Source organism: Magallana gigas, chromosome 10 (assembly GCF_963853765.1).
Source record: "Magallana gigas chromosome 10, xbMagGiga1.1, whole genome shotgun sequence".
Taxonomy (NCBI): domain Eukaryota; kingdom Metazoa; phylum Mollusca; class Bivalvia; order Ostreida; family Ostreidae; genus Magallana; species Magallana gigas.
Genome location: NC_088862.1, coordinates 975,412 through 1,047,500, shown reverse-complemented (window position 1 = coordinate 1,047,500; position 72,089 = coordinate 975,412). Strand labels below are relative to the sequence as shown.

The 72,089-nt window shown below is 36.0% G+C and overlaps 1 protein-coding gene, 1 long non-coding RNA gene and 1 other non-coding gene across 3 annotated transcripts; 2 read left to right on the top strand and 1 right to left on the bottom strand.

The window, feature by feature from the left end:
- Window positions 1–16,141: 16,141 nt before the first annotated feature.
- Window positions 16,142–21,241, top strand: LOC136272079 (uncharacterized). Its single transcript, XR_010709971.1, has 3 exons — window positions 16,142–16,302; window positions 18,224–18,319; window positions 21,208–21,241. It is a non-coding gene; the product is annotated as an uncharacterized lncRNA (long non-coding RNA).
- Window positions 21,242–21,473: 232 nt separating this feature from the next.
- On the top strand, window positions 21,474–23,222 carry LOC136272232 (uncharacterized). Its single transcript, XM_066073474.1, has 5 exons — window positions 21,474–21,596; window positions 21,758–21,861; window positions 22,061–22,190; window positions 22,307–22,363; window positions 23,160–23,222. The coding sequence occupies exons 1-5, from the start codon at window positions 21,495–21,497 to the stop codon at window positions 23,220–23,222; spliced, it is 456 nt and encodes a 151-aa protein (XP_065929546.1). The 5' UTR covers window positions 21,474–21,494.
- Window positions 23,223–35,129: 11,907 nt separating this feature from the next.
- Window positions 35,130–36,875, bottom strand: LOC117687094 (uncharacterized). Its single transcript, XR_010710191.1, has 3 exons — window positions 36,558–36,875; window positions 35,829–36,123; window positions 35,130–35,657 (listed from the first exon to the last, which is right to left on the bottom strand). It is a non-coding gene; the product is annotated as an uncharacterized protein (transcript).
- Between the last annotated feature and the right edge of the window lie 35,214 nt (window positions 36,876–72,089).

Genomic DNA, 72,089 nt, shown 5'->3' with positions numbered 1-72,089 from the left:
TACATTAGGTCCCTCAAAGGTATATCTGTACAAAGAAAACAAAGAATTACAGTAAAAGGACGATGTTTATTTATGGGGTCCATTTTTGGCGCAAACCGTATATAGTCCTTTGAATAATAAAATTGTATTAAAAAATTTTTCAATCAGTAAATGTAACCACAAACCCCAGCCGAATTTGAACTCATGATTTGTAGTTCACAAGCCTGATACGTTCTTTAACCACTAAGCAATGACGACATGCTACCAAATCTATTGATACAAACAATTCAACAAACTGTTTTTTTATCGCCATCTTGTGACGTAGTGTCTCAAAAAGTAACTAAATTGAAACAATGAATTTTAAATATGATATCAAAATAAACAAGATATCTGTGAGCTAATGCTCACTAGTGATACCCCCGCTCTGATGTGAATATGCAAAACAAGCAAAGTCGACATTTAACAGACAGCTGGCATCCGATTGGTACAGAGATTATCTCACAATATGGCATGCCTAAACAATTAGTGTGTTAAAATTTCAAGCATCTGCGATGAATAGCTGCTGAGAAATCTTTGACGAAAATTTGTTTGAAAATTTTGGCTAAAATAAACAAAGTACTTATTTAACAAGAAGTTGACGTCCGATTGGTACAAACATGTATCCCACGATATGGCATACATTTACAGACACTGTAAAATTTCAAGCATCTGCGATAAATAGCTGCTGAGAAATCTTTGACGAAAATTTGTTTGAAAATTTTTGCTAAAAATAAACAAAGTCATTTTTTAACAGGAAGTTGACGTCCGACTGATAACAAAAATATATCCCACAATTTGACATGCCAAAACAAATAGTGTGTTAAAATTTCAAGTTTCTGCGATAAATAGTTGCTGGTAAATCTTTGACGGAAATTTGTTTGAAAATGTTGGCTAAAAATAAACAAAGTACTCATTAAACAGGAAGTTGACGTCCGATTGGTACAAAACTACATCCCACGATATAGCATGCCTATACAAATACTGTGTAAAAATTTCAAGCATCTGCGATAAACAGTTGCTGAGAATTCTTTGACAAAAATTTGTTTAATAATTTTTGCTAAAAATAAACAAAGTTGTCATTTAACAGTAAGTTGACGTCTCATCGGTACAAAAATATATCCCACGATATGGCATGCCTATACAAATACTGTGTAAAAATTTCAAGCATCTGCGATAAATAGTGGCTGAGAAATCTTTGACGAAAATTTGTTTGAACATTTTGGTTGAAAAACTAGAACTTTTTTTGTCTTCCACAAAAAGTAAGGGCTTTTCGACAGCCCCATTATTCCTTTTTAATTAAATGTTAAAAAAAATATTCTCTAAGTTATTTCCAAGTGTTCTAAACGCCTTGGTATCCCCAGTTGCTTAGATAGGAACTTATGAGTAGTGCAATGTGAAAAGAAAGATAACTCCAGAACTTTACAGGTAACTACACTTCTAATTTCCAGAGGAATATTTTCAAAAAATCATATTGAAATAAGTATTCATTCCTCGGACACAAAACTTGGTACTGGCACTGTACCAGTTATCGGCTAAAACTTAACGTTTTCTTTTCGTAATTCCTTATTTCTTGATATTTTTGGATAAAACTTGACATACTTTAAAAAGTGAACTCCTTATTTATCAATCTGTTAGTTTATATCATTATTTAGAACCCAAAACATCTTTTTTTTTGCTTTTTAGCGCGCCCCGAATTTGCCGAGTTGTTACGATTTACTGTACCAGTTATCGGCTTCGTGATAATAACATAGTAAAATCCGTGTTCATGTCGATTTTATACTCTGCTAAATGTAGTTTGAATTATGCCCCTTGAGGGGTCAGACTTAAGTAGTCGGGGTCATGATACATTATAAACAAATCTCTAAAATTATTCGTTTATTATCAGACGGTAATACACCAAATCGTAGACTATTCAGAACATAATTATGCAATCAGGCGTTCAATTGCGCTACGAATCTGTCGGAAATTTGTGAATTCCTTTTGTTTATACATGTTAAATGTATTGATTGTATATGTGAAATCAAAGACGGGATGTAATAACGTATCACAAAGAGGTAATATTCTATTTTTAACTTATTACGTCACTTCCCCCACTGCTGAAAGTGCAAAGATGTAAACTCAGCGGTAAACAATGATCGTTTAAGCTCATGTATAAAACATATTCAAGAAAATTTTCAAGCAAACTTACTTTTCTTTATTCGAAAAAGACGACTGAATTAAAAAATCTTGGATTGTTGCGTGCTTTAAACCAGAACTCTCAGTTTAGCCGATAACTGGTCTTGGCCGATAACTGGTACAGTACCAGCATGCCTATAGTATTTATGCTCTACATTCTTACAGCAAAGCGAAATAACTCTTACTAAAACATTTTGAAATTTAAACAAGTAATGATCTTTGGGCCTTTTAAACCCCTATAAGGAGTCCAAAAGTGGCCCCTCGGACCATAATTTTAAAATTGTACTCTTTATTCTGAACAATAAACTGAAAGAATTTTAAAAATCAAAAGAGAAATAAATAAGTTACAGCTAAAGGGCTGTTTTGTTTTGTACGTTGGCCCCTGCAGATCCCTAATTTTTTCGAATTGTCTACCCAAAAACTTTTCCGCCCCTGCAGATCCCTAATTTTGTCGAATTGTCTACTTTTCCGGTCTGCGCATTGTGGGTATCATTATACTTTTGAAATATTGTAATGTTAACTTGAAAACTTTTTGAGAAAACGAACGACGCGTGATTTTAGTTTAACATTGAAATTCCCATAGACAATTTTTCACAGGCTCATAAAACCGGAAGTACTCAATGTAGCTTATTACGGGCCGCCGGAAGGCGGTCCGTTATTTGATACACATTTAAATATTGTTTCTGCGGGATAGTTCTTTTTTAATAGAATTAATACTATGCTTATTTTTATGAATTAAACGTAAATTTGCATGTAGAAATATGTTTTATGCCTTTTAGAAAATATCACATATTTTTTGTTTTACTCGTAAATGAAAAGTATGTCATACTTAGTAGATTGTCGTATTTGGCGCGTTTTTATCGAGACTATAATCTATTCGGAAAATTTCGGAGTTCTTCATTCTTTTCAAAACAATGCATCAGGATCGGTATGCGGGATATACTAAAGACCTAAAATACGAAAGACCTGAATGTCATTAAATTTTATATAAATGATACATTTGAATTTCTAAGTGCCGTGTCAAATAAAATGACTATATAATGCATTAAGTTTTCATTCAATACAATGCAACAACAGAAAAAAAATGGTTTGAAATACATAATCTCCAAGAGAAAAATGATAAGTTGAACTTTTTATTAGAGTAATGTAAAAATCAATGTGTTCTCCATTACTTCACACTATGGCAATGATCATACAATTTCCGTTAGAAATGCTTACAGTAACGAAATCGATTCTTTATGATAATAGTAAAATGTTAAACTTCAAAGCAAGTTGCTGAAAGTATATTAAAATTTACCATACAAATTAGTACAACCAACTCTTATTTTCTTCTTTGTGGTGTGTTTTTATGTAAACAACCAATGATTTATACAACAATTATATTTTTTGCGGCCCATTTGACGCTTGCGTCAATATGATTTCTTGTTGAAACTTGGATTATATCTTGCATACTTCTATCTGAACAATGTCTAGGCGTCTTATAAAATATCTAAGGTTTAAATAAAATCTTTTTCATCCCCCTTTTTTCAAGTTTGAGCCTTAATATCTCAAAAACGGTAAGAGACAGAGAAATGGCTACGCTTATGATTTTGTACATCAAGACCAGATGCATCTAATTCTTAAACTTGAATGCTCTAACTCAAAAAATAATTAAGATATTTTGCTTCAATGAATTTTAAGTATTTTCCTTGTCAAAACCGGAAGTGCCGGAACCGGAAATCCAAAACCTTACATGCGCGTGTCACTTTGAGATGCTATAAGACTATTGTATAATTGTTTCAAAATTCTTTTGCGTTTTCAAAAAATCGGAAATTCTGTCGAGCAGAAGAATAATAATAAGACTCATCAGAATAAAAATAGGTCTTTTCGACAGAAAGTCGAAAAGCCCTAATTAGCAAAGTCGTCATTTAACAGGAAGTAGACGTCCGATTGGTACAAAAATATATCCCACGACATGGCATGCCTTAATATACACTGTGTAAATATTTCAAGCATCTGCAATAAATTGTTGCTGAGATAAATGCGACAGAATCTTTTGTTACGGACAGACAGACAGACACACAAGGGTAAAACAGTATACCCCCTCTCCTTCGGAGATGCAATACACTGTTAAATATAACGTTAAAGGGACGTTTTCAGATGAGGGACAAACTAAACTAGCGCTTATGAAAATATATTATGCAGACATGACATAAATATCTATGTATCAATAGAAAGATAAATTCTGAATTTGTAAATACTAAAGAACTATGCTCATATAACTTTATGATAAAGTGCATTTGACACTTAAAACATGGGGAAGATATGCAAAAGGATGCCTTTAATTTCATTTCACCATGCATTTTAGCTCTACCTAAGGCTCCCTCTAACAGCAGAATGAAAAAAAATCATCCATTTTACGTTCTGTGCATTTTACAGAGCAAGTCCTAAGGTATCGATTTAAAGCTGCTTGGTCCGATTTTATACCAAATTTTATGTACGCTTTTAAACGATGGTTATGCTAAGTATATGCATGATAATAAACATTGCAGTATTTTCCCAGTCAACTAAGCCAAATTTCAATGGAAAAAAATACGTACAAAATTTGGTAACAAAACAAACGACATAAAAGGGTACCGCATTATTTCGCCTCATGTTAAAATTCATCCCTGACGTAGAGACCGGTATGGTTGTATTATGACTTTGACATCGCTTTAAATAAAGGTCGAAATGATCAGGTAAAGGAGAAAGTCCATTACTTTTTAAGATAAATGTTTTGTTTAGAAAAAAAATTGATACTGAAATAACAAAAAATCGGACCAAGCAGCTTTAAAGGGGCATGGTCACGATTTTGGTCAAAAATTATTTTTTACATTCAAGTGTTTACAATGCTTCAGTAAGGCATTTTAAAAAGGCAACCACAATTTAAGTGTCATTTGTTAAGTTGTAAGCGAGTTACAGAGCTTTCAATTCTTCGCTCTGTAAACAAAGCTTTTGTTTACATTTTGAATGTTGAAGTGAAAATTCTAGTTTCTAACACATAATGAATGTGTTAATCATTACTGTTAATTCATGCTTAAAATGAATGAGAATATAGACAAATCAGTTTATAAAAGATTTTTACTGGTATATTGAACATACGAGGGTTGTCCCAAAATAGCGTAGACAAGTGGCGTTATTGAGTTTATCGAAGACAAAGGAAGATAAAATTTGTGCCACAAAGGGTTCAAGAAATTTGCATTCAAATAATGTTTTAAAATCAAATATTGTTTGAGATTAAATTAGTGAAATGAAAGCATGTTAGATCAAAAATTCGACATGCGGAGCAATGTCAAAAACAAAAAGTTAAAATCAACACAATGAAATAAAAATTGCGAGGAAAAGTACTTTTCGAATGAAAAAATTCAAATAAAACATACATTGATATTTGGTAATAATTCTATTAGTTACTTAGAAAATGTTTTGGCTATAACAAATTTTTTAAATATTTTATAGCGCGTTTTGTGACAAGTTGAAAAGTTGACTCGTAATAAAATGACGATGTCAGCGTTTAAGGCGGCACAGCAGTAACGAATACAATTTTGTAAAGACCATGAAATAAATCTAAAGCGACTTTGGAAGTAAACGAAATTAACAAAATCGATTAAAAATGCGTTTTGTGAATAAATAGATATAGAACATTAAAATATTTGAACAAATATATTTGATGACAATAAGTGGAAAAAAGAAAGCCCCAACGATATCAATGGACGTCAAACTGCTGAACGACACATTTCGGCAAGACAGACATTAGACAACAAGTAATACAAGGCAAGTTTGGAGTCGACAGATCGTTTGTACTAAGAAAATATTAAAAGAAAAAACAAAACTAGAAATACATGTTGAATGTGTACTCAGGTTACTTTTTCAAAGATAAAATATATATAAGACTTTTTCGGAAATAAAACGTAAATGTTATCGTAAACGATGTGGAGGGTTTAGCAACAACGTAAAAACTGGAAATTTTCGACGTCGCACATTGCGCCGCCTGACAAAACTTGTTGTTACTAACTATTCATTTTCTCGAGAAATAAATAAAGTACCGATTTGGATTGTTCAATATTGTTAGCCAAAGAGTCATTGAAGAAAACATAGAAGTCTAATGAAATTGCAGTGAACAGATTATAAATAATGTGTTCTGTCTACGCTATTTTGGGACAACCCTCGTATGTAAACAAAAACAGGGCACGAGCCCTGTTTACATGACAAAGAATTGAGAGCCCTGTATCTTGCCTAAATCTCAACGACTGGCACCCAAATTTCATTTCATCATTAGAAATGCATTCATAAAGCATTGTAAATAATAAAAACAGAAAAAAAAATTTGACAAAACTCGTGACCATGCCCCTTTAAGTAATTTTTCACCAACCTTTTTGAGGGCTACATTACCATATACTTATGTCATGAAATTCTGCACGCGTAAAATTAGATTAAATTAAATTAATTAAAGTTTCATTTCTCTTTTTTGTAGTCTCAACATTTTTTCAATTGTTTTCCTGTTCTCGAAGGAAAAACTCTTTATTATGCAGTTGAGAATAAAACAAAATAATTATCATGTATACTGCATTAAAAATATCAGGAAAATCCCTACCCGTGACTCTTTCTTCTGAGAAAAAAAACGCCATGGATATAATTCAAAACTGTTTAGCTACCATAGGAAATCATTATGAATAAAATATTAAGTATATGATGTGCTTTATCTAAACAACCGACCTGAAACCTCATATTACTCGTTTGAGTGGTGCGTGTAGGAAAAAAGAAATTGTGGGATTGATTTTCTTAGCAAGTAGTATCGATATTAAGAACAAAACATATTACATAAAATGACGACGTCTTTACAGTGCTTACCTTTTCTATCAACGAAAACGCAGCGAAATTATCCTCATTAATCTGAACACTGCTATTTGTTAACATTCTGTTTTTGTCTTAGACGTTATTAAAAAAATCAACATATTTTTTTATATAGAAAAGACGTCTTAAATAAACTAATGCTCGAAAACGAAAATAGGAATTTCCAATGTCGTCACAAAGGTATCCAACAACAAAGAGTTTGCCGCATATCAACAGAAGAATGTCATTTCAACTCTTTGTTAAATCGACTCCGATCGCTTTGGGTCCCTTGTCGGGTCGTCTAAATTTTTTAAAACACAAATACTTTAAATGTTTTTGATTGATTTCTCTGTCTTAGAATGAGATTTTTTTAACTCAATACTTCACTCAAGGCCACTCACGATTATAATAACCGTCACCCTTTACTTATTACCAATTTATCCTTAACAATGCATGGTTCCTTATTTAACTTTTATTTGTTCTGAAATTCATAGAAGTGCATGTTCATTTAAAGAAGACAGTTTCAGAAAAAAAAATTTAACCTATCAAGTAAAAAATCAGTATTTGCATAAGTATAGTACTCTATTTAATAAAAACAATATTACAACTCGCTGTTTAATATTATTACAAAACGAAAGTTGATTTATCAAAGTAGTTGTTAATAAAAGGAAAATTCTTTTCCCCCCACGCAGCTAAGTCATATACTGAAGTTCTTACTTGGGAAAGAAAAAGATACTTCGTTTATGAAAGATATTGTTGAAACATTCCAATAAATCATCAAAATAATGCCCATTTTACTAATCAAAAGCGATTTAAAAATAATTGGGGTAAATTCGTAGGTTTCCCATGCACGATTCACATTGGTACTTATATTCTCTACCAATTTTACGTGAAATATTCTAAAATTATGTTGATCTTTCACCTGCGCCAAGCTGGTTTTACATGCATTAAAATTTCTTCATTCAGTTGTTTACACGTAGCAGGGAGAGTCTTCAAACCAACAGTATAAAAATAGACTTTTACTTACAACGAAACTTTGTAACTGCCGATTATTTGAATGAATGAATTTTGTTCGTCTAACATTAACGGCAGCATCTAGTATGTAAAGGAAACATGCGGTATTATACTGGTTTGATATAATTCTTTTCTAACGTTAAGATAATTCCCTGAGAACTATCGACAGGGATGCATTATTTATTTATTAGTTATTCGGTTTGATACCGACTCTTTACAGAAATTTGTGGGATCGGTAAAGTCAATAGAAGGCGAGGCAGAAGTTTTGTTTTGTCGAGGACTAAAGTTTTATATGTAAACAAACAAAAAATCATATAACAATTAAATTCATTTAATAGACATATTTCAACAATGTTTAACAAACAAACACATTTTTATTTAAATAACAATTAAATTTATTTAATGAACGTTTTAGTCTCAACAGTGATAAACAGTTTTTAACAATTTTGTTTTGAAGAAAAACAGCTAAATTTATTTTTGATTAATTGTGAGTTGATGGATGGGAACAGAGCAATTGCTGAACAGGGAGGCTGGTTGAAGGCTGGTCTTTTGTACAGAAATTGATTGGGAACATGTGATTTCCTGACCCTCAGAATCATTAAAAAGCTCATTCATGTTGATGTCGGTCAGCTCATGATCAACTTTTTGAATTTCCTGGAGAGCCTTATTTTGGTGACGGACAGCGCAAGCTAGTGATGTGGGCCCAGGCAGAATAGCAGGCGTGTTTAAGTCTGGCAACGCTGGCATTAAAGGCAGAATGTTCTTGGTTAAAGAGTCGCCCATCATCATCTTTTCATCATCACTGACTCTTTGGTACACACTTAAGCTTTGAACCGAATTATATCCTGTAACTGCCATTACCTGTGGCGGGCCAAACATGGATTTGACAAAATGGACGCAAATTTTAATGCATGTAAAACCAGCTTGGCGCAGGTGAAAGATCAACACAATTTTAGAATATTTCACGTAAAATTGGTAGAGAATATAAGTACCAATGTGAATCATGCATGGGAAACCTACGAATTTACCCCAATTATTTTTAAATCGCTTTTGATTAGTAAAATGGGCATTATTTTGACAAGGGACCCAAAGCGATCGGAGTCGATTTAACAAAGAGCTGAAATGACATTCTTCTGTTGATATGCGGCAAACTCTTTGTTGTTGGATACCTTTGTGACGACATTGGAAATTCCTATTTTCGTTTTCGAGCATTAGTTTATTTATGACGTCTTTTCTATATAAGTAATATGTTGATTTTTTTAATAACGTCTAAGACAAAAAAAGAATGTTAACAAATAGCAGTGTTCAGATTAATGAAGATAATTTCGCTGCGTTTTCGGTGATAGAAAAGGTAAGCACTGTAAAGACGTCGTCATTTTATGTAATATGTTTTGTTCTTAATATCGATACTACTTGCTAAGAAAATCAATCCCACAATTTCTTTTTTCCTACACGCACCACTCAAAAGAGTAATATGAGGTTTCAGGTCGGTTGTTTAAATAAAGCACATCATATACTTAATATTTTATTCATAATGATTTCCTATGGTAGCTAAACACAGTTTTGAATTATATCCATGGCGTTTTTTTTCTCAGAAGAAAGAGTCACGTAGGGATTTTCCTGCTATTTTTAATGCAGTATACATGATAATTATTTTGTTTTATTCTCAACTGCATAATATAGAGTTTTTCCTTCGCGAACAGGAAAAACAATTAAAAAAATGTTGTGAGACTACAAAAAAGAGAAATGAAACTTTAATTAATTTAATTTAATCTAATTTTACGCGTGCAGAATTTCATGACTTAAGTATATGGTAATGTAGCCCTCAAAAAGGTTGGTAAAAAATTACTTAAAGGGGCATGGTCACGAGTTTGGTCAATTTTTTTTTCTTTTTTTATTATTTACAATGTTTTATGAATGCATTTCTAATGATGAAATGAAATTTGGGTGCCAGTCGTTGAGATTTAGGCAAGATACAGGGCTCCCAATTCTTCGTCATGTAAACAGGGCTCGTGCCCTGTTTTTGTTTACATATGTTGTCCCAAAATAGCGTACACAGGACACATAATTTATAATCTGTTCACTGCAATTTCATTAGACTTCTATGTTTTCTTCAATGACTCTTTGGCAAACAATACTGAAAAAATCAAATCGGTGCTTTATTTATTTATATTAAAAGAAAAAACAAAACTAGAAATACATGTTGAATGTGTACTTAGGTTACTTTTTCAAAGATAAAATATATATAAGACTTATTCGGAAATAAAACGTAAATGTTATCGCAAACGATGTGGAGGGTTTAGCAACAACGTAAAAACTGGAAATTTTCGACGTCGCACATTGCGCCGCCTGACAAAACTTGTTGTTACTAACTATTCATTTTCTCGAGAAATTTTCGCAGTATTTCTGACTATTATATCTGCAATGTTACCAATTAGTTCTACTAGCATACCAATTTTAGCTATTTATCTGGTAATTCAACTTGTATATGGCGTTTTGGCCCTACTGATATCAGCTTTCCAGCTTCGTCTACGTCACAGAGACGAAACCGAGAAAGTGCATGCATTCTGGATAAAAGCTATAAAGTTACAGCGAAAGTTACTGTGTAAAAAGTACAGTCAAGTTGAAAATTTTAGCAACAATGACGAAAAGACAAGTCAGAATGACAGGCAAAATAATTTTATTTCTTTACATGAAATGCTTTGTTGGAAACAGGTTGCTTCTTCCATCGATTTCTTTGCCTTCTGGTCTTTCTTCATTACAAACTCACTGGTATCAGTAGTGATGTTTATAATGGCGGCAAAAATGTAACAATAAATGTAAAAAAAAAATTGATGACTGCAAACTAGAAGGTTACATTAAAATGTTATAAAATGGATCGTTAAGGTATCATTTCTAAAACATGATTTCGATGCTTAAAGAATAACATTTCTAGACACGACTAGTTAGACTAAAATATAATGCATTTTTTCACACCATATCTTAAATTATACAGTGTGTTGCTCGCAGCCAAAACAAATTTTCCACTTTTTTTATAAAGAATATATAAAAAAAACCTTATAAAATAATTATGGATATAAACATCCTTCTATGAACAGCGTAATCATGTCTTTCAAATGATACTCCAACGATACATAAAATTAAATGTTAGCAATCAACCTTAAATAATAAAATCATTGTAGAAATATGTACATGTACAGTTTTAAATGCTGAATATAGAAAATACATGGGACAGGTCTAGAGGACGAAAGACTGATGGCTCTAAATGTGAGTCGACAAATCAAACCATGCATTAATATTAGAAGACAGATCAACAGTTCTGTAATTTTAATGCTTGGAAAAATTATATTGGATGCAAATGTGAAATAATTTACATCTACATAATAAATATCACTGCAAAAAATAAATCTTTAAAAAGGGCATTGTTGCATATAGAAAGCTTGTGACAGCTACGTGCTTAGAGATATTTACATCAGTATATTATTAAACTCAGCTCTTTTCCATGAATCGGTACGGAACTGGTAATGTTTCAATGACAAATATATAAAATACAGTTAAATTACTTGTAGAGTTTAAATAAATACATTACACTTTCATATTACAAAATTCTTAAGACACAAAGATGATTTAGGTTTACATTTTGTTTTAAAATTTAATTTTATTATTACTATTTACACTGTGATGTTGATGAGATGAGAAAGAGGTCTGTAACAGGCTTAATGATCAAAATATGAGGACACTGCTCAAGCTGTTTCGAATATAGATAAACATATTTTTCTTTATGAGATGATGTCATCTCATCATCAACAGACAAATATTTCTGGTGAGTTTTATCATTTTTTAAATTTGACCAGGTAGTCCATACATGTCGGCATATGTAGGAATAGACTAGTAGGCGCTCTACACATCCTCCACTGCTAAGGCATGTTAGGGGATTTACCCGTGTTACAATGAACTTTGGCACCAAACCCATCTTGATCAAGTAATCTAGCAGTAGAATCAATGTTTTTCCTATTTATGCCATGAGCGAAAGCAAAAGTCTCTCTACACACATGGATTCAACTAAAATCATAAACCGTGTCTCACCCTTTCCCTTCTTTTGGCATGTGATTCTTAGCAGATGTATCTGCAGAATTGTTTCTGTGATGGATGAGTGCACCTGTATTAGCGTATTTAGTTCTGATTTGTCTGTCTCTTAACACACATTCCTGTAATCACTGAGCACATTTCTGTCAACAATAGAGCCACATGGCTTACCATAGAGTATACTGCACCCACAAGCGTTTTCACAGAAATCATGCAAACTCTATGCTTCTATAGTGTCAGAATCAGAAATTTCAAAGTCATTATCATCGTTGTTATTTAGTTCATCACTTTCATCTTCAGAGATGTGGTAATCGTAATTCGTAATAATAATTGAGTTTAATTAATTACAAATTGTTATGTTATTGAAAGTACAATCATGTGGTGTGTTATTGACAAATTTTTCAATTACATATAATTGTAATTCTTAAACAACTATTTAACAATTATTTTCAAGTATATACATAAATAAATAAGAAAGCTGTCCACCATTATTTTTATATTCTATATGTAAACAAAAGCTTTGTTTACAGAAGCTTTGTTTACAGAGCAAAGAATTGAAAGCTCTGAAAGCCACTTATAACTCAACGAATGACATTTTAAATCTAGTTGCCTATTTTTTTTAAAAATGCCTTACTGAAGCATTGTTAATATTAAAATTGGAAAATAATTTTTGACTAAAATCGTGACCATGCCCATTTACATGCATCTTACTTAATTATTTTCAAAGAGTCACTATTTAATAATTAGGTTCCCGAATTAATGAATATCAGTGTTTCAAATATTCATCAATTTGTTAAGGACAAAATAACTTTGATGATATGCTTGATTTATTTTTACCTAAACATTTTATAAAAACATCGTTATAAATATGGTTTCTAATTATACTGTGTAATTGAGTTTGGTAAAAATTCTCTGTTTATTTTACAAAAAAAATCAAGGATTTTTAAGTGTGTAAACTATAAAGAAATGCTGTTTAATAACTAGTTTGATCTAGAGGTATGGATTCAGTATGGTTTTTAGCTCAAGTGGGCTTTTTATATCACATGTTGCCTGTCTCTGTCTGTCGTATACTTTTCACATTTTCAACCTCTTGTCAAGAACCACTGTGCCAATTTCAACCAAACTTGGAACAAAGTACTCTTATGCAAAGGGGATTCAAAGTGAGAAAATTAAGAATCACGCTCTTTATCATGTGGAGAAAATAAGGAAGTGTTGAAAATTTAAAAAATCTAAAAAAATCAATCGAAAAACCATAGGAAAACACCCATATTTTGCTACAAAACATCAATTTATCAAAATAATGCGATCTTCATGACGTCATTTCTACATTATGACGCCACTGTGGTGATAACCTCTTATACCTTTATTTCCAATATGAATTAATAATATCTATAATGATTAATAATTAATTTTATGATTTTAACTATCTTTCACTATTTTCAAAGCTCTTTCTAAAACTTTGATTTCGGGGGCAAAGAATGCATAAAACCACACATAGTCCTTTAAATTTGTGTAATGTGTGAACTATTTTCCTAGGGTTAGGGTGGGGGCGCAATGGGAGGGGGTGGGTTTATGAATAGGAATGTGTATGGTTAATCTTTATAAAATCTTCTTAGAAACTTATCAGCCAGGAAAGCTAAAATTTGTGTGGCAGCATCCTCAGGTAGTTTAAAGTTGTAAAAATCAGGATCCCTGTGGACCGTTTTCCTTACACAGGACCGCCTGCGAAGTCCGCATTACTAGTCCGTCTATTGAATGGGAAAAGGCGAAACCTTTTCATTTCGTGTATAACCCCACGTGAGATTCAACGACCTGCACGGAAACCCGAGCACCCAGCTGTTTTTGGCGATCAACATTGTCCAACTAGGCAAGTCATTGGGCAATTAAAAAATAATAACCGACGACCTTACCAACAGACCATCATTACCAACAGGTCCGCCTTATCAACACACGTGTCGCTCAATTACCACCACAAGTTTGTACTACGTTTGTCAGAATAAAACAGTGCAAACAAACCACAAAGTGCGGGGTTAGGCTGGACCGAGGTCTAGGGTGGCTGCTACTGCCTTTCCACAAACACTGCGACTATCCATCCATGAATAGTCTAGCTATGTTAATGATGCCCTGAAGTGCGTGGCGGCAGAGTTGGCTGCTGAAGCCTTTGTCTCCAATGCCTAATGTCTGAAGGGTCTTGTGTTTTGCCCACACCAATCGCGAGGCCAAGCACTTTCATATCCATCCCATTAAACATTTTCCTGATTTCTTTGCCAATATGGGCGTACTTGCATTATTTCGCCAGATTTGCTCGTTGTAGTGATGGCCCAGATTCCTATACTACAGTGGTGTCTAGCAAGACCGCCTTGTTGTCTTTCACCAAGATTAGTGATTAGTGATTTTAGAAGAACCAACTTCTGCGTCGGTTACAAATGGGCACTCCCGATACTTTCAACCATCCCCTCAGCTGGGCAACTATATCCTTTCGGATATTCGTCACCCATGGACTCATCTTTGAACCTAGGTACTTCATGCAGCCATCCGGGTGGATGACACGGACTCTTTCAGCCATTATCGCTACCTTTGATTTCGGGTTGTTTACCGTATAGCTTCGACTTCCACATGGAGTGATGCAAAAGGTTGCAGACTTTTTGATGTTTAGCCTCATTCCAGTCTTGCAACAAAACTTTTCTATTAATGCTAGGTTTTTAATCATTTCGTCAGGACCTTCTGTCATCAAAACATTATCACCTGCATATCATATTGATTCTATACGATCACTCTCGTTGGGTCCAAACTTATAGCCATTGCCTTGCCTATCAATGACCTCTACCAAGGGATCCATCGCTATATTTAACAGCAATGGTGAAGGAGGATCGCCCTGCTTTACACCCAGGGTCATCGGGATTCCTCCCGTCTTCCTTGTGTCAGTCTGGAACACTGTCTAGGCCCCAGTGTAAAGATAATCAAAAACATCAACGAAATGCTCCCGAGATCCAAATCGACTCACCCTGCAAAAAATGCTTGTGCGACACCGTCTCAAAGGCCTTAGCGAGATCCAGAAACGTAATACACGGTTGTCGTCTCTCTTTCTTGGCGTGGTTAATCGTCGCGCTCAGTAAGAAATAGTTTTCGGAGCACCCACTTGCGGCACAACTATCCAACACTCGCCTTGCCAACAGGCTGGTGTATAGTCGTATCACGAACGACGAAATTGGTAGGGGCCGCCAGTTTTTGACGTCCCCCAGTCCCTCGTTACATTTAGGTAGCAAGATACTCCTATTCCCCTTGAATATCTCTGGAACCTTCTTTCTAAACAGAACGATTTGAACAGATTAGCCAAAATGTGACCCTTAGAGTCTTTTGCCATTACAGTCTTCAGCTCAATTCCATCCGGCCCAGAAGCCGAATCTTTTTCTGCGCTCTCTTGAATGCCGTGGTGAAAGGTTTCAGCAGTGCGAGAGGGTTAACTTGCTCTGCAGGTGATACGAACTTCAATCTATATCCTGTGAGACTCCCCCAAACCGCTCCATGTAGGTGGTCTAGCTCACATTTACTACCAGTCTCCTTGCCATCAAGTATCAAGGCAGTCAGCGCCTTTTAATCTTTGCGATACAGTTGCTGGTGCTGCCGATAACTAACGGCCTCATGGCTAGCCTGTTTACCGACCGGTCAGCAACAAGCCCTAGCCCTAGCCCTGCCCCCTGACGTGTCTTCGTACTGCCCTTACAAACGGTAACGGGACGTTTCGCTCCTATGGACGTTTCGCGCTGAGACGTTTATATATATTGCGATGTTTTCAGACAAATATTTATTTATCTAAATATGCATGTAATTAAAATTGACTTTATTGAAAACATATCTACAAATGATCATGTTTAATCTGGGACATTCACTGATAACTTCAATAATGTAAAAAGCGATTATCCACGTTCAAATATAATTATGTTTGTTTAGCAATCATTATTAAGTGTCTGATTCGGTTTTCTAATTAAGATGTTAATATAACTAATTTGGAGGCTCTCCATTTCAAGCTAAAGAGGAGAAATTAATTATGAGACGGGTGTTAATTATGAGAACTAGCGGCTACATATGCGAAGATCCATTCTCCATTTTCATCATCATCAATTCAGTGTTGAATTTGAAAGATTCATCTGAGAATGTCTGGTAAGTAATATAAATTTATTATATGTTATTGCTAAAGCAATATGAGCTGTATTTTCTAACTATTTAATTTTGCTGCAAAAACCTGCTAGTTTGATAAGTCTGCATGTAACTTAAACTTTTATGATAAATAAGATTTGAATAAATCATTAATTTTTGTCAGTAGAATAATTTCTCTTCTAAGGAATATGCAGCAGATAAATTTCTGTACAGGACGACAATAATTCAATTTTGCTCTAATTAAGGCTTCTTAACGGCATTTCTACAAAAGTATGACTAACAGAAATTTAAAAACCAAGATATTTTTGTCATTTTATTAGAAAATAACATTTTCGGGTAAAAAAATTTCACCATGAAAATTGCAGCTCATATTGCTTTAAATTAATATTGTTTGTTATATTCAATAGTATAGTCTCACTATATAACTCTATATAGACAAATAGTCAATAATTGTAATATTAGCTCGTCCGAAATATATTGACCGGTCAATATTTTTTTGATATTGACCGGCTAGGAATAATATCTTGAGAACATTCTCTCTATTTCAAATAATCGCCTCTGATTTGTTGATTCGTAAACGATGACGTAAATAATTCTTCGCGACTCCAAAACAAGGTGACGTCATAATAGACAGTCAGTCAAGGCAAGAAAACAACGGACGCGCAATGCAATGGTGTGCTATCAAAACGGATATTAGGATTTGCAAATTATTGTGAAGTAAAATCAGGTAGAACATCTGTATGTTAATTCGTACGGTCGGCGGAATATAACAAGTGACCATTTGATGCTGAGGATATTTTGTAAATGAACTTTACACCAAATTGAATTCGTGAATTCTTTGCTGAGCTGAGAAAATTACGGCGATCTGTTTTCAATTAATTTCTTCAATTCGGGTCTGTTTCTTCATATAACAAAACAAATGTTGACTGCTTCGCGTCGGGCAATATTTCGTCCCACGGGGGCTAATATAATCAATGTTGCCCTCAACCCCAGTCAATATTTGTATAATATTCAATGCATTTATTGATATTTTTTAAAATCATTTTTCATTTACATTAGCTAATTTTTGTGTGTAATGTTTGTTTGCAATGTACACGTAAATCAATCATGATTCAAGATATTATAACTTATAATTTTCCCTTCAAGTTTTTTTACTTTGAAAAAATCTAAATGAAAATGTTCTAAAGTCTCCTTTATTTCCAATCTTTAAAACAAAGCTTAAAATATTGGGAGTAACAATTCTTGTAAATATTTCAGTGTAAGTGAATGAATATTTTTATTCAAAAATTATTGTTATTTGTATTCGAAGAAGATAGTAAATGTATAACTTATAGACACTTGGTTTTCGGGAGTAGTATTTTTTAATATACTTTTCTTTTAAACTACGAGGTGATGGACAAATTATTAAAAAATTGAATTCATCTTAAATCTCATTTAAGTTACAAATCTCCCGTTAAATTATTATACCTCCTTGTTTCAATCTTTGTAGTACATGTTTTACTTGTTTATACAATATACATTTCATTTAAGTTGCAAATCTCCCGTCAAATCATTATACCTCCTTGTTGCAATCTTTAATTCATTTACCATGTTTTACATGTTTATACAATATACATTTTGTTGCATTGCTTATGTCATTATATGTTAAAAGACATCACACATTCTCTTATATATAATATCTTAAACAGCATATTCTTTCATGACACTTTGACATAAATCGGCCAAGACTAAGGTGCCCAATCCTGTCACTATAATAAAAGATTTACTTACTTTACTTACTTATACCAAGATTTGATTCAGAATATAAGATTAAGAACGTTATCATATTGTTATTACTCTACAATTCAATGTACACCTAGATATGTATATTACAGCGAGCGCAAGTTTTACTTATGACACTCATATATTTTATTTTCATTTATAGACCAGTGTGTAGTTTGTTTTAAGACAGTACGTCATCTCCAGGAAGCATTAGAGTGTGATGGGTGTTCGAAATGGCAACACAGAACATGCAATTCTGGTAAGTGGTTTAATTTTTTTTATAGTTTTTATCCTGTCTCATCATTTAAGCAAATAATCACACGAGAATTCAGCAAATAATCACACGAGGAATTAAGGAAGCCCACGGTAATCACACAAGAATTATCAGGCCCCGAGGTTATAAAACTTTCTTGAGTACGATCTCGTACTCCAAATCGTACTCCGTGCTCCAAATCGTACTCCTACTCAAGATATCGAGGTTATAAAACTTTTTCATACTCCTACTCGTACTCCGACTGAGTACAAAACGGCAATTGTTCGAGTTAACTTTAGAGCGTGCTAAAAGTCGTACTCAAAACAAAAATGGCAGCCCACAGGAAAATTGCTGTACGCAGAATGATTCAAAATCGCCAGCTTCGACGCCCGCGGTTCTTTCGGGATAGGTCAAATCCACTTGAAGACCTTGAGGAGGAGGAAATCTTCTAAAGATATCGCTTTCGTCCTGAAACTATCCTATACCTCATTGGTCTTCTACCTGACCTGTCCCGACCCACACGGAGGAATTGCCCCCTGCCTCCTCTATTGCAAATTCTTTTGTGCCTGCGGTTTTTGGCCTCGGGTGCCATGCATCTCTTGATAGGAGATTCGCTCTCAATATCAAGGAGCTCTGCAGGAAGATGTATAAGAGAAGTTGCACTGCATATTGCGAGTCTTCGTGGGCAACTTATTAAGTTCCCAACAGGTGTAGCTGCCAATGAAGTAAAACGAGCTCTCTCATCAGTTGCAGGTTTGAAACTTACATGAAATGAATAGCATTACATCTGTGAACATTGAAATAAACAAATAAAAAAATACCCCCCCCCCCCAAAAAAAAATCAATAAAATACAACGCAAACAAATTATATTTGTAATCATTTCACTATCTTCATTTTTTATGCTATCATTTCCACACAACACACGTGAAAATGCACGGAGAATGATTTTCAAAATCAACAGTTTACATATAATAATTTATATAATTTTGTTTAAAGTTTTAGTTGGTATACAAAACTAAAACCAACGTTCTTGATATTTTTCATTTCATTCTTTAAGTCGTTTAAATAGTTTAAGTTCATCATCAAATAAGATTCAGCAAACAACACTTCTTTCATTTATTCCATCAATCCTTTATACATTTACCAATCTAATTAAAACTATTTAATATACTACAGGTTTTCCAAATGTTCTTGGGTGCATTGACGGCACTCAAATCAAAATAAAAAAGCCAAAGGAAAACGAAGCAGATTTCGTCAATAGGAAAGGGTATCACTCTTTGAATGTGCAGGTATTATAAAGTTTAAAGCGCATGATCTTATTAACATTACATGGTAAATAAAATGAAATACTTTGAAAGTAATTCTATATATGAATATTTCAAACACTGTTCCCGATGATTGCAATTTTACAAACAGCCATGTATATGTTTTTAAAAAAGCAAAGCTCTGAGAGAGAGAGAGAGAGAGAGAGAGAGAGAGAGAGAGAGAGAGAGAGAGAGAGGCTAGATCGGTGCACGACAGCAGGATATTTCGGCAGTCGGGGCTGTGTGCACACTTTGAAAACGGTAAACATTAAAACAATAGACCTAGAAGCTACAATGGTATTGGTAGACCAAAAATTGGAGAAATTAGTTTAAAAACGTAATTCTCTATTACACAGCCAAGAATTTAGGATATAAATACACACACACATGTTAAAATTTACAAAATTAAAGTTAACTTCCTTAACTTTTGATCAGGGTTCAAATGTCATTTTAGCTAACCTGGCTTAAAACTTTTTAGCTCCAGTCATTGTCAATCTGTTTTTCTATTAGAGTTAATTTCTATTCTTTCATTTAAATACACAATGACAATTTTCCACTGCTTCCAATTTCATAACCAAATTTTTTCCACTAAATTGTTAACAATATAAATACTTCAAATATTGACACCCAAGACAAACATATAGGTCCATAGAAAGGGTTTAAAGTTAAGGGTTATAAATATGAGGAAATTGTGTTTAAGTCATATCGGTATCAACATAAAGTCTCATGGGTAGCTTTATTTTATTTAGAAACTGTTTATCACTTTAAAAACTATTGAAATCGTCATCCTTAAATATGTTCCCTTCCTCCTTCTGACAAGACCTTGCAATCATATATGACCCACCAATCTACTTTTGTGTAATTTGTTTGAATTAAGAATCAAAATCTCAAACCATCTTTTTATGCCTTCAATTGTCTTAATATAATGATAAATGATATTGCTTCTGCACATCATGCATGGGTACTACTGGAGAGAGAGAGAGAGAGAGAGAGAGAGAGAGAGAGAGAGAGAGAGAGAGAGAGAGAGAGAGATTTATTACGAGTTCAGCACTCCGCAGATATCCGCCCATCCCTTTTTTTTCATAACTGTTTTCCTTTTTTCCCCCGACCCTTTTATGTCGCCAAATAACTCCCCCCTCTCTTCCAACTACGTTTTGAATTAACAAAATCTCCTCATTTTCTGTCCATTTTCTTTTCAAAGCTTTCCCAGAATCAACCTCCAATAACTCAGTCATTTTTATGTTTGCAGACGAGAAAAGAGAATGTATATTACCTGTCAGATAAAGAAATTTATCTGAATCCAGCTTCATGTATATTGCAGCCATGTCAGATTGTTTACTAGTTACGGAACATTTTCTTCCTCTTTTGACTGAAGATTTCCTCTACCGGTATTGGAGTATACTCCAAATAGTACTCAGCGGAGAACGTACTCAAAAACTTTTATAACCTCGGTTTTTAAAGTCGTACTCAGTGGAGCACATACTCGGAGTACGGAGTATGAGTATGAGTACGAGTATGAAAAAAGTTTTATAACCTCGGGGCCTGATTGTTCATATATCCCTAACATTATTTCATTATTTTAAATTTAGGCATTTCAAGACAACTTTACCGGGATCTCAGAAGCGGAAAGAAGAGTTCCCTTTTGTTTCTGTGCCAGCCCTGCAGAAATTTCAGCGTCACCAGAAATGACAGTATGATACTATATTTACATAATTTTATTATATTTGTTGTAAAATTGATATCAATAATTTCAATTCTTTAGAAGTGATTTAAATTTTACACTTTTTTATTTAATTATTTTATATAAAGTACTTTATTTAATTTATATAAATTATATCGACATATATATTGATTCCTTATTTTATAACCTGAGCCAATGGAAGTGTCGGAAGAGATTTTACAATCCACTGTAGTAGAAGATCGGCAGGATGCTCCACCAACACTGATGATACCACCAATGCCTGAGATGGACTTAGAGGTATAGTTTTAACATTGTGGTTATTTATATAATTCATACAATTCTATATATTATATATAATGTGATTTTTACTATTTAAAAAAAATGTTAGAAAATGTCACATCTCTTTCAGATTTATCTTTTTTTATTCCATTAATTAATGCATGTACTTATCATTTCAGCCTGGAGAAGAAGATTCCATCTACCGTCGTCCCGAGGTATTAGAGTCTTTCGATATTTCGCACAGACGGGCCATAGATGAAGAGGATTTGGAACCAGAAGAAGGGTATTTTAAAGATAAATCATCTATAAATATTATATATTTATAAATGTAAATTAACATATATATATATATATATATATATATATATATATATATATATATATATATATATATATATATGAATTAATAAATTAATAATTGGATTAACTTGATATGTTATTTGATTTATTATATTAATAGGTTTTTTTAAAAAATAAAACAGGTCCTTGCAAGAAGATATGGACGACACCATCCTAGACGAGAGGCCTGTTCAATTTGAGGTGTTAGAAAAGGGAATCAAAAGAGGTGGAAAGCTGCTTGTGGCATCCGATGGATTTACGTATGGAGTAAAGGTATATCTCACAAATAAATTAAACGAAAGTATTTAAAATAAATTAGTATTTTTTGTATATATGGTCAGTAATAATATTTTTCCTTGTCTGAATAAAAATGTTTCTTTTCTTCATAGCGAGAGAACAAGATATCAACAGCGTGGACGTGTGCCGTACGATCAACGTGTTACCGGGTATCTCTAAATCATTGTGAAGGAATATTATTTCATTTATACAAAATATTCTAATTTGAGTAAATATAATGAGTAAATATTAATATAAAATACATCGTAATTCATCATACAAAAAAATGTATAACTATATATATAATCCGATGTTAATATATATATAATTGTATATAATTATAATTTAATTAGCCAAAGGTGTTCAAACTTATTTGGAGGCTCTCCATGTTAATATCAATTTACTGTTACCACATAATTAAAAGCCGCAACACATCTAGATCAAGCAATCATAATTAAATGCCTCATCAAATTTCTAATTACCCTAAGATGTTATAACTCATTTGGAGACTCTCCATGCTGATATCAATTTACTGTTACCACATAAATAATAGGCGCGAAACATCTCGGGGCGAAACGTCTCAGCGCGAAACGTCTTTAGGGGCGAACCGTCCCGCATTCTTACGAACAAGGCTTGCAAAGAGCTTTGCGACTTTGTCAAGGAGTGACGAATAACAGCTCTCCAAACCTTCGCCTTCCACAATTCGCAAGAGTGCTTCAGCGCTCTCACCGACAAGCGGACCACCCTTTAGATTGATTGCAGCCTTCCAATCCTCCTGACTGGGGCACTGTTGCAAACCTTGCTTCACTCTCGCAGTTTGCTCCGTGATCGATTTCTCCTTCACGAGCAGTCTAGTCGTTGGGCGGCCGCTGCGAGGGTCCGCCTTTTATCTTCGGGGGTCTTACTCGTCAAGTGCTCAGATATCGCCTTGTTGATGAATTTGACACCCTCAAACTCGCTCTCTAGTGCGAGGAGAAGGCTAACCTCTTCGTCAGTCCAAACGACATGGCTCTGTACCACGGCGTTTGACGCGGCAATGATTTTAAAGCTGGCTCAGGCTGTTCGTTTACGCTCGATGCCAGCTTTCGCTGTCTGGATGCGCCGTCCGTTTGCCAGAAAAGGATGTGACGAATGTGTTGGCCAGAACCCCGCTTCGTCTTGAATTGTTCGTGACACACGCTACACTCATGGAGCGCCGCGATAGTCATCGGCGAGTCTTTTTCGTCCCGACTGGATCCCCGGTTCATAGTGGGGCACTAGTAGTGGCTTCTGAGTCTGTGATGTTTCCGTGAATGACGTTGATGACTCTCGCCTCATCGACAGTCACAGGCACTCTCAACAAGTCACCCTCAACTTGGCCATCTGCCTTCGGTGCCCTCTCCTTACATATGGCCATCATCAAGCGTCAATCCCCAGTGACGAGACATCTGTTAGGTCACAACACAAAGACGAACCCAACCATAAAACATTGACTCGGAAGCCATTGACAAAGAAGTATTGCCGTTCAACCACTTTAGTCGAGAGCTGCCCGTTAACACTCGACCATGCCATGATCGGTGGTGTATAAAGTGTCTAAAGCCGAGAACACTGATGATCTCTCTGATAGAACATCAGAGAATCGTGTCGGTGCCGCTTGGCCCACCAGACCCACTGGATATTGTCGCAGCACCGGGAAGTCCGCGGACAACCCTTTTGCCTAAATAAGTATTAATACTAGGCTTTGCAGTCAGAAATCGCATTTGATGCATTGATTAATTGATTTCCATGTGTGCTGCCAGGTGAATAGGGTATGGCTTCAATTGAGGTAACATGTTCATAACAAACTACTAGGCTTAATCACAGATCGTCGAGGTATCAATTCTTGCTTAAGTATTTAGTATATTAAGGTAATCAATGTAAAATGGAGGGATATTAAACACTTTTGAATAATTTTAAAATAGTTAAATATGTATTACCAGATAACTATGAAATTGAAATAAAACAAATTCACATGACAGACAACATGTAAGAAGCCGGTCATTTTGCATCTTAAGATTTTTTAAAGAGTTATCTCCCCTTGATGGAAAAAGGAAAATTTTAAATTACAATATCTTAATAAAACATATGTTGCCCATAGACTTCAATGCAAAATTCAAGGTGTAATTAGTTAAAATTAAATTAAAATATCGAAAATTCCTTTGGCGGAGTCTTTTTATTTGATAACAACTTTAATATAATATCATGATTAAGAATGTCGGACCATTCATTTATTTGGTACAAAATGTGGCTGTTATACATCGAATACCTTAGGTATAGAAAGGCGAAGACCGTTTTCTTTACTAGTTCGAAACCTTTTCATTTCATGTTTAACCCGACGTGGGCATCAACGACCGACATGGAAACCCGATCACCCAGCTGTTATTGGCGTTCTACGTTGTCCAACTAGGCCAGCCATGGGGCAATTAAAAAGTCAAAAGCGACGACCCTACCAACAGGTCAGCCTTACCAACAGGCGCGTCTTGCCAGCAGACGTGTCGCTAAATTGCCACCCAGGTAGTTTTAAAATCCGTGCATAAAAACCTCTGTCAGTATAAAAAGCAATGTAAACATAAAACATATTTACACCGCACACAGTGCGGGGTTAGGCTGGACCGAAGTACAGGGTGGCTGGAACCCACTTCTCCCCTTGCACTGCGACTATCCATCCATGAATAGTCATGCCATGTTCATGGTGCCCTTTAGTGCTAGTCGGCAGAGGTGGCTCATATAGCCTTTGTCCTCAATGCTCACACCAGCCCCTTCGCGCACCGATCGCGAGACCTAGCACTTCCACATCCATTACGTTAAACATTTTCCTGATTTCTTGGCCTATATGAGCATATTTGCAATACTTTACTAGATTGGCTTTTTGTAGTGATAGGCCTGCCTCCCATACCACTGTGGGGTCTAGCACGACCGCCTGGTTGTCCTTGACCAAGATAAGGTCTGGTTTCCACGTTTTGCTCTGGAAGTCGACTATTTTGGGCTCAAAGCAGACCGTCCAGCACTCATCCTTGCACTTTTCCGCCACACAGTTGACTATAGTATTGTGCCGACGAATTCTGTAGTCTTTGACTTTCGGGCAGGCACCCGAGATGTGTCCCCATTGTCTCAACCGTTTGATGACAATGCCGGCAGCTGACGTCGCCAACTGCTTTAGTGCGGGCCAATGTAGCTTTGCACGGGTACGTATCGGCTCTCAAACTCACCCCTGTGATGTAGTCAGCCTCATTGAAGTAACTGCCGTGCGGATTCATCCAGGTGTTGCTCACCGAATGTCGGAAGGTCTTAGCTGCCTTGCCGATCTTGAGCTTCTGTGTAGCTTTACCAACAAGCTTTCTCCACCGTACCTTCCCTTTGGTGGCATCAGGAATCTTAAGTCCAGCTTTTTCGGCCATGTTTTCGACCAAGACCTGGGTCTGCATGACTTCCGTCATTCGCCGGATCTTGGAATCACTAGACCGACATATACCGCGAAGCATGTTAATGCGTTGCGCAGGTACACTTTTGCTGAACTCCGGAAACCAAATACCTCCTTCTCCTCTGCTCAAGTAGAAGAGAGTGTTGGGAGAACAGTCCGGTTGTTTAGCCCACCCTCTGATTGCCGCTCGAATTATCAAATCTAGCTTTTCCACCACAGCCTTCGGGTAGGCATCCTGCGTAAGGGCGTACGTTAATCTCACCAAGGCGTAGTGATTCAGAAGAACCAACTTTTGCCTCGGTTTCAAATGGGCACTCCTGATACTTTCAACCATCCCCTCCAGCTGAGCAAATATGTCCATGCGGATTTTCGCCACCCATGGACTCATCTTTGAACCAAGGTACTTTATGCAGCCATCCGGGTGGATGACAGGGACTGTTTCACCCTTTATAGCTACCTTGGTTTTTGTGCTGTTCACTGTGTAGCTTCTACTCCCACATGGAGTGATGCAAAAGGTTGCAGACTTTTTGATGTTTAGCCTCATTCCTGTCTCGCAACAAAACTTTTCTACCAATGCTAGGTTTACATTCATTTCGTCGGGACTTTCAGTCATCAGAGCGTTGTCATTTGCGTAGCACAGTGACTCAATACGTTCACTCTCTTCGGGCCCAAACTTATAGCCATTGTTCTGTCTACCAATGACCTCTAAGGCCAAAAAAATATGTGTTTCCTTTTTCATCAGATTTTAAAATAGGGTAGGTAGGTCGGCTTTTTTTTTTAAATGAGCTTTTAAGTTTTCCCCTTTCCTAGCATATGATTTTTCTATACAATAAGAAAATGTATTTTACAGGTGGAGCAATCGTGAATAGTGACAACTGTTACAAAATTAAAGCTTTCTTAAATCTAAGGTTAATTTGGAATGTATACGAAGATTTTATTTTCCTGTAAATAGGAAATATACATATGACAGCCACTATAAATTAACAGAGTATAATACTCATTACCACAAATATATTAATTATTAGTTCTATTTTCCTGGTCAACTGACATAACAGTAAACATTAATATCGTAACTGTAAGTGTTGAATTCAGAAACAGAGGAAATTCTGGTTGATCAGACGAGAGCCTTAGAATTAAATCTTTTCAATTATTTAAAAAAAAAAATGAATACCTAGTTAATGGTTTAAGACTAATTTTAAAAATTTCATTTGCAATGGAACTGCAGCATTTTTAAATCATATTTATAATGTAAATGATTGTTGGGCCTATTCAAAAACTTACGATGTCTGCAGTCTCCACACCCAGAAATAAAATTAAAAAAAACTTTGCCTCTGCTTTTTTCTTGTACATCTTTATATTAATTTATAACACATCACTGCCCTATGAAACTATTGCATTGATAATTTAGCTAAAATAACCAAAGATAACTTTCATTAATGCTGTCAATCTGCACTTAGAAATCTTTAAAACGCTTTGATAAGTGGTGTTTTCTATTGAATTGTTACAAGCGTTTTTAGAACTCTGATTTGTAAAGACTATTTTTTAAACCAATTACGGTTGGTAATCAGGATTTGGAATAAAAAGTGTTAGGGTCGGCGCATAAAAAATAGGGTCGGTCGGGAAACCGGAAACACACATATTTTTTTTTGGCCTAACAAGGGATCCATCGCTATTTTGAATAGCAGTGGTGACAGAGGATCTCCTTGATTGACTATTCGGGTCATCGGAATTTCTCCCGTCTGCCCAGCGTCAGTTTGAAACACCGTCGAGGCCCTATTGTAAAGATCAGCAACGATGTCTATGAAGTGTTCTGGAGACCCAAATCGCCTCAGCCCAGCAATAAAGTGCTTATGCGACACCGTGTTGAAGGCCTTAGCGAGGTCCTGAACAGGGTGAATCTCTGCCATTCAGTCAACTTAATGATAACTGAATAGTCTGGAAAGGTGACTGAATGGCACACATATGCCATTCAATCACATTTTGGTTACCTTTCAGTCACCTTTCAATTGACTGAATGGCAGAGATTCATCCTGTGCTGGAACGTTACACAGAGCTGTCGTCTCTCCTTCTTGGCGTGGTTTATCATCTCGCTTAGTAAGAAGGAGTTTTCGGAGCACCCGCTTGCGGCTATAAAACCCCTCTGTCATGGGTTTAGGGCACAACTATCTTACACTCGCCTTGCCAACAGGCTGGTGTATAGTCGTAGCACGGACGACGAAATTGTCAGGGGCCGCCAGTTGTTGATGTCCTCCAGGCCCTCGTTACCTTTGGGTAGCAGAATGCTCCTATTCCCCTTGAAGATCTCTGGGACCTTCTTTCTGTACAAAAACAAGTTAAATAGATTAACCAGAATTTGGCCCTTGGGGTCTTTTGCCATTACAGTCTTCAGCTCGATTTCGTCCGACCCAGCTGCCGATTCCTTCTTGGCTCGTTTGAATGCCGCACGGATTTCATCCGTGGTGAAGGGTTTCAGCAATGCGAGAGGGTCAACTTGTTCAGCTGGTGGATACGAACTTAAATCCACATCCTGTGAAACTCCCCCGAACCGATCCATATAGGTGGCCTCTACTAGAGTGGGGTCCAGTTCAGATTTACTGCCCGTCTCTTTTCCATCAAGTAACAGAGCTGTCAGCGCCTTCTTATCTTTACGATATAGTTGCTGATGCTTTCTGTACATATCGGCCTCCCCCTCCACAAGTCGCAAGAGTACTTCAGCGCTCTCTCCGACAGGCGAACAGCCCTCTAGATTGATTGCGGCCATCCAATCCTCGTGACTGGGGCCCTGTTGCGAACCTTGATTCGGTGTCGCTGTTTGCTCCGTGATAGATTTCTCTTTCACGGGCGATCTAGCTCGTTGGGCAGCCGCCGCCAGGGCGCGCCTTTTATCTGCTTTCTGCATTATTTATGAATTTGACACCCTTGAATTTGCTCTCTAACTCAAGGAGCAGGCTTTTCTCTTCATCAGTCCATCTTCTGCCGCCGTGTACAGCAGAAGCGAACGCGGCGATGGGTTTAGAGCTGGCTCGAGCTGCTCGTTTTCGCTCGATGTCAGCTTTCGCCGCCTGGATGCGTCGTTCGTTTGCCAGAAATGGGTGTTTGTGTCGGATGTGCTGGCCGAGACCAACCTCGAGACATTGACTCGGAAGCCATCGACAAAGAAGTATTGCGGTTCAACCACTACTGTCGGGAGTCATGCCATGATCGGTGGTATATAAAGTGTCCAAAGCCGTGGACATTGATCTCTCCGGTAGAACACCAGGAGATCCTGTCTGGTGCCACTTGGCCCGCCAGACCCATTGGATAGAGTCGCAGCGCCGGGAAGTCCGCGGACAACCCTTTTGCCTAGTCTTAATACTAGGCTTCGCAGTCAAGAGTCGCTTTGGATTCGTTTACATATTGCTTTCGAATTTCGCTGCTGTGTGAACAGAGTTTAGCTTCACTTGAGATGACACGTTCATAACAAGCTACTAGACTTAAGCACCAGTCGTCGAGGTATCTATTCTTTGCTAAAGAGAGTCATAGTTACTCCCGCCATTTACCCGCGTAAGAGCGCGGCACTTTTTCCCTTACACGGGAGCAGCCTGCGATGTCCACTGATTAACCGCTCTGCGTTCGCGGACCGGGCCGTGTTTAGTAGCCGGGCCGGCCTAGTTTTTACCACAGAGCCACTGCGGTAATCGGACACCGACGGTTGCACTCTGCGCTCGCACCGGAGGAAGGATGCAACACCTAAGGGACAGGCCCCATATAAGAGCGGACGTCCGCAGGAGCTGCCGGGCGGTCCGCGGGTCACCTGTTCCCAAAACTTCCTATATGATAAGATCGGGCACGTGAATCCGTGTTACTCCGAGCGGCATCTTTTCGGGGCGGCCTGTGGTAACTGCCCTTTTTAAAGCGCGCACCGAGCCTTTCAAAACGAAGCGGCTAAACTGCTCTGCATCGAAAATATATTGACACTAGTACATGGACACTACCACAAGAATGGTAACTACCGAAATCCATTTGAAGCTTATTCAGGGGAAACCTGGGGCAATTGTTGACACCCATGTTCGCATCATCGCTCTATGCAAACATGAAATGAATAAGTTTAATTAGACGAATTATTAAATAAATAATGTGCAAATGTCACAGGATTTTAGACTTGGTGGCCATATGGCCCAAATAGACACATGGTGTCAGGGTTTTGCGGGATTGCAGTCTATTTCAGCTGTTTGTACAACGGATGCTGCTTAAAAATGCCATTTTCTTGGAGACAGCGGACTGTCCAGTTAGAGAATGGCTTCTGGTCTCATTCTTACACCTAGAGACTGGACCACAATCGCATCGATATCACAGTAGGCAAATAATAAACTGATTAAATGTCTGTGTAAGGCTTCTGTGATCGAAAATGTATTTATTGGCCAATCTATCTGTTCACAGAACTCTCTCACCGAGGGTGGAATTAAAATGTACATATATTAACATATAAATACAAAGTTCAACTCACATGACAGCGCTAGATCGACCTACAATTTTGAACTAGAGGTACTTTGAGGAAGCTCACAAATGATACTCCCAGCTAAGAAAAACATCATAACTTTACCTTCTAATCATTTCCATTAATGCAAGACATGATACGTACAGACAGGAATTAAGCATTTTTATAAACAATGACCTTAAACTTGCCCAAACGACCTTGGGTCAAGGTCATGACACATCCTTAGTTCATAAGCAATCTTTGTGTGAAAAAGGAACTTCTAATGTTTCTCCATAAAAAATATGGACCGGACACAAATTTTGCACTTTTCCTGCCAGTAACCTTGACCAAATAACCTTGGGTCAAAGTCATGACACACCCTCAGGTCATATGCAATATTTGTGTGAAGTAAGAACTTCCAATGTTTCTCAATTAGAAAGATATGAACCGGACACAAATTTTGCACAGACAAACGGAAAGATAGATAAGGTAATTCCTATATACCCCCCAAACTTCGTTTTCGGGAGGAATAATACGAAACGACAAGTGATTACGCTAATGGCACACCTTAAATATTTAAGAAAAGCTAAAATTCTACAAAGAAGTCACTGCACAATGTGAATCAAGACATTCTACAATGGAAGAACCATGGGCATGGGGTGTTTCACCGGAAAGAGATGAACCTGCACAAAAGCTGGAAGATGTTAACAAACTAGAACTTAGGGAAAGTAAGTGGTTTTCAAACTTTTATACTTATTTCCATTGTAACGAATTATCATAAGGGTCACCATTTTCCCACCACTGTTTTCATCATTGAAAAACATAAAGCATAATCTGAAAGAAAATAAATGTGCAAACTTTAACAAGATTTCAGATCATTAAAAACATTCTCGGGCATAGTTGAAAATATGTAAGCATCATAGATTTAAATTGAATATATGACAAATTACCACAGAAATAGACAGCAATTTCTCTTTGGGGACACAAACACCAAATAATGAATACTTCTTAGACGTAAAAACAAGCATGGTCTTCGCCGGATCAAACAAAAACACACTATTTCACAAACCAAACCCGGAGTCGAATCCAGCTCCCATCAGCTTACCTTGTCTTCGTTATTGACTGTGTAAAATAATTTCAAATATCAAATTAATAACTCCAAATACATGTATCGCAATTAAAAGGAAAAATGATAGAACCCTATCATTCGTATTCGTGTTAATAACATTTTTAAATTTAATCAATGAGGCCCGAGGGCTGGGACCGTGAAGGTGAAGATGATTTTCCCTGTTATAAAGGCGTTCAACTGAATATGGTCAAAAGACAAGTTATGAATTAACCTTGTCCCAATTTCATTTCATTGTATTTATTCTCATAGTGTATAAAACAACATAGAGAAAATATACAATACAGACAATATCATACCAAAAGCAAGAGTGTATACTGTACACATCAACCTGGAGAGTTGACCCTCTTAGTTACAATACATGTATTGATAAATTCACATAGGTTATTAAAAAAAGCTAATTTTGTACATGAAAATAATTTTTAAAAATTTGAAAGCATTTAGTCCTCTTAAATACATTGATGGTAAATAGGCTTTTCAAATTTTTTTCAAATCTGGACAGGTCATGGTATAGTGGTATTAATCGCAAATGTTATTTTTACATAAATTACAAAATCGTTGATTTCTAGGTATATTGTTTTATCTGCCTGTCTCAAATTGGCAGTTTATGATTGCTTGTTCTAAATCTAGAAATGTGGTACTGTAATTCATATAATCAACAGAGTTTATGTAATTTCTAGGTACAAAAATATTATTTGTTAACGATTTATAGATCAATCCTTTACTAGATACGTTACAATCAGCGACCTATTTTTGTTGAAATCGATCAATCAAAGTTTCGTTAAAAACATTTAAATTCCAATTTTTATTCTCTACATTATGCGTCAACCAGACATAACTTCATGTAAAATATTTTGTATAAATTCAACCCATTTGAAATTATAATTGTTGTGTTGTGTAAGGTTATGTAAAAAATTATACAGTATATATGACAATTTTGATTCTTTACCTTTCAACATTCTTATCAAAAAATTCAACATTCTTATTTTCACTTTCACACAAAATGAATATCTGGCAAGTTCACCATAGATTATAAAACTTGGTATGGACGTCTTAAGACTAAGTACAAGTTTACAAATTTTAAGATGCAATTTTTCAAGGATACACAAATTTTCAAAAACCCACAATTCAGAACCATGCAGTGAAATTGGCACAATCATTATATCGAACATATCACGTTGACAATCAATCGATAGAATTAATTCTCTCGACTTTTTAATTATTGCGTACAAAGCTGTGGTAGCTCTCCCCACTACATATTTCCTAGTACTGTTGAAAGAGCCTGTTCAATTTCTTCAGGCAGGCTTTTCAGTCCTGTGACATTTTCGTGTGATAAAATATCTTTTAGATCGTTAAGATATCATGCCAAAAGAAACGGAGATAAGTTTTCTCCTTGACGGACACCATTCTGACGAGGGAAGTATTCGGAAAAATCATTATTATAAAATATTCTTGATCTAAAACCATTAACAACCCTTAAACACTTCCCTTTAATTTAGTTTGTTTTCTATAATCCTACTCTCCACACTTTGTCGAATGCAGCTCTAAAATCAAAAAAACACATAAGAGATTTAAATATGAGATAACCATAATCATTATCATTAGCGAGAGAAAGAAGCGACTTCGGGACTATTTAATAGCTATTCAGAACTTATTTCACCGTATAATTATCAGAAGTAAAAATGTCTTAGACTAAATACACAGACATGCACTATCGTTTTCAATGGGAGAGGTGGGGGTAGCATAACCATAATTAAAATTCAGTGTCATTCAACAACTGTCGAAGAATTGTCACAGGTAATCCACATATTATACCTTTTGTTAAAACAAATCTAAATCAATGATAAGAGAGACGGAGAAAGCCTTGCGAAATAATAATAATAAAACAAACCCCTAGCATTCAACCAATAATGGCAGATATCGGGCGAAAACGTGCCAGCACCTACAATACCCAGATTTTTAATACCTTATTATTTTTGATGGTCGAGCGACACGTTTGTTTCAATATATATATTTTTATTCACATGCAAGTTATGCGCCGGCGCGAAGCGAGCTCTACCGGCAAGGCGTGTGTGAATAGAAAATTCGGACTATTTTCACATTCATTCAACGGATTTTTTGACGTCAGTAAATCGGACCAGTAGTGCCTTGTTTTAATCGTCCCAGTAGTTCCCTGTAATAATGGTTTCCCATTTCACACTCTCACGAGAACAAGGTAAGTGACAATGTACATGCATTGTAAATAACACAACGCCAATTTCCATTACTTTTAAGACTAACGGAGTTATCGTCCTTTCGAGTGACGTCACAATGGATTTCTTGCACATTGATCCGACAGAAATTTCGACCCACAATGCAATTCCTCAATGTCGGCCGATCTCACTAGACTGGATACCATCTCGCGAGAATCAAAGTAAAACTTTTGAGAAACAGATAAATTGTGTAATTTCCAGAACATCATGCTTTTTAAGTAAACATAACGGTATTTTTCGCGTATTTTTTTTGTAGTGTATTTTCAAAGAGACAGACTACACTTGACCGACGTGAACTTTGACGTCACAATAAGGGGAAACTACTCTAAGTAGTTATTGTAAATCTGCTGAAATATAAATACCAAAATCTTCTCAAAATCTTGCAGAGCTAACGAATCGGGACATTTCTTCAGAGATAGGAAACAGCTGTAACTTGCTCTCATTCGGATGAATGCTCACATTTATTTTTTTTTCACTATATTTACGGTAATTTCCAGGAACGTTTTTTTTTAAATGGGGCGTGGCAACATCATTCAAAAAACTTCACAAGCAAAAAGAAAAATAAAATTCTCAAAATCAGGAAAATTCTAATCGGGGTGAGGAATGGGGAGTGCGTGGTATGTCTTTAGCTCTTTAGCTGCTCAAAAGTGTCTTTATTTTCACTACTATTTACGGTATTACATGCTCCCGGAGGATCCATTTTCCTTATGTGATCAACAAATTTTTTTTATACGTTAATTTGATTTTTTTTTAAACGGGGGAGGGGGAAATCTGTGATAAGTCAATTTTTATTTGTAAGTTTAAGAAAAATGTCTGCTGCAAGAAAAGAGGAAATAAACTGCAATGTACATTATGTTAAAATCTTTATTATTTAACAACATTTTATTTGAGATAAATTCTATACTGGCGTGCGACCAGTATATAAACAATCTGATTAAAATCAGATCTTTGATCCGCTCCGACAAATTCTGATGTCGCTACACTTTGTTCAGCGACTATCAGAATTTCGGAACGTTACAAAGATCAGATTTTAATCAGATTGGTATATAAATGGAATAAAAAATCTTATGAATTATGAATAATGAAAATTTACTGGAAAAAAAGGTATATTTATTTTATTTTTCAAATTCATTTACTTTACGTCACTACTTTTATTTTTCTTGATTTATCAGAATTCATTTTTGATCACCTGTTGCGCTCGCCCCAACGGTCGCACCGTAAAACATATTGTATCACGGTTGCGGTGTTTTACCTTTGAAAACCTCTGTTCATTAATTCTTAATACCCTTACAGAGGCGGAGCTAACGGCATGCGTTATCGTGCAATTTTAGGAAGTTATTGCATGTACAATAACTTCCAAAATATACATGAATCCACAGCCACGCTATTAAAATTATTTCCAAAACTGACAATTACTTTTTAAACTTGCACGAAATCATTCAACAAGCATGTGTCCAACTATGTTTTTATTGGTCGCTTATATAAACAAAACGGCAAATTAATGGTCATTGCCATAGATTAAATGCAAAAAAAAAGAAACAAAAGAACAAAAAAAGTTCACACTGTGCTCAACTCATTAGATTCAGTGCGATCGCTGAAAATTGGTCGGTTTACACAAAATATCGAACAAACAAAAAACATTTAACACAGCACCTCCTAAGGTTTAGCAGTTGAAAGAGATGTTGCAATTGTTAAAAATCGGACGGTTTTGAGATAACTCTTTTAATACACTCGAATAACTGGTTTTCGGCAATTCATCAGATACTTCAACTTTCATTTTCTTGGAGTTGCATGTGCCAATGCAGTTTTCTCCATCATCAAAGGCTCGATCACGCTTCAGTGAGCAAGTTGTGGGAGGCGGATCTAGGACAGATGCTACTTTCTGTTGGATCTCTGTATTTACGCACGCTCTTTTCAGACCTGTGCTCAGTTCTTGCCATGATTTCCTGTTCATCGACACCAGCCATGTAAAGTTGTGTCGCACAACTTCGTTTTCCGCTGTGATTTGTATAATTACCCTTCAGACCACCACGCTCACAAATGATCTTCATAAAGTTTTTCAGCTTGTTGATACCTATTGGTTGTTCACCATAACGAATAGGATAGCCATTGAGAGGTCGTCTGTAAAATGCACCTCGTCCCTCCAGTGCTTCAATGTACCGTTTAAATAAATCTGCAACATTCCGATCCACTAGAAAGATCGTGTCTGCCACCACCTCCTCCTAGATCCGCGCATGAATGTACATTTAAAAATCATACATCTAAAATTTATAACACAAAGCAGTATAAATGATGAGAAAAAGAGTAGGAGAGAGAGAGAGAGAGAGAGAGAGAGAGAGAGAGAGAGAGAGAGAAATCTTACCATTCTGGCAATAATAACGGATTTTTTTGTTGGAAATCTCCAGATCCTTGAGGCCACCTTTGTATGTTTTATTGCTACGTCCGAAAAATTTAACATACTTCCCTCCTTGATCTTCTCCAATTGCAAACTGATCACATTTTAACTGGTGATGCTCGTCGTGGCCCCTCAAAGCAAATAACTTGCACGCATAGAAGAACACCGTACTCTGCAATGCCTCAACATTGGAATTTCCAAAGACACCCTTCTCCCAAAGCACTTTTTCGTCTTCAGGTAGAACTGCCTGCGCCTGCTTGACCTTCAATAAACAATTTGTAATATTACCTTTGTGCCGAATCCCATTTGTAGCAGCTCCTTCATCCTTGCGTCGAGTATTTTTCGGAATTCGGAAAACTCCAATGTTTTTGTGCAGAGAAAGATTTTATCATAAACCTTCTTGTCTCTCAGGTGTCGTAAAAGCCCACAGGAAATGAGATAGAGTGAGCGTGGAGGGTACGGTTGTCCATCCTGTTTTCTGGCTTCAGCAATAAAACGCCCTAGATAGTAATTCATTTCTTCGGTGTTCATGTCATGCAATTCCTTCACAGATTCGCCATAACTGTTTCTGTGTGCACGCCAACACTCAAACACACAGAGCGCCTAAGTCGTGTTTTTCTTGAGAATCTATCAAATTTTTAACGTCCGTTTCAGATAATGGTGCAACAAAACGGGTATTTTCCGTAGCAGATATACGCTGGCAGTCGGTTTTATTTCAGGTTCCAACAAAACATCGGCATCACTCAACTCGGGTAAATTCACGTCGAAATTGACCATACTTGAACCGAAATCTGTTTGCTCATAGGAACAAAAATCCATGTGGTCCAGCGGATCAGCATGAGGGCTAAATCCGTATGCCTGCATTGCCTGTGACATAGTCAATTTGTCAAATCCTTCAAAAACGGCGTTTTCTTTTTCCATTTGTTCGCAGACTTGAGACAAAGTAAGGTCATCGATGTCCGCCTGGAAAACATCGAACGCAGAAAAATCGCCAACGTCCATTTCATCCTGCATCGCGCAATTAATATGAAAGAGGCGCGAATTCAGTCCGTGCTAATTTGGGTGGAGCTTAAACAATGGGTCAAGTGACCAATGATTGACATGATACAAGTTCCTTATTGAACAATTATATTTTGGGTATCACGTGATATTCTGATGGGTGTGAACTCGTTCGCTGACGCGAACTCGTCACCACCCATCAGAATATCTCGTGATACCCAAAATAATTGTTCAATAACTGTAACTTATTGCTCCTTGACGGATTAATTAATAGACAAGTGGATTCTAACTTTGATATTTCCGTCGTTAGTCTGTTCGTTGATTCGTCTGGTCGACATGTGGCACGAAGCACTCGCGAAATCTACAAGGGATGATGTCACAGAGGAAGATGGAATAAGGAATATTCGTGACACTAACCGCCGAGTGGCGCTGGTGTACTATCGGTAGATCGCGTAGACGCTTTAATTTGTCAAGCGCCTGGAGAAAACGTATTTACTACCGTTTAGTACTTGTGTATGCTAAAAATATTGTGAAAATGCCAACTCGCTGTTGTGTGCCAGGGTGTTCTGGGTATGGGGGCTACAAATTTCCCCACTGACCCTGACCTTTGTTTGAGATGGAGAGTGTCAATAAAGCGGTCTTCAAGCAAGAAAGGATTATGGGTGAACATGACGTCGTTTGTTACCAGCATTTCAAAGCTAGTGATTTTAAAGAGACACTATTATGTGAATTAGTGTACAAAGTCTATGTTTATTCTTTATTAATCATCAATTAAATAGTTGCAAACTCTGAAAATTATTTATAAAACAAACAATGTGAAGTTCGATTATTAAGACATTAGAATTAAACAAATTTATTACACTCTACATCAGACTACTTGATATTGAAATGTAGAGAAACCGAGTCCAATCTCAGAATGCCTTATTTTCCTTCTTCATTTTTATAGGAGACAAAAGGAGGTTGAAGAAAAATGCTGTACTATCAGTATTTACTTTTCGTCTTGACTCCGACACTGTCAGCCCAAGAGCTCAGATAATGCAGTCCAGGTAAAAGGCACCAGCTGATAGCGCTTGGACCAAGGTATACAGCAGGACGTCGAGATAGAGTATGAGTCTCTGCCCAAGACAGAGGATGATCTTTATGCTTCTGAAGGAGAGCCATTATCCAAGGAAGTGGAAATCCAGTGTGAGCCTCTAGGTCGTCATTCAATAGAAGATTACATAAACAAGCCAAGGTTTGTTTTGTTTTACACAGGCTTCAACTCTTATGAACAGTTTATGTTGTTGTTTCAAATTATAGGCCCAGCTGCATATGAACATAATTACAAATGTTCAAGTCTTCCTCCATCTGATCAACTTTTTCTGACATTGATTAAATTGAGATGTGCTAAAGGAGACGTAGACCTGTCACTAATGTTTGAAATTTCAGAGTCCCCAGTTTCAACAATTTTCAACACCTGGGTGAATTTTCTTTATTTTCAGTTGAAAGAACTTGAAATGTGGCCATCTAGAGAAGTAGTAAATGATTTCATGTCTCAAGATTTTTAACAAAAGTTCCCCACTTCCAGAATTATCTTAGATGCAACCGAAATGCCTATTCAAAAACCTTCTGATGTCAATGTTCAGAGTCTTACTTGGTCATCTTATAAACATAAAAATACAGTTAAAACCATGGTTGGTTGTACTCCAAGAGGGGTTGTTTCCTATGTATCAGATTGTTATGGGGGCTCTGTTAGTTACAGGCAATTTATTGAGGACTCTACTCTTTTAGATAATACTTTGTTTGATTCAGGGGACAGTATCTTGGCTGACCGTGGAATCATGGTCCAGGACCTTTTTGCAAATCAAAATGTTTTTGTAAACACGCCCACAATGTTCAAGGGTAAATCTCAATTAGAACGTGAGGAAATAGTAAGAGACAGACGAGTGGTATCATAATAATATTTTACATTAAATTTGCTTAAAGTACATGTGGGTAAATATAGGCTAAATATACCGCGGCAATGATTAGAAACACTTGTACAGATTCATTCATAAGATTATTTTCCGCTTGTCAGTAGATAGAGAATTCTTAAGAGATGAACTAGGGGTCATGTGTACATCATTAGGGAAATTGTATTGCTGATAAATGATAAGAAGCACGGAACCGAGTTAGTGGTTAAGTGTTAAATATAAAGTACGATATAAACTGACCACGGCGCGTCGGAGTAAGTGAACGCGTTGTGAGATAAACATATAAGGGTATGGAGGTTGAGGTGACGTAGGTTAGGGCATATAGACGGCGGATATAGGACTTTTGGATTAGTGGTAAACCGAAGTCTTGTCTGCGTTGTCCTATATTCAGGTAAGATCATATTATTAGTTGTTCAGAGGTTTTCAATATTTTATAATTATTATGTATTATATTGAGTTGTAAAATGGTTAAAATTGGTTATAAAAATAAAAGGTTAAATAATATTTAATAAAAGAGTGGTAAATCGAAGTCTTGTCTGCGTTGTTCTATATTCAGAGCTTGGGTAAAGAATTTACACCCCAGAGCGGGTAGGACGCCACTCCCCATAGCGGTGAGCAGTCCCGATTCCTTCGGTTAAACAGCGATTTCAAGATCCCGTACATTATGAGAATTTTACCCCATTAACACCAAGAATTGTCATAATAGTGGCATCAAATACATGTCGAGAGAGTGATTGGGTTGAGTAAAACATTCGAAATATTGAGGCATGAACTCCGTAATAGCAAATTGCCACTTGTAAAATATACTCTTAAATCTGAAAATTCTTTGATGCATTTCTTCAACCAGAACATAAACAAATAAATATCCCATCAATATTTAGGCCACAACATTGATTTTATTAAATAAAAAGATGATAATAAGATAAAAACCTACGCATGTCTAATTAATTATCACAACGTAGATCTTGCGATGAAATACATCTAAGTGTAGTACTTAAACATTGTATGATCATTTTTTAAAAGATGTGGTCTCATAACTGCAATGGCGCATGCATACAAATTAAAAAACGCAAGGTAGCACATTAGGAAAATTTGTTTGCAGACTTCGTTGCAGTTATGAGACCACATTTTAAAAATAAAATGCTGATTTAATGCTTATATTTACATTTTTTTCTTCAACTTTCAATGTAACAATGTTGTCTAAAAATGTCGGTAAAATTTTAAAATTCCTGTTTCATAGTGTAAGTTCAAATTAATGTAACAGCCATTTGAACATTCGTGAATTTTGATGTTTGTTTGTTAGGTCGCATTCTTTATGGCGTTCAACAATTGTGACGTAGTGGTATAACCTTTGATCAGCTTTGTAACTTATTGTCACATAAACACCTCGATTTTCAACACTGTGACACTCTACAAAAAATACTTGAAATGTAAATGTACATTTATAAGTTGTGAATAGAATATTTACCATTGTAATGTGATCTGGGTTTGTGAAAAGTTTGGAGGTCTTGTGTACAAGTTTTCTGGACTTGTATCTCCCCTGTCTGTGAAAAACACTCGAGCATAAGCATAACTGCAGCTATGTGTTTGCAGGTTGCATTAGGTCCCTTCCCTGCTGGACACTCGCATTCAGAATTCAGTGGACTGCCAGACAGCTTCTCAATTTTCAGTCGAAAATTGTAACACACCTAGAAATAAATAATATTTAAATGAAAAGGGAACATTCATTTGAAATTCAAAGATATTTAAGATAAGCTAGTTAATACAAATCAAATTTCAAAACATGTAACCTGTTTTTTTCATGGCTGCACCAACAATGCCGCTGAGGTTGATGTCGTCTTGTGTTAATAAGGAACTAGCCAGTATCTTCTTCCCTTCCAACATTGATTGGCCTTTCTGTAGGGCCTTACTATCCCCATTTATCTGCTTATCTCCTTTAAAAAGTAAAAATAAAGTTATAAATGTTATGGAATTAAAAAAAATATATATTTAAACTCTTCATAAGTTGACAATTTTTTCATTGTACCAATTATACGAGGGTCAATCAAAAAATACGAAGACTTTTGTCATAGCTATGTTACCCAACGTCATATCATTACTAAATTTGGTAGACATAATTTAGCAATAGTTTCAAACAATTTGCAAGAAAAAAGTTAATAAATTCCTTTATTTCTAAGAATCATTTAGAATCTAATCCTGCAAAAATGAGGTCACGGCGCACGGTCAAAATTTGTGTTATGTCAACAATAAACCATATAATGTTGAAAGCAATATCTCTTTAAATTGGGCTAAAAACCAAATAATATTGAAACCTCAAATTAAGTATAGTCATGGTATTCTATGTTCCAAATAATGATGGGATATATTGTTTTGTCGAACAAATATTAGTAACTAAAGACAGATAGTCCTCTTTAGAATTGACCAAAAAACATCGACGTCGCCGGACGTCACGGCGCAACGGGAGGTACAATAAAATGGATTTAACCCAGAAAAAAGCCGACACAAGCTGTGAAAATGCTAAATGGTGCAAACAAAAAAGTCAACAATTATTTGCAAGTTTGTGTTTAACTGTAATAAATTTTGTGGGGGTGGTGGTAATTGTATTTTGACTATAAAACAGTCCAAAATAGAGTAGAATATCTGTAAATGTTTGGTAAAAAAATAAGTAACGTCAACCGACTTCAGGGTTATCCTTACTGTAAACTAAGAGAAACACGGTTAGAAAATCAAAACTTTGAAGAACTTACATATGATTCTCGAACAAATGTGTGCAAATAAGATGTTATGTGGTTCAGTGCAATTTTAAATTGTGAGGAGAAAGGCACAAGAGACTAGTATGCGTGATATATAGATGGGGTATATCTATAAACTGTGCGTGTTTAATGTTGAAGCCATGTTTTGAACGTTAACCGTGCGCCGTGGTGACAAAACATGTTGTTTTTAAAAAGGGGTAACAAAAATACTGTTTCATCAAATGGACTAAAACTTCGCATATCAATAACATAAGTGTTGGTTCACAGATTATTCTGTTAAGTATGACTTTCATGAACAATATATGATAGACAGCCACATTGTCTTCGTATTTTTTGATTGACCCTCGTATTTGGAAATTTTTATATACATTCATAGATCACGTTAACATGGACAATTCTATATTTATATTCATTCAATATTGTATGATAAAATTGTACACAATGTAGTTCAATGAAAAAATCAGTTAAAATAGGCGAAGAAATCAATAGAAATTGTGGTAATATAACATTAAACAAGCAAATGCAAGTTTAAACACCTGCTAACCTGTTTAAAAAATAGCCTTCAATTTGCTCTCGTGTGACTTTTGAAAGGATATGGCGATGCCATTGGTTGGCCATTGCACAGCAGCGGAGGTTGGGATGTCTATGGATGGGGGTTGAACATTTCTGTTCCTATCATAGGCAAGTAACCTGTGCAAAAAATAGTAATGTATTTATATGTTATACCATATTGTATATTAGGGACAACAATATTGCCCCAGTCAATACGAGTGTTTTTCACCAAGTTTTCTTCACATCATATTAAATTAGCGCAAGCAGCTACATGGATCATAACCATACTACACAAAACGTTTAATATTATAGGGAGCAATTTACTTATACTAAATGCACTTGTAGAGATCTTGTTGGCAATTTTAAGCTTTAAAAACAAACCAATCGTTCCTAATGTTAGGCTAAACGTGATTGCCGCCATACTTATACTAAAAAATACATGTACATGTAGGTATAATTGCCATGCCCTAATCCGGTATTCCTCTAACTCTTGCACGTCACATATAAAAGTCAATCGCAACTTCTCGGGCCTTTCCGGCAAGCTCGGAAAAACACCTCGAATGTATTAACAGCACCGGATGTTAGACTTTTATACAAAATGGAGTCGCTTCCCATTAAAATAAGTATCGGCTAGACAGTCTTGTATGTCGCTTTTGTGTTATATTTTAGTGTATATCGTTTATTTTAATGAAGTATAGCTCACATCTCAACAGATCGTAAAATGTGTTCTATTTATTTCAAGTTTTACAAAAAGTGGGGTTGTCATGGACGCCTAGGTAATACATTCGAGGTGTTTTTCCGAGCTTGCCGGAAAGGCCCGAGAAGTTGCGATTGATTTAAAAGTAGGGTATAGTCAGAGTAGATATGAGTCAGAGGAATCTCGGATTAGCCATGCCCATGCTTTGTATTGTTTTCTTTATTACATAATTGGATTATTTAGAGTGAATGACAGCCCTTCTGTAGAAAGTGAGTTACCTGTCAATCAAATCGGCTTTACGGCCAGTGGTAACAGCACCTCTGTACACTAATTATGCCTTTAGTTTCGGCACCGTCCACTTCCAGTAGGATTGCGCCTAGCGCCGCGATGAAATTAAAACTTCTGTCTACGCGACCACCGATAAGACACCAGAGTCACCTGGCGCGCAAATTTGGATGAATGTAATTTATTCAAAAATTTAAAATACACATAGGTTTTTTTTTATCGAGCCATCGCCTACAGCACTTTGGTTTTAAAAGCAGAAATCGTTTTCATGCTCTTGGAAATTTATTTTTATACCCCCTGCAAACAAAGTTTGGGGGGATATATAGGAATCACCTTGTCCGTCAGTCTGTCCGTGCAATCGTGTCCGGTCCATATCTTTCTTATGGAGAAACATTGGAAGTTCTTACCTCACACAAAGATTGCTTATGACCTAAGGGTGTGTCATGACCTTGACCCAAGGTCATTCGGGCAAGGTCAAGGGCAGAAAAAATGCAAAATTCGTGTTCGGTCCATATCTTTCTTATGGAGAAACATTGGAAGTTCTTACTTTACACAAAGATTGCTTATAACCTAAGGGTGTGTCATGACCTTGACCCAAGGTCTTATGGGAAAGGTCAAGGTCACTGGCAGAAAAAATGCAAAATTCGTGTCCGGTCCATATCTTTCTTTTGGGGAAACATTGGAAGTTTTTACTTCACACAATGATTGCTTATGACCTAAGGGTGTGTCATGACTTTGACCCAAGGTCAATTGAGGAAGTTCAAGGTCATTGTTTCAAAAATGCTAAATTCTGTCTGTGTTATGTCTTGTATTAATGGAAATATTAGAAGCTAAAATTTGACACAAAGCTTGCCTGTCTCAGGCCACATAAAACTATTTTTAGACTCTCATCCCTGTCTCTCTGAAAATGGCCTGCCCGATGAATTTTTTTTAGGGAAAAAAAAAGATGTGTGGAAATTTTTTTTGGGAAAAAATCCGGCTCAGTATACCAATAATTCAAAATGTTTAAATATTAAATTTTTCTTAGCGGGGGGTATCAATTGTGAGCTTGCTCACAGTACCTCTAGTTTAAAACTAGTGTCACGGGGTCGTTACTCCTCGTACAGAATAAATAAAAGTATGCATGAATCAGTTTTCCAACGTTACTTTATTCTGATGAATAACAAAGATAATGATGAGAAGGTGACCAGAAATGAAAACATTCATACAACTGAAACATATTTTTATAATATTTAGACATTTTAACTTTAAGATAAAACAATTCCAAATTTTTTTTTATTTCTCACCAAATTCGCCTTTAGTAGAACTTAAAGAGGTTCGCTCTCTGGGTTTTGGGTAGGAATTTTGGGTCAGCTCTAGTCCGAACATTCTAACACCCTGATTGCCCGTCTGAAGAGTCAGTGTGGTCTGTCTGTTGTGAAAAGACTGGACAAAAATCATTGTGTGAAAAATATTATACAAACTTCGTACGATCTTCAAAATTTTAAAGTAGTGAAAATATCCAATCAGATAATACAGCATTTATCTAAGTGCATTAAATACATATTTTCAAAGAATCAAGGTGATGGAGAAGGAATGCGAGAAAATTTGGTAGCTTTGGCTCCACATCAGTTTGGTGATCACAGCAAATGTCACGGGAGATTTTGTGGGTATTAACGCAAACCTAATGAAACATGTTCATAGGAGTTTTCCATATAAGGTACAATTGCAGGATCAATTATTACGCCAGAGCCTCGATGAGAGCTTTGCTCCAATCATTGCCAAAAGTTCCTCATATATAGAATTAGGGTCAAGCCAGGCCAGAATGCCAATAAAGAGACATGTCTGAGAGTTCCAAAGAATCTCCATTATGGGGAAAGTGAAAGCTTAGACTTCAGAGTTAAAGCGACTGCAGCGTTTATTAATAAGGGTAGAAAGTATTTGTGAGAGGTATAATGAATGTTCAATTCTTTCTGCTCTGTTTGTTGATATTTCCTGTGGTACAAGTTGGAATTTTGGAAGGTCTGTTCTGTTCTGCTGTTGATATTTCTTTTGGCTTTTCCTCCTTTTCAAATTTGATATTATTTTAGATCTATAAACCACTGGCCTGAGTAAATATTTTTTTTCTTAAGAAAAAACAAAAAAAACCAAAGCTATACAACCCAGCATCAGTATTTGCATCTATATATTTTCAGTTCAGCATGGCATTATACCCCACATCACTCAGATAGCTGCTGTGAACAGCAATACCAAGGAGCAGTTCTCAGGATATGAGGCTCTAGACCTGCCTATTACACAAATGGCTGAAAAAGTCAACAACATTACCTGGAGTGGTGGAGTTCTTTGTTACCGTGGTGAGCCTGTTGATTTTGTGAGAACTTATGGATTTCTTGGTTGGAGAAATTTCCCACCGTAGTGATTGTAGCACACAATGGCCGAACATTTGATTTTCGAGCATTATGCAACGCATTTCGTAGCTGCGGTTTGCAAGAGACATTTTGCTCTAAAGTCTCAGCATTTTGTGATTCACTTACCCTTTTCAGACAGAAATTCCAAAACTGCAAGAATTTCTAGCACAGCATTTTTGTGGTCATACTTAACAATGCCCATAATGCTCTCGATGATGTCATCATGCTAGATGAAATCATGCAAGCTGCACTTCTGCCTGTTTCAGACTTTAAAAAACATTCTTATAATATAGAAAGCCAATTCTATTCAATTCTTGTAACTCTAAAACATCGCTTCCCTTCGCCCTCTTATCGAAGAAAAAATCACGAAATCCTGCACAACAGAAAATATTGCTGATTCTGGACTGAATTTGGGACACCTGAGACTTATATTTAAGAGAAGTGGTGAAGATGGACTAGTAGGTGTGTTTTCTATGAAAAATAGTTTAGGGAAACCAAGAGTTACACCAGAAAAAAAAGTGTTAGGTGAATGTATTCCAAAACTGTGCGCATATTTAAGTTTTGAAATGTGTGTGTCTGTTTACAATTACATGAACTGTGCAAAAAAAATATTTCTATTATTTATTAGCATAAAAAATAAGTGAAATCGATCATTGTGTTGACAATATCTTGATCAAACTCTCGAAAAAACTTTTTTGTCGAAAAGATGGCCATGGGTTATCTCTCTTTATGAGTTGTCGTCCATGATGACCAATTTATTCTGAACTACTTTAGCAGCCTTTTTTATAAAACACAAAAAATATTATAGCTTCCAGATATGTAACAGAAATAAAAAATTATTCAAATCGACCAAAAATGTTATTTTTTCGTATGTTGTAAGTTATGGCTTTTTTGTATAATTTTACTTGCCGAAATTTTAAATGTTGAAAAATAATTTATATTTTTTGAAGTATATACATGTATATGTTAAATACACAAGATAATTAATTTTAGTTCTTATGTTTATTATTCATTTTTTTGTTATATAATGAATTAAAAGTAGCCGATTTTGAATTTTCGAAAAAGTTCAGAGTTATCTCCCCTTATGAGTTGTCACCCTTGTTGACCTACTTTTTGTATACCCCACAGTATGGTTTTGCTATCAATAATGCTATAAATATTTTTTAAATAGTGTAGATCACTACAATTTTAATGTGGATGAGGGTACATCTTGTTTGAATTATAAAAGTTTGAAAGTCCTGAAAACACAACCAAACGCTTCAACCAACTGCCTTACACTATCATTACAACAATATTACAAAAGAAAAATAATTAAAAAGTTATTTTAATAGCTTATTTATTCACAATGTGTGTACATTTCATTTCTCCGTTTCGTACTTTATTAAGCAAATTGATTGCAATGAATTAGTTAAAAGAAATTCTTAAGAATGATATCAAACTAGAAAACTGACCAGTCAGGAAGGGCCCCGCTATGACAATTAATATAGAGAAGTGAAAAAAACTTTGAATTCCATCCTCTTTATATTAACAATGATGAGAAATAAATGCCCAGCATAAGATGTAAAGAACTGCAATATATAGGATCTCGTGATTTGTAGTTGGATATGATTTTCATCCAACAATTAAAGTGTTTTTTTCTTGAGCCTTAGTGAGGGGATAAAACACACAAGTTGGATAAAAATCATATTATACTACAAATCATATGAGATTCTATTTATCCCATGTTTTATACACCACAATAAATGTTTACACTGTTTATTAAACTTCACATTATTTTACTTCATTATATATGCCTACGCAAATCCCGTTGTAAAGTCACAACTGTGGGATATCCAAAAAATATCCAATGAGTCATATCCATGGGATAAAGGAGGTTAACATGGGATGAAATAAAATTTGTTAGAAAAACAAAGAATTGATATACCAATGCAATGATACCTAGACTTTGCCTCAACTTCAAACAAACCACTTGCATACACATGTGTACGGTAATAAATATAACAGATAAAGACAGGCCTTAGATTTTCTGAAACAGGCAAGATAATTAATCTCAGGGGATTAATTATCCTGCTTTCATCCATTTATTGAATTTAATCAGGGCTTACAGAAGGAACATTTTCAGGTACTATTCTTAAGTTTCCTTTAATATAAACATAGCAACCAAAAACAACAACACCAAAACATCCATTAAAAAGAAAAAAAAAAGAAAAAAACTGATATCTAATAAAACATTTTTTTTTAAATTTATTGTAATTCATATATTTTTTTTATTTTACAGAATATAAGTATTTGGACTAGAATGAAATATATTCTTTATCAAATACCATCCTTTAAACTGAGGGGTAAAAATATTAGGGTGCAGCTCATGGAATGAGAGTTTAATTTGCTTCAAAACAAACATCAGTGCAGACAAAGGTGTTCATTAATCTCGATATGACAGATAGAGATAAGCCTCTAAATTTTCTGCAGCAGGCAAGATAATTAATCCCAGGGGATTAATTGTTCTGCTCTCTCATCCTTTTCTTCTAAATTTACAATTAAGATTTTTTTTTCAGAAATGACAGAATGGGGTTATTATCTGATTACCTGTTAAAATTAACAGCATTAAGGCAGAAAAAAATAAAATAAATAATTAAAAAATAAAAAAATAGTGTGGAAGGTTAATTAATCCCAAAGGACAAATATTGCACAGCCTTCAATGTATACAATGGTAACATTCTCAGCAGTTATCTATCTTTGCCCATTCATTCTCAGCAGTTATCTCTCTTTGCCCATTCATTCTTATGCATAGTTAGGAATCTACCCCACCACCTCAGCTCCAAACCAGAAGACATAGAGAACCAAACTTAGCATCAAAATATGTATTTCTGCCTACTGAACTACCATACCAAATTTGAACTTGATTGGGCAACCATAAAAAAAGTTATTAGAAAAAAACCCGAAATTTGTGGACGGAAGAGTGACAGACGGACGGACAGAAGGACGGACGGACAGAGTGATTACTATAGGGCACCCGCAAATCCTTGCAGGGCCCTAATAAATAAGCAACCCTTTGATAATAATCATTCATAAAATATGAATAAAGGATACAATGTAAATGGATTGTGTCCATTCTATACAATATTTAAGCAATTAACGTCACAGTATTTTACCCGTCCCGTCCGTTTTCCGTACCGCGTTTTAGCAAACCCCCTTTTAACACCCCTTCAATGCTGACATTGCTCATATATAGTGTCCAAACTCATAGATAAGACTGAAGACTGTCCGCTAACGGATGATGCGGCCTGACATATTACTAGTATAGATTCCTTATTTTACGCGAGTACTTAATTCCACGATTCAACCGTTTTCCATCAAATCGCGGGAACATAAAATCACGAACGCCGAATTTGTCTCGTAGTTTTATGTTGTGAAAACCGAACGCCGAATTTGTCTCGTAGTTTTATGTTGTGAAAACATTTTAAAAATCGCAAGATGTGCTTCTCTCGATTTTACGCAGATATTTATTTCTCGCGTCTAATTAGGAATTTATAGTATTCCATAATTACAGCCAGAATCTTGCCACGAACTGCAATTAGGCAGAAATCTGAAGACTGATATGACTGTCTCAAGGGCTTCAATGCCGCTAGTTTTGAATATTGGGATTGTAGGTGCCAGCACGATGGATTAAACACTCTACAAAACTTCCAAGTATTCACCCAGTACAATGTAATTCATAGAGATTTCGCATTGTTTTAAGTTGCTGATCATAATAATAATACGCTTACGAAATAATTTTTTTATATGTCAATATGTATTGTTTCCTTCGGATTGCTAAATATTTAGAGCAATGTTGTGAAAAAACAAACAGCGATCTTAAAGTGAATAGGATCTGCTGTACAAACAATGCAGACAACGATATTCCAACGGCTCTGACTGTGCTTGCAGCGATCATTTTGGCCATGTAATGTAGTTTTCTTTTTAAACTATCACCAGATCGCAAAATCAATCACAAAATAATGACAATCATATAAAGAAAGCGCAAAAATAACAATTTTATGTGTTGACGATTCGTCACGCGTAAATAGTTTTAATCGGTAATAAAACCGGGTTTTCCAACGGAAAAACCGGTTATTAAAATGGTGACAATGGCGGGCGGGCGGGTAGGCGGCTGCCAAAAGGGTACCCTCATTGTACGGATAACTTCTCCTACAGTTTTCAAGATAGGAAGTTGATCTTTTGCAGATCAATTGTACATATATCAGAGGTGTGCATATTGCTAGGATTTTGATTTCTGATTATTTAGGGAAAAAAATACCAGCTTTTAAACTAAGTCATTATTTGGCAAATCTTAGTCATTTTTTGGCTAAATATTGCATATAGGGTGACCTCATTGTACGGTTACATCCTCCTACAGTTTTCAAGATAGGAAATTGTTCTTTAGCAGATCAATTGTACATATATCAGAGGTGTGCATATTGCTAGGATTTAGATTTCCAATAATTTATGAAAATAACACCAGCTTTTGAACTTAGTCATTTTTTGGCAAAATATTGCATATAGGGTACCCTTTCACCTTATCCATTTCACTGGATACAGGTTGACATGGATTATGGATACAGTTCACATAAAAGAAAACCCGGTTTGCTGTCACATTGACAGCTTTATACTTGTTTTATCTGTGCTATAGACCAATCCACACTTTACAAATGTTATCTCCCTTGGCCGCCGTCTTTGGGGGAAAACCCATATATTTCTTAGAGTAGCCATTGTAGTTTAGAGGGTTGAAACTTCGTCTATTTGACATTAGAAATCGGGTTCCTTTGTGAATTTTGATTATCCCAATTTGGGGCAACCCACACATCGAAGGAATACAATAAATTCCATGAGATTTCTTCACAGGACGCCCAAATATTTGGTTGCATAAAGAAGGGAAAAGTTGTTTTTTCCCTTTTGACCTTTGGCTTGACCCCGCAAAGGGTAACAACTTTTGCAAAGTGGACTATTAATGTGAAGACACATCAGTTACGAAATGTTGAAAATTTCACATCAGATTACTTTGTCATTTCAAATTTATTCTATTTATTAGTGTAAACACTGAAAAGATTTGGTGAGTGTATACCTTACTGATATATAAATGAAGTTACCAATGGTATTGCAGTGACAGGGACGAATTGCATGGCTACCGCCTAGATTATCCTCGCACGTGGGATGACGTATGTTTCATCATTCCCTTACCTGTTGTCGAGGAGATATGACGTGTGTTAAAGTTGAATTTATCATTTATCGTTTACCAAACTACATGTATATAAAGCCTTTATCTCCATCTTGGGATTTCGATAGTGACTTATCTCTGCTGCATCATCAATATGTAATCGAGATGAAGCTTTATAATATAATGCTGTGGTTATTGTCCCCCGCCGCAACGCGGTGCGGGGACATAGAAATGCCGGGCGTCCGTCCGTGTGTCCGTGTGTCCGTGGGTCCGTGCGTCCGTCCGTCACACTTTTTTGTAAGCGCTCTCATGCCTACAAATTTTGACGGATTTTCATTACATTTATACCAAATGTTTATATCACTATTATCTTGGTCAAGTTCGAAAATCAGCATTGGTCGATACTTTTTGTTGCAGTTTTGGGACTTTGACCACAATCATGACTCCGTTTTATCCAAAAATTGACCTTGTAAGCGCTCTCATGCCTACAAATTTTGACGGATTTTCATTGAATTTATACCAAATGTTTATACCACTAATACCTTGGTCGAGTTCGAAAATCAGCATTGGTCGATACTTTTTGTTGGAGTTATGGGACTATGACCACAATCATGACTCCGTTTTATCCAAAAATTGACCTTGTAAGCGCTCTCATGCCTACAAATTTTGACGGATTTTCATTAAATTTATACGAAATGTTTATACCACTAATACCTTGGTCAAGTTCGAAAATCAGCATTGGTCGATACTTTTTGTTGGCGTTTTGGTACTTTGACCACAATAATGACTCCGTTTTATCCAAAAATTGACCTTGTAAGCGCTCTCATGCCTACAAATTTTGACGGATTTTCATTAAATTTATACCAAATGTTTATATTACAAATACCTTGGTCAAGTTCGAAAATCAGCATTGGTCGATACTTTTTGTTGGAGTTATGGGACTATGACCACAATGATGACTCCGTTTTATCCAAAAATTGACCTTGTAAGCGCTCTCATGCCTACAAACTTTGACGGATTTTCATTAAATTTATACCAAATGTTTATACCACTTCTACCTTGGTCAAGTTCGAAAATCAGCCTTGGTCGATAGACTCGATACTAGTATACTGTTTGACCGGCGGGGGACCCAGGAATTCTATTCTTGTTTCCTGTGAAAACGGTGCTTTGTTATAGGAAGATTGTGTTAAATTATATAAACATGGTGCTTTATTTTGAAGATAGTGATTTATTATATAAACATGGTGATTAATCGTATGATTGTTTTTAAAGGTGCTTTTAAAACCACTAACGAAACAAATACAAGACGTCACTTTGATTGTTCTTTGTAAGCATCTTTGCTATTTCGTTTACAATGTGCTGCAGTTGAAGTGAAATGCATACGCAGCATAGTTAAGGTTTAATATAAAAAAAATCAGCGGATTTAAACCTTAACAGTGCTGCGTACAAAAATATCTTCAGTTTTAAAGTCCAACATGACTACCAAAACACTGGCCGTGTCTAAAACCTACTTCATTGGATTATTTTAAATGTGTAAATAAATATGATTAAAGTATAATTTAAATTTAATTAAAAAATAATTTCAAACATCTTTTAGAACACTTTGTTAAATATGATACAAAAATTACTGAATGCAGAGGAATGGTATGCAACATCCCGTTAAGGTTTGATAACCAAATTAACACTCTTTCTTTCCTCATACTTGATCTAATCAATCGCTTCGAACGAGTTTAGATGTATGTCGTTTTAAACAAGATAGGATTACAGATAAGTCATTATATTAGTCCAAAGTCGGGACACGGTACAATGTAATACAGTTACATCACGCCTATTACGTCTCCTTTGATTCTTCTAATTTGGTAGGGAAGTTGTCAATTCAGAACACGAAACATTATACAATTAACATTTTTGATACCTTAATATTTTCAAAAAAATATTTTATTCAGGTATAAGATAAATTGAATACTACAGGTGGTAGTCTTAAGTAAATTTTATTAAAAGTAGTGACTCCGGTAGAATGACACTCCGTTTAGGTTAAACAAATAGATCAATAGACTCTTTATATCTTTATAATCAGCCAGTGAGACTAGCCTTGAACTCTCATCCGACTCCATGGATAAGTTCAGAATTAGTTCACTTCCGTGAACACCATCTTCGCAAGCCAAGGGTTTTCGGCCCACTTTGCTCCCCATAAACCCATGGCGGATTTCATTACGAAAACTCGGTGATGTGGTGGCACTATCTAGCGAGCAACCTTATTTTAATCGAATTAAACAATGGGTTATATACTACAGCATTCATACAACTTGAAATCACGTGGACTACCGAATATCGGAACATAATTAACGATTATACTCCCAGCTGCAGCCAATCATAAAACGGAGCTTGTCACCGAGTTTTCGAGTTTCCGCTAAGGGAGCAAAGTGGACCGAAAACCCTTAGCTAGCAAAGATGATGAACACATAATTTCCTTAATATAAAAGTAAGTCACTTTCAATAATGTGTAATCTTTTAGGGGAATTGAAGAGTTACTAGTTGCGGAGGAATAGTATGCGCAACCCGTTGAGGTTTTACAGCCAGATAAACAGCCTCTTTATTTCTTTGACCTCAGTCTGTGAGTGTCGCCTCAAACACTCATCTTGCTCCATCATGACTATGTACAAGTAATGAAGTCGGTCGCTGTATACACACAGAAGTAATAACTATTTATTGAGTTCGGTAGTTAGCAATTTAGGCAACAAAACACTTCATACAGTTTGTGTTATTTTGTTGTTTGTACCGTGATCATAGAGATATTGCTATACAAAGGCATAAGAAAATCGACTCGATTTAAAAAAAAAATTTCAGTCCCAGGTCAAACTATTAATCAGGGCCACCGCCCAGTCATTTAGTTAAACACAGGTAAAACATTTCAATATTTAAGACAATGTTACAATGGAAAAGGTTTTCAACTCAAACTAAATTAAAGAAATAGACTAAGATGACTTTTAAAATAATTTTATGAATAACAATATAAGTTAAACATACATAAAAACGGTATTTATTTTTGATAGATAGATTATTTTAAAATATAAAATTTCAAGTTTTCTTCTGATTTTTACGGCTGTACCGAAACATGGAATTTTTATCCAATCTAGGGACTGGATACTGGTCAGTCGACTTAGTGGTCAGGACCAGATCTCCAGCCCCTGGTAAACAACCCGGAGAATGACAATCGTGGGTGCCATTCTAGTATTTCCGCAGTTTCATCGCACCAGTTTACTCTTATTAATCTTTTATTTACTAGTTAACAAGTATTCTCCACCCTCCACCCGTTTAAATCTGCTTGTTCCTCCATGTTTTCTATTTTTATTTAGTCTACCAGTAGTCTCTCACGCTCAACGCACCAGTTTATTCCTCTAGTTTTCTATTCTTCATTTGGTACAGCTCTATCTAGAGCTTAAAAATCTTCATATCTAGATGGAATTTTGATCTTAATAACCGCTTTCCCTTTATGCTCCCCCTAAAGTCAATCTTGAATTGAAACAAAAAAAAGAAAAGAAAAATGTTGTACATGTAAACATGTGAATCTTTATATAGATTAATTAAATTGTGAGACAGTTCAGTCAGTTTTATTATTATTTCTCAAACGCATTAAGTAAAAAAAATGTTGAAAACTGAAGTGGGACAGAGAGACGGACGCAGAGGAAAGATATATTATATAATAATAAGTACATGCGGAGTATGATCAGCTGGTTTTAAGTTTGATTTAAAAAGAGAAAACAATTAAAGACCTACAACTATTAAAGAAATTTATACACAATATATATTCAAATAAATATTTATAATCTAGAAATGAATTTAATTTGGAGTGCTTTTATTAGTGTTTCACAAATCGAACGAAAAATAATGAAGTATTTTAATTCAATGGCAATAATTGTATATATGCCCCGTCGACGTTAGAGTGATATAACGACCATTCATGTTTTCCTCTAATTATTCCGTCTTTCCCTTCATGCCTTTTATTCGTAAGGTACATGGTGTCTAAAAAAGTTGTCTTGGATGCATTGTACCATTATAATGTTACAGTGTCTGGGTGCACGCTCAGAATTTTTCCAGTTTATGGCCACTCTCCTGCATAGGCTGGAACAGCAGTGTGGTTTAGGTTTAATGGTTGTCAGTCCAGCTGGTGGATCGTATTACCTATAGCACAGCTATATTTTTTTTAATAAAAAGTTATATCGTTTCATATGCTTAAATAGTATTTAAAGAACCAAACTTGATTTGAAACAAGTTACTAAGACATTGACGTGACGTCATCTTGCACTCACACAGAGCGTGTATTTGCAAGTAATAAGTTAATATTGCTTAAGAAATGAAAAAAACTCACTGGTGGTATTTTGGCATCTTCTAGTTCGAAATTAAAAACATCAACAGCTTGTATATTTACCGTTTCCGTTTCTGATAAAAAAAAAAATAGAATAAATACATGCAGCTTATTTAAGGAACAAATTCAATATTTATTAGTTTTGTATAAAGCGGTTTATAAGCAAGAGGCCATCAGACATTGACTTCATTGTCATCTAAATATGAAATAGAAGAAAAATAATCGTTCAGAACTTCAGCCTTTTCTGCATTGGAATAAGCTATCGATTGTTCACCCGTTTTCAAGGTAAATTGCAATGGAGGAATTCAGTAGACATTTTAATATTAAAAACGTTCTTCAATAATCTCCAATAGAGTTTTGGATTATTCTTACTTGAATCTAATAAGCTGAGCTCCAAATTATTATAGTAATTATTAATGGCATACTTTTTCATATTATTTACTTTATTGCGTGATTTTTTAAACTTTTGCATATCTAAAGCGTTATTTGATTTCATTGCAATTTTCCTTAAACGATTTCGTAAACTTATTTCTTTACGCAGAGCCGAGTCGAACCATGGTTTATCCTTTGGTCGTATAGTTATTAATTTTTCTGGAATGGATTCCCTAATATGAGAAAAAAATGTATGTGAAAACTTAACAGTAGCATTATGTACATTATCGGTCCTCATTATTAATGTTTCCCAGTCGGTATTGGTAATAAGAGAATTAAGTCTGTCAAAATCAGCATTTTTATAAAGCCAAACTTTGCGCTTGTAAGCTCAGTTGAGATTTAAATTTGTTTTGACACAAACATGTAGCTTTGTGGTCACTAACGGAATGATCCACATTTAAAACACCCGACTCAAAAACTGGGATGTCACGTGTTATTAAAATTGGGTCGATGAGTGTGCTCGTGTTTTGTGTGACTCTCGGTGATTGTGTTTTCTAAAAAGTGGCTAGAGAGTAAATCAAGGAATGAGTGAGTGTGTGGGATATTTAGAAAATCAACATTTAGATCACAAACTAAAATAATTTTATCAGAATGATCAGATGTTTTTTCCGTGGACTAGGATAAATTTCTCCAAAAGGTATTATCGCTATTTGGGGGCCGACATGTACAGCAAAGCACATCGTGTCATGGTGCGGTACTTTTTCCTTTGATGTTGCCAATTCTTTAAATCAGACAGAAAGCCTTTGGCACAATTCCAACATACAATAACTTCAAGTAGGCGGGGCTTGACTGTACAATAACTTCCACAGTACTGTACAATAACTTCCATGTCACAAACATGAAACACACATTTTTTAAAAATCAATTTAATCATTTTAAAGAAACCCAACAAAATTGTATAAAGTAATGAAAAGTTCCAGCATCAATACGTGCATTGAAAATAATTCAAGCAAGATCAAGCATTCATGTGCTCAGAAAACAGAGAAATATTTAACAAGACACAAATCAATTAAAATTAAATGATATCTGGCAATTTTGGAAATATGTTGAATTTTCAAATATTTCTTTTAATGCATTTCGGCTTTGTTGGGGTACAAAGCATTTCGGCTTAGCAACATCGATATCTGCACACACTTTCGTTGCAGACACATTCTCAGCAGTAGTACGTGTACCGGTACATGTGGAAGGCGGTGACTCTGGTTTGACCTTTTTAGGTGCTGGTGGATCCAGGACAGAGCTCACTTTTTCTTGTATTTCACCAGATGATCTCTTGTACTTTCTAACTGCTTTTTCGGAACGATGGCCTGTACGCGACATTATTTCTTGTTCGTCAATTCCGGATAAATAAACATCTGTGTTGCGTATGTTCTTTTCCCCGAGTAATTTGTGAAGTTGCCCTTTAAGCCTCCGGCTGCACACACCTCCTTCATCATAGACTTCAATTTGTTAATTCCAAGAGCTTGGGTACCATATCTTATCTCAGGACCAGGTAAAGGTCGTCGGTAAAAGATTCCAGTGTTGCCCAATGCTGTAAGGTACAAGTCGAAAATCGTACATAGGCTTCTTTCACCTGTAATTAGACATTATAAATTGAGGAAAAAATTATTGATACCATAAAATATACACAAACCATGCGCGGATCTAGAGATCTAGAGGGGGTGTATGGAAATAAAATACCCCCCCCCCCCCGCGGAAAACACAATTCTCTGGATCCGCGTATAGTAGTATGCAGTAAAATGTACAATATATATATAAACTTTTAAAAGGGTTAAGGAATGAACTTACCTGATGTACAGTAATGCTTGGTGTTCTTATTGCTCAGCTGCATCTGTCGTAGTCCTCCTTGGTAGGTTTTGCTTTGCCTGCCCACGAACTGAATGAATTTTCCCTGATCGTCGGAGTTGAGAATAAACTGTTCACACATAAGTTCACGATGTTCATCACATCCACGAAGACCGAACACTTTACATGCGTAGGAAAACAGTGTTTTGTACGGACTTAGCGGAACTGCTTCTTTTTCCCACAATATGTCCTCTTGTTCTGGCAATATGGGGTCAGCCTGTCGCGTAGTTGTTCCTATCCCTTGAGCGACAAGACTTTTCATTCTGGCGTCGAGTACCTTGCGTGTTCGTGCAAATCTATCGTCATTATGGTCAAGGAAGTTCTTTCCAAATATTTCAATGTCACACAAATGTCGAAGCAAACCGCATGCAAGATAATATAATCAAATAATTCCATCAAAAATCTCTGTAACCAGAAATCCAGGCATGCCGCGTCCATTTTTGACAATTCAGGGATAACATTTCCAGTACTATTTGAAAGTCCGTTTCGCTCCTCCCGCCATTTCCTCCACACGCCGACGGCCCATCTAGTGTTTGCCTTGGTGTTTTTGCGCTATTGATCCTCATTGAGAAGTTTAATTTCATTTTCATCAATAGGGACAGCAAATCTTCTCTGTAATTGTGGATTTTCTGGGGGAACTTCAGTCATCGCTTCTTCTTTGAACAGGCTATCGAGAATTCCAGTGATATAAAAATCTCCAACGTCGATGTCTATGGGAGCGTTCTCATCAGGACACGATGTATGAGTGGTCTGTGAAATACTCATATTTTCCAATTCGTCGATAGTGTACTCCTCATTCTCAACCGCTTAACATATTTGTGATAATGTTATATCATCGATTTCGTTAGAAAATTCTAAAAAGTCAGGCACATTAATCTCCATTTCGGCCATTTCGTGTCGGCGGCAAAAACTAACTGCGCACTTTCACAAACCATGGCAATCTCTCACCAGAGGGCGTATTACGCTGCGCTACAACACCTCTGTTAACGTCTAAATGCCAAGAACCTTGGCAAAACCCATTCTCAATCATGATATTATAAATTTTAGTTTTATATGTATTCAGTCTACATTTCGATGTTAAAGCCTCGCTTAAAATATTGAAATAAAGATTTTTTATTGGTAAACCACGGTAACAAACAAAGAACTATTTCTCGGAGTAATACTCCATTACCAATGTTTTCGTGGCACTACTTTTCAGACGTTAACAGATATGTGGAGCGAAGCAGGAACGATAACTCTGGGTAGAGATTGAAACCATGGATGGACTTTATGACGTCATAGCGCGTGCGATTATGCAAATTAACCATGACACAAAACATTTACAGTTACATTTGTTTCGTTTGTAAGGTATTTATGGATACAGAGAGGCGGGGCACCCTCGTCGCTACGCGACTCGGCTGCCTCGCCTCTCTGTACCATAAGTACCTTACGCGACGAGGGTGCCCCGCCTCTCTGTATCCATAAATACCTTACAAACGAAAAAATGTTCTGTAAACATAACTTTAGTCTGTAATGCATGAGTCTACTCGGCTGCCTCGCCTCTCTGTACCATAAGTACCTTACAAACGAAAAAATGTTCTGTAAACATAACTTTGGTCTGTAATGCATGAGTCTAAGAGAGATTCTGTAGAACATAACACATCAAATTCTGTAACTAAACTCAATAAACTATCTATTTTGTTTCTGATACTTCGAATATTTAGGTGAATATTTATATTCAACAATCTTTGATTGCACCTTATACGACAATAGAATAATCCAATCGCGGCTCGGTATTGTTCAACTGACTTACCCGCCATTAAATGGCATATTGATCAATGTTATCACTTCTAAGAGAGAGCACTGCGATTGGAATGCCAGGTGTGAATGACATGCTAAGATCCATGACCTTGGTTGCGTAACATCAAAGCAAGAATAAAAACAGTAAACAGTGAGACACAAGTAAATGCGCAAGCACATTGCTGCATGAAAAACCAAAATGGAACAATGAAACAAAAACAAAAAGTACAGAAAAAACATAGTGAGGTTTAAATTGTTGCGGTGTTAATCAAAAGATCAATGGTTTGGAAGTCGGAAAAAAGGTGTAAATAAACAAAGCTGCTATGAATACAAACGTTATTGCAGCAGTCATTATTATTTATAACCCAATTGTAGTCATTTAAGACAAAAAAGAGGCCCATGGGCCACATCGCTCACCTGAGGAACAATAGGTATGATAAAATCAGCTCAATGGAGTCATAATACAAACTATATGGACAATGTACAGTAATACATGTAGATCCTGTATAAATAAAATCCATTTTCCCCTGGATATTCTTATGTTTATAATCATTAGTCCCTTTTCTAACAGGATGATTTTATAGTCATATCATATGTTGAGTATTGCAGTTCTTAAAAAGATCCCTAACAATAGTTTATATATGGGATATAAACGTACATCAAACTCTGAACCTTCTCGTGAGGCCAACGAATTGTCCTGGGGCCAAAGTCTTAACAATTATAAAAAATCATCTGGCTGATTAGTGTCTGAGAAGATTTTTAAAGATTTACCCTATATATTCCTTTGTTAAACTTTGACACCCCCCCCCCCCCATTGTGGCCCCACCCTACCCCTGGGGATCATTATTTTCACAACTTTGAATCTACACTACCTGAGGATGCTTTCACACAAGTTTCAGCTTTCCTGGCTGATTAGTGTCTGAGAAGAAGATTTTTTAAGATTTACTCTATATAATCATATGATAAACTTCGACCCCCAATTGTGGCCCAAACCTACCCCCAGGGGTCATGATTTTCACAAATTTGAATCTACACTACCTGAGGATGCTTCCACACAAGTTCCAGCTTTGCCGGCGGATTAGTTTCTGAGAAAAAGATTTTTAAAGATTTACTGTATATATTCCTATGTTAAACTTCGATCCCCCCTTGTGGCCACACCCTATCCCCGGGGGTCATGATTTTCACAAAGTTGAATTTACACTACCTGAGGATGCATCCACATAAGTGTCAGCGTTCCTGTCTGAATAGTTTTTGAGAAGAAGATTTTTAAAGATTTACTGTATATATTCCTATGTAAAATGTCGATCCCCCATTGTGGCCCCACCCTATCCCCGGGGGTCATGATTTTCACAACTTTGATTCTTCACTACCTGAGGATGCTTCCACACAAGTGTCAGCTTTCCTGGCCGATTAGTTTCTGAGAAGAAAATTTTTAAAGATTTACTTTTTATATTCATATGTTAAACTTCAACCCCCCCCCCCATTGTGGCCCCACCCTACCCCCAGGGGTCTTGATTTTCAAAACTTTGAATCTACACTACCTGAGGATGCTTCCACACAAGTTTCAGCTTTCCTGGCCGATTAGTTTCTGAGAAGAAGATTTTTAAAGATTTACTCTATATATTCATTTGTTAAACTTCGACCCCCCCCCCCCCCCCCCATTGTGGCCCCACCCTCAGGTGAGCTAAAAAGGTTAAGTTTACAATTCAATAAGTTGGTTTCTAGAAGAACAGATTTTGAAAATTTTCGTAATAAATATTGACAATTTTTTTACTTTTTTAATCTTTACCTTTTAGATCTGTGTACATAAACATAGAAGTGTGAGCAAATCTCTGTATCTTGCTTAAAATTCGAAGCTTAACACTCAAATATGGTTAGTAAATAGAAATTGTAAACAATTAAACACAAGAAACATGCACTACATGTATAACAAATAAAGAACACAATTTATTTTTTCGAAATGAATTATATATATACATGTATATACCTACATATTTCCGTCAGCGATATCAAACTCTATTTAAACTGAATAAACTCGAGAAAATGCCGAGCATCTCAACAAAATCTATTGCATTAATCTACCATTACACAAAAGATAATGCCGAATTACCGATAGAATGAATTGTATTTCAGTACCCCTACATCAGATTTTGCTTAATTTGCGCAGGTAAACAGTTAACGTAACTGTTTGATTTACCGAAGTCTCTGTTTGATTTGATACGTAAAAATCAAGAAATACAGACGATAGTTTCCAGGTTACAAAGCATAAATAATGAAAACGAAACGAAAATCAGAACAAGCTAACACCAACGTCATGTATGAAAACTGTCAACGCATTCAAATATTTAGCCTCAATTTACTTCACAAAATCGGCACCAGTATATTTATCATGTTTCAAAATTTCCCTTCATACGCGAACTGTTGCACAACAAGCAAATTCATCATAGTCAGATCGACCCTTTTTCGTGTAATGTCATGGCTGCTTTGAACAAAGAACCTCGTTTTAGAAGTATGGAATACGAGTCTTGGTAAAATGGGTATGCAAACCCGGGCCGTGGCAAAATAAAAGCCGGGGGAGATCGGCAATCGTCAATTCCAAATACGCAATTTTTTGCAGCAATATTTACAGCGAATACAAATATACTAGTCCATCAAATATCCTGAAATTTTAATGAGATTGGCAGATTAATAACTGCCAATCTTTTGTTTTGCCCAGGCCAAATCTTGCCTACCCATTTTACCGGATGCCGAACTCGAAGCTATTAAACTGATTGAAACACGCCTTTCCTTTATTATTATTTTCGTAATAACTCAGATTTGAAACAGAATTACCCCTTAATTTTTGCAATTTATATTGTCCTTCCCATAAGGATAATTTATGCTAAACGAATTAACATAGATTGTAACAACTAATTCAAACTCATAAATTTTGGAAACAATTCGAGGAAATCCAGGACAATTACAAATTCAAACTTTCAAGACCCCGTCTTTTAGTACTCTCAGTACTTTGATCAACTTAAAGGAATATTTACATTCCAATATTTTTTGCATGTAAAGTGTGTGAAAAGACAGTGCGGTTATAAACCGTAACACACACATGGTACTCAAAGGTTAGAATGACTAGTTTTATTATGACGTCACAAACGTTGAACGCTGTAAAATGCAACGTCACAAGCGAGAATCAAAGTTCACGCTTGTGGCTGTTACAGTGGCTCTTCCATTAATATTAACTTACCCTTAGAATAAAACAGAAGTTTTGATGTATGAATCACATTTGCAGACAAAGCAAGAAGTTAAAAAAATGTAAATATAAGCATTGAATCATTATTTTTTGAAAGATATACCCTGTGTACCCTGTCTTCCCCTGTACACATCCCCTGTGTGCCCCTGACATCCCCTGTGCGGCTTTTGACTGGTTTAAAAAAAAAAAAAATTTCTTAATTCAACTATTGAAATCACATATGTTTTATTTTGAGCTATAAGTCAATATTTGCACTCAACAGCGCCGAATCACAAGATACACTGTTATCGTAATTTTAGAAATTGCATGTTTTATTTGATAATTTATTGATGATTAAATAATCATGCTAACAGCTAAAGATTTGATAAACCTCAGGTGATGGCGGGGATTATTTTTAATATTAGGTCTGAAAGCCCTCGGGGCATGTAGTCCTTTTGAGCTCGGGAACATCGCTACTCCCTTATGTTGGAAAAACAGAGGAAAAATACAACAGAGTGAATTATTTTTATTTTTATATTGTCTACAAATATATATACCCTTTACTTATGAATATCTTAAACCTATGAATCATATAATTCTTGGAAATGAACAATACAATAGAAACTAAGATAAAGCGCGGCACATGGTTTTTAAATCTTGTATATATCTAAACATATAGGTGCGCACTTAAACCAATAAATCAGTCAAAATATAGAATTTATAATCAGCCATGAAACGCGCTAGCGCGTTACTCAATTTGTATGCACACACCGCTGCAGTTATGAGACTACATTTACATTCTACTGTGTTTTTCCATTAAATTCTGTGATCTTCAAAATGCCTCTAAATGCAACAAGTAGTCAAAGGTCAAATTGACGAGTTTTATTATGACGTCACAAACGTTGAACGCTGTAAACTGCAACGTCACAAGCAAAAATCAAAGTTCACTATTGTGGCTGTTACTGTGGCTCTTCCATTAATATTAACTTACCTTAACTTACCCTTAGAATAAGATAGGAATTTTAAGGTATGATTCACATTTGCAGACAAGGCAAGAAGTTAACGCGCGTTACTCAATTTGTATGCACACACCGCTGCAGTCATGAGAGTATATACTTCAAAAAATCATGATTCAATGCTATATCTTTAAAAATAATAATGATTCAATGCATAAAATAATAATAATATGTATGAAATTCAACACCATCACAATTACAATTACATTTAGATACTATCAGAGTAGGTTTGAAACAGTCTCAAAATGATTGTGATAGTAAGAGTAATAATGCACTCCAAATCCGGTACTGGGTAGTGGAATGCAAGTCCATTACCCTAACTCTGACGTATAAATGAAATCAAGTTGTACGAATAAGTTTTATTAGTCTCAGTTCGGCAACGTTAACAAAGTTGCAGAAAAAACCACGTACGAAATAATATTTTCTCAAACTGATGACATTTGTTAGATCATACGTTGAAATTGTTTCTGCCTTCCGACTCGTGCCGCCATGATTTCCACGCCCCATTCCAGCCACCCTATATAAGCAGCTGATTGTCAAACTGTCACAGTATTCCGCCTCTCATACTACATGTGTTCAGACGAACTTCTTTAACTCGCCGCTGTCTATAAATTCATTAAGTTAACGATTGTTATTCCGAATACACTTCTTACAGAAGTTGTGAAATCCGGTTATCTAACAGAACAAAACTGGAAGTAATATAATTGGTTCAAATAATTTAATAACGTTGGAACACGTGCATAGAAAGGATAAAATACATGTTGGTGCACAGTTTACAATTGTATTCATACTTTTGTTTACAGATGCTAACCATGCTAAGACTATTAGTGGTAAGAGTAAAACAAGTCCAACGTTGCAAGAAAACCGCTCTATCATGATATTCTTTAACATTTGGTCTCGTCCTCTATGATTTTTGTTTGGAAAGGTATCGACTATCGGCTGCGAGATTACATTGTACAGAGCTTACAGTCTTCTTTAATAGGTCCATTACACACCTGCTGGTCTTTTTAATTGTTAAGTGTACTTGCAATACGAGAATTAATAACATTGCTATTTTGACTAACTTTTCAATAAGTTACTTAGCCTTAACTATTTGAATCCTATATATGGTATCGTCAGATGACTGAGAAAATCTATTAACCGTATCGGAATAATCTGGTTTTAATTCTTTAAATGAGCAACATATTTTCAACTTAATTTAAATTCTTTTAATTTTATGCGTTCATGTTACCAACAATTTTTTAAATATTTTTTTTTATAAGTAAATAGAATGTAAAAATATTTATGGTGCAATTTCTTTTCTTAGCCAACCTTATTGCTTGGCATTACGAAGAGAAGAACAATAAAGTTCGCCATACAGTATGATGTGGAGCGTTAGAGCGGAAAAACGAACACGTTTTATATGCTGTGGGTTTTATTGTCTGTCTCTTTCGAGCTTTCTCAACGTCAGGGATGGTGTCAGGGGCTAGTCTCTGCCCTTGTAGAGTGAATGTCCAATTCATTCGTGACACTAATTAGATGAGAAGACCTTTGGCTATCGTATATGAGCCCTTTTGTTCTTTGTTTATGCACCATTGCACCATTGTTATTGACAATGAAAAGGCATGGCCTAATCAGTTTCGTGCTTCACCCCACGTGGGTACTGCCAGCCGGCCATTACCCATACTTTTTGAATTTCTTCACTTTGACACATTCTCGTACTGGGCAATGCTGGCAGCCTATGGAGCCATCATAGGCATGAGTCCACAGGTCAACGGCTTTCTCACGGATTATCGGGTTGGCTAGTCCCTCAAACGAGATTCTGACTCTCCCACTGTCGTCCGGGCAGCCTGCCAGGTTAAGGCTTGGGAGCAGTCATCAGGGTGATAGTATTAAGCCAAACCCCCGGCAACCGTACGGCACCCGGCGGGCGCCCCCTGCAAGTGTCTCAGAATCCGGCCGAAGCACGGACCACCGTAGGGCTTGCTCCGTAGCCCTACTAGGTGTTGAGAAGACCCAGGTATTCTGTAAAACCGGAGCGCCCGGAGAGCAGTTGTGATAAAAGCAGGTTACCACTCCTACCCCCCTGGTAGATGGCTGCCACACAGCGCACTGTGCAGGGTGCCTCCCCTGTGGGTGGCGAAAACAGGCGGTTGGTTCCCCAGCCCGCCACCTGAATTACTAGTCTTTAGCACATCTACCGCTCGGTGACCAGCTGTTAGTTTGAATCCAACTCTCACCACGAGGAGGTCAGCCGGCCGGGTCCAAATAGCACCCGGAGGCTAAGTGGGTTGTCACAAGTGGTCTCAATCGAGATGGTTGCCCGACTAGTCCAAGTCCGAGAAATGGCAGTCTGAAGCTGCCAAATCAAGGAGACCAAGTGACTCATCAGTTGATGGGACTTGTTTACCCATTCATGCGCGTCAGGAGTTAGATGACAAGGCAAGCTATATAATCTTTAATTTTCACTCCCTATTTTTAGTCTATAGCATAGTATAATCATTTACATCCAAGGATATTTATTTTTAAAAAAGGCAGTGGCCAGGAAAAATACATTGTCATTAACACATTTTACAGAACGGTAATAATTCTAGGAATACCTAATAAATAGTTTTAACATCCAGATCGATGTCAGTAGACGGCTCTGCTCCCCTGGAAAGGGCGTTACCACCCAAACAAGTGGTTTTTGGAGGGTTGGAAGTCTGTCATACCACTAACTACAAACCACTCTACTTCAAATGACATGACAAAGTGTGCAAATAAAGAAGCTCGTTTCATCGATACACTCGGTCATGTCATGATCAGTGCTATTAAACTTGTCAAAAGCCGTAGAAATCTACAATTGCTCTGATAAAAACACACTTTTTTAAGTAAGTGGCCTCTACAAGAGAGGGTACTTCCAGTCCCATTGCCATCCAGTATTAGGACAGTCAACGTTTGATCTTTACAATATAGGTGCTGGTGCTGTCGATACACCAGTTTTTGCAACAAGTACTAGCCCTGACGAGGAGTGAGAATACGCCTTATATCTGAGAACTGTTTTGAGGTTTTACTCGTAAAGTGCTTAAGATTGCCTTCATGGTGAATTTGACACCTTTAAACTTGCTCTGTAGTTCAAAAAGAAAAATGTCCTTGTTATCAATCCATGCCCTATGGCCCTGTCCCGCGAAGTTGTATGGCTTTGGAGCTCGATCGAACTGCTCGTTTTCTCTCGTTGAATGCCGTTGGTTGCATTGTTCGTGACGCACGCTATACCCATGAAGCGCCGTGATGGTTACAGGCAAGTCCATTTCGTCCCGAGTGGTTAGGTCTGGGACCCCGGTTGACGATGGGGGCACTACTGGAGGAGTCTGTTAGAATTTCGTAACTCACTTTCCAGCTCCATTCTTACTTCTTCGCCAAGTTAAGCCTTTGGAACTTACGCCCCTCAGTCTCGTGTTTGACCTATTGCAAATTAAGCAAGAGAACTCGGTGATGTCTTGTGTTTAGCAACCATGTGCTGAACAAGCTTTCGACGATGGGAAACTCGCCTCTGACGTATATGGAATGTTCCTGATTTCTAGTGATTATTTAACACATAAAATTTCTGGATTCTGAAAAATATTTCTAAAATGCTACATGAGCTGCCTTTTTTAAAGTGCCATATGTATTCACAATTATTCTGTGACTTGTTTAAAATCAAACTTATCTCGAGTAGTCACAATGCCAACCTTCAATATAATAAAAAGCAAACGTTTTTGTTAAGTCATCTAGAAAAACTGATGTAGTGTAAGGTACGTGATATTTGGATAAGAAGAAGAATGGTCATCAAACTACTCTTTTGTGATTGGCTGAACAGTTGCAAACTTTCAGTCTATTCGATTTTAGTTATTGGCAGTGGCCAGCATAAACTTAAGACAGGAATTCGATCCAATTCTCTCGCAAATTGGTACAACTGAATTCTAACTACAATAAACCAAAGCAATTGTTCTAGTATGAGCTTTATACTGGGAAATTTTAGACAGGATGATCGTGTCTAGAAGAAAACAAGTTGATATTTGCTGAGACATTTTTTTTCTTTGTGCGGCCTGACAGTTCTAAACTTGTTTCCCAGCTGTTAGAAAAGGGTTTTGCTGGTCGTTATTTTCTTAGATTGTAAACTCTGGAACTACCAGATTTTGACGATGCTTTTTAGTTTCAGAACATGTCTTTAGTGCTGGCATATTTGGCTGATGTTGATGAAGGACAACTATCAACGCCAACAATTATATTTGCAAGGAAGAAAATGGCAATGCTTTCTTGTCCTGGTCCGGAAAACAATTAGCATCTCTAGCATGTGAGACAAAAAGATGATAATTTGCATCGTAATTTATGATGGTTGTGGTGCAATCATCAAATCTCACCATGGCCTCTGTTATTTTTTTATGGTGTCTATCAATTTTTGTTACATGAATCTGTTGTCTATTTAATAATTTTGTTAAGGAAACTAAAATATTAAAACGAAAAAATCTGAAATATAAAAATGCTAGGGTTTAAATATTAACCTGAAAGGAAACAGGGGTTTTGCCCATGAAGTTTGTTGGTCTATTTGGTATTTCATCAATGGTAAGGCGATGATCTAAACCTGGGAAATTACTGTGTAAAGAAATTGATTGGTGTGTAGGAAATGCCCTTGAAACATAACAGTGTTGACATTGTAATGGGTCAGAATAACCCTTAATTCCAGCAAAAATCAATGGCAGAGCAAACTTTAAACTTAATATATATAAAGATACAACCTACACTAATAATCCTAACTAAAGAGTGTCCGTTACAATCTGCCAAACGGATCAAATCACAATGTCCCAGTAAGTAGATAATTGTTCTCAGTTTAATGTCTTCGAACGAGAGACTCTGATGAGCACTGTTTACAGGTTATTTATACTAAAATATAAATGTAGCAAATTCTAGAAATTATATGTACAATAAGTTACACGAATTACCTGGACACTCAAGAATAATCTAGAAAGAATAACTGACCACTCCAGAATATTCTATTATACAAACCTACTATATATAACATCATCTGCGAACAGTTGACTTATTTTCTGCAATGTTAAAAATGGTCACAAAAACATGCTTTATTTGAAGATGTGTAAATATTGTCTATCATAATCGTTAATCTCTTCCTTCAGAAAAATATTACTGGTATATAGGAGCAGTTACCTTGTTCTGAAAATAACTCTCTTAATTCTGAACACCGCTCATAAATAGGCACTGTATCGAGTATATAAACATCTCTAGTTCGAAGAGCAGGCCTACCTCTTCATCAGTCAATCTTCTATTGCCATTTGTAGCAGAAGAGAATGCGGCGATGGGTTTGGAGCTGGGTCGAGCTGCTCGTTCGCTCGATGTCAGCTTTCGCTGCTTGGATTCGCCGTTCGTTTGACAGACAAGGATGTCTATGTCGGATGTGTTGGCCGAGACCGGACTTTGTCCTGAATTTTTCGAGACACTCGCTACACTCATGTATTAGAAACTTACCCAAAATAATAATAAAACAAAAAAGTAAAACTTATGATCTTATAGAACACTATAAATAGAACAGGTGAAACGAAAAGCAGGTGATTATTAACAAGCAACCTTTCGATAAGGTTTGTACGACTGTCTTCGGCTGTAACTTCGACGTTTATTTTTCTTTTAAACACAGGCGATCCTTACATACATTTTTCGTGTGTGAAAAGAATTGGAAGATTATTTATTGCGGGGTGAAAGGTAGTAACACGTTAAACCCTGATTTTTATATTTCTCTTCGTATTGCAAAAGGTTTTTCTGTCTTTCGTTGCTACCCCATCAATTGCACAGATATACTTTAAATATGTTTAAAGAATGGGAAGATTTTTTATAGCAGGCTGAAAGGTAGTTACAAGTGGAACCCCTGCTTTTGTATGTTTGCTCTTCGTACTGCAAACAGTTTTCCTGTCTTTCGTTATAGCCTCATCAATTGCACAAATGGACTTTCAATGTCCTACTCTGTTCTTCAAAGATTTCATCAGAAGAACAGACCCGTCTGATTCGGGTTGTTACTCCTTTAGACATTCCTCTGAAAGTATTGTTATGGGTCAGGATAACCCTAAATTCTGGCAAAAATCAATTGCAAAGATTTAACTTAAAACTGAATAAATTATTTACAGTAATATATGTATAAATACAAAGATACAACTTATACAAAGAATCCTAATATAAGAGTGTCCGTACAATCTGCTGAATAGATTTCACAATATCATAGTAAGTAGGTAACTGTCTAAATGATATTTTCTCTTCACACTCATGAATGTCTGCACAAAAAACATTTGATACCTGGAGAGAGGATAGCTAGAGTCTCCAAATAAAATTACATTATATTTACCTGCATTAAAAAAAATTTCTCATGATGGTTCATAAGTATACAGTAAAATTTTATAATTGATTGCTTAATTTACAGGTTTAGTCGTATTTAGATTTTGCTGGTAGAACACCAGAAGATCCTGTCTGGTGCCGCTTGGCCAGCCAAACCCATTGGATAGCGTCGCAGCGCCGGGAAGTCCACGGACAACCCTTTTGCCTACTCTTAATAGCAGGCTTCGCAGTCAGAAATTGCTTGGAGTTTGCTGACATGTTGCATACAATGTTTGCTGCGGTTTGAATACAATTTGGTTTCACTTGAGATGACACGTTCTTAACAAGCTACTAGGCTTAAGCACCAATCGTCGAGGTATCTATTCTTTGCTTAAGCGACACGTAGCTTTTTTGGCGATGGAGTAATGAGTAACGTTAAATAATTAATGTTGGTAATAGTATATTTATTAATATTAATTAGAAGAAACGAGTTAAAGAAAGATTTTAAAACCTATTTGTTGTGAATTAAAAAAACCCAAATTAATAATAAAACTTATAATCTCTTAGAACACTATAAATAGAACAGGTGAAACGAATAGCAGGGGGTTATTAACAAGCAAATTTTCGATAAGGTTCGATAAGGTTTGTACGAGTCGTCTTCGGCTGTAACTCCGACATTTATTTTTCATTGAAACACTGACGATCGTTACATAATGAAATATCATTGTACAAGATCATGTATACTGGCAAGTACCCAGAGTAATTTTACCGATTTAATATTAACATATTATTAAATATTAACTGATTAAAACAGTAGTAACAATCAAAACTTTAGTTTTTTCAAATGGGGTGTCTGGAGTCTGTGGTGATTGAAGTTATTCGTTGGTTATGTGCATTTAAACAAGTACAGTACGACATTTATAAGTTTGAAGTGGTTGGGGTTCTCTCCCCAAAGAGTAAACACAGATCTTTGATAGGTGAGACGAACCTCTCTCCGTTGTGTTCCGTACAACGTTGTGGACGCCCCACCGATCAGAGGATGCACAACGTTTTACTTAAACAAATAATAAATAAAATATTTCTTATTAAGAACAATTGTGGGTTCATATCGAAATGTTTCCCAATGGGCTCCTTTATTATTTTTGTCTCTTTGATAGAGCGGTGGTTGTTGATTCTTCTTCGGATATAACCTGTTTCAACAAATGAATGTATTGCTAAGAGCAAACTTTACAACTAATTAAATAGATGCGGTTGTCTGTGCGGCAAGACATGTTGGTTGATCTTGTAGGTGGACCCGTGATGGGGCTTTTTAAACTATCCCTGATGGTGCTGTGCTTTTACTCGTTAAGTGCTCTGAGATAACCTTATCTGACATCTGATATCTAAACATGCTTTAAAACCTCCGTTTGTCTAATATTGCTCTCACTACAATGTCCTTTTAGTTTCTTGGGCGTTTAAACGCAGCCATTGGCGATTCCTTGAAAAAGTCAGTCAGTTTACGTGTGTGTAAAGCATTGGAAGATTTTTTTATTGCAGAGTGAAAGATAGTAACAAGTTGAACCCTGATTTTTTTTAGGGTCTTCCGTCTTCAGCGGAAGACCCTTCTATTATTCTTCGGTTTCTTTTTCAATTCTATTATTATTATTATTATTAGGGTCTTCCGTTTTCAACGGAAGACCCTCTTGTTATTCTTCGGTTTCTTTTTATTATTATTATTATTATTCTTTTTCTTTTCTTCTGACTCCTTTTTTGCTTCATAACTCAAAAGGTTTTTAACTGATTTTGATGAAATTTTCAGAGATCATTGCACGTTAGCGTCCCTCAAAAATGTTAAAGTTTTAAAGAGAACGTCACCTCCGTTTTGACGTGACGTCATTTTTAAAAAATTTAAAAAGTCATTTTGTCCCGGACTTTTCTCGAAAACGCTTTAAGATAGAGGCTTGAAATTTTCAATGGTTATGATTTGGTCGATTTACCTCTGTAATAAGGCTCGAAATGAAAATCTGTCACTTCCGGTCGAAACCGGAAGTGAAACAATTTTTTTGAAAAAATGAATTTTTGGATCGAATCAAAAATGAATATGTGTTTTGTAGACCTTATTAAGCTGAATCTAACACTGAAAGTCGTTTTAAAATCGGACAATGCATTACAGAGATATCGGGGTTTAAAAATTGATTTTTCCGGAAATTTTGATTCCGCGTCCTTGGTTTAAAAAATAGCATAATGTTTATCGTAAAGTTAACTCGTACCAAAAATAATTGTTAAGTCGTACTTAAACACATTCGGATTTTTTTGGTTAAGTCGTTCTTAAAATCAAAAAGGTGTTTGTTAATTCGTACTTAAAATCATTCGTATTTTGTTAAGTCGTACCAGGAATAATTCGATTTTTTTTATCTTTTTATTTTAGTTACTCTTGTTGTTGCTTTAAGAGCTCTGCTT

Coding starts and splice junctions, on each gene's coding strand:
- LOC136272232 (XM_066073474.1), top strand. CDS start 21,495: ATGGAAGTGTCGGAAGAGATTTTACAATCCACTGTAGTAGAAGATCGG. Junction 21,597..21,757: donor TGCCTGAGATGGACTTAGAG/GTATAGTTTTAA, acceptor TTATCATTTCAG/CCTGGAGAAGAAGATTCCAT. Junction 22,364..23,159: donor TACGATCAACGTGTTACCGG/GTATCTCTAAAT, acceptor CTCGCTCTCTAG/TGCGAGGAGAAGGCTAACCT.